The sequence below is a fragment of the Castanea sativa genome, chromosome 4 (genome assembly GCF_040712315.1).
Source record: "Castanea sativa cultivar Marrone di Chiusa Pesio chromosome 4, ASM4071231v1".
NCBI classification, from domain to species: domain Eukaryota; kingdom Viridiplantae; phylum Streptophyta; class Magnoliopsida; order Fagales; family Fagaceae; genus Castanea; species Castanea sativa.
This window is the reverse complement of record NC_134016.1, coordinates 32,306,719-32,378,029: the sequence shown is the minus strand read 5'-3', so window position 1 is coordinate 32,378,029 and position 71,311 is coordinate 32,306,719. Positions and strand designations below refer to the sequence as shown.

Genomic DNA, 71,311 nt, shown 5'->3' with positions numbered 1-71,311 from the left:
TGATCGAGGACATGGAATTTTTGGACTTAACCAACTAAACAGGGTAGCACGATGGGCACAACCAATAACTTTTTTGGATGTATATGAATGTGATAGTTTTACGGTAAGCTCAGCATCTTCTTATTCTGAATGAAAATTTGTTTAAGCCTGTTGTGCATGCTCATCTCATTAGAAGTTTGTAATTCTCAGTTTTCTGTTACAGAACTTTAAAATATAAGTGCATAATGTTTTTGCCCAATTCTTTTGATTCGTTCTTATTTCGATCATTTATCAGAACTTTCTGTGAAATTTGTGTAAAGATTGGCTCTTAAGATCATTTATCAGTAGTTTCTAAACCTGCCTCTTTGCATGCATGCCTGAAGTTATCTGTGTGGCCTGTGTGCATGTGACAAGCTGTTTCAAATATAATACTCAAGTATTGAGTACGACTGTTTTACTTTTCATTTGTAGATGTGTATATTTTGCTTTCCTACTTCTGCAATTATTCCACTCCATGACCATCCCGAGATGACTGTTTTTAGCAAAGTTCTCTATGGCTCTATGCATGTGAAAGCTTATGATTGGGTTGAGCCTGCCCAAGTCCAGGAAAGAAAAGGACCTAGTTCCTTTCCAGGTCTGTTTTCTCATATCATTTTCAGCTTGTCACAACAGATTCTAGGACTTACTTACCTAAAGGCGATTATGGCTTGATTATTATGTATATCCCTTGTGATTATGCACTTTTATACTATGGGGCTTTAACCTCTCAATTCCCTGCACTAATGGAAAATTTTAATTGTAATTTTAAACTGAACTGGGAACATAATAAGTTTGATGTTGACTCAAAAAGGGGGGGGGGGGGGGGGAGGTGTTAAATTGAGGCTGTGATCTATGGACTTATTTAGAACACAAAAAAAATCCCAATATGCCTATTTTTCATATGTTTCTCTGATCATTGTGTTTAGATTTTTATTTTTATTATTATTATTATTATTATTATTATTTTTATTAAAAAAAAATTACTTCCTTGTCAAATAAATGAATGGTGGAAAATAGGCTGACCTACTCTGTTGAGGATCCATAGACAAAACCAAAATTTTAGGACTAAGGCTTAGGTGCTGTTGTTGCTAACAGCTAACTGTAATGTTAAAAAAGGAAAATTGCATGCTAATAATCTGAAAGTTACAATTCTCAGCTCCAAGTTAAGATGAAAAAAAAAAAAAACCAAAGGTAGATTATCTTTTGTTGAGTTTTCATTAGAAACAGTGTATATTATATATGATAAGAGCTTTTCTCTTCTTTTCCCATTGTCCGATACCTCTAGTTGTAGATGCAAGTATTGTATTCGTAATGCGTCATCTCAAATGGTAGGTCTGGTTGCTATATTGGTTTGCCCTAAACAGCACTTAATAAGTCAATTTAATACCCATGGGCTAAATTTTACCCTGTTGGTTGGAGGCTTGCAGCTGCTTATATATGATTTTGGTGTTATAATATGCCATATATCAGCCAATTAGATTACTGTTACAATATTGAACACTTGCTTGTATGACTTCACTGTCCACATCATTGTGAAACGTGGGCTTGACTCTGCAATACCCCTTAGTTGTAATCACCAATCCCCTGCCAATAGCTGGTCTGCATATCTCTAATTGAGGCACTGCCACCTTTTAGTGAAAGAGGGATAGCAATTTCAATCTTCTTGTATCACTGTCAATCATCTGAAAAGTAGCTTGATTGCTATTTCCTCAACTGTGAAGCAGCCAAATCTCATGAGTAGGATTGACATTTTCTTGTTATTGGGAATCTGAGAGGCCGTATCACTCATTAGCTTATTCAAAGGATCATAAAGTCTTAGCCAACCCCAAAATTTTGGAACTAAGGTTTGGTTGTTGTTGTATATTGTCTTGGATCTTGCTCTTGATTTTCAGATATTGAGGGTCAGTAGTTGGAAGTTTTGATGAGTTCTTCTATGATTTGCAGTAAGATTGGCAAAGTTGTCAGTTGATAAAGTTTTAACAGCACCTTGTGGGACCACAGTTTTGTACCCAAAGAGTGGTGGTAATTTGCATTGTTTTACTGCACTCACCCCTTGTGCTGTACTTGACATCCTCTCACCTCCCTACAAAGAAGAAGCAGGCAGAAAATGTAGCTACTACCACGACTACCCCTACTCTACCTTTTGTAAGTATCTTAAAGTAATTCAATGTTCTTTTTTTTTCCCTTTTTTTTTCCTTTCTGTTGTGCCATCCTATGATTGTGCAAATATAGCTCTGTAATCCATACTTCATTTTTTCTTCTTCCTCCCTTTTATTATTATTTTTATTTAATTTTATGGAATTTACATAGAGAATCCCAAGGTTTCACCCTGATTTCAAATTAAACCCCAAGTTTCTAATTCTTACGATGTTGGAGAACTATAGCCTGTGAACCACATTGACCCCCCCCCCCCCCCCCCCCAAAAAAAAAGTGTGTAAAATAGATACATTAACAATAAAAAAAAAGTATATAAGAAAAAACACACAAACAAAGAAAAGCACTAATATATTGATATCCAGAAAAATGATAGATTGCATTGAGGTTGCATATCAGAACACTGCAACACCCCCAAGGCAACATTGTTTCAAACATGTAATTGAAATTGGGTTGCAATTAATCTATAGAAAATAACATTTCAAATTAATAATGGTTGTATATTATTAATAGTTAATCTAGAGAAAATTTCTATTCAAACCAATCGATATCTAATGTTATCACATACAAATTGAAACATAAAAGCCCAAATTAAAGAAAATATTGGAACTTGAAAATTTAAAATAGTCTTCTATTAATAAAACACTAACACTAGGGACTGGGGGACGAAAGTCCTCTGAGAAACACCACCACCACTTCAAAAGCTAGTAAACAGGTTGACCGACGGCAAAATTCTCATGAACTATTCTTCTTGAGTTTTAGAGCTATAGCTCCCGTAACTACCTGTGTCTCTGATTGGTTCAGCAACACCACCTCTACTTGACTTCATAAATTTGTTCATATTTAATTTTTGATTTTGTGAGCTAGAGATTTCAATATTATCAATAGTAGGGTGGAAAACCTTAAGAGAGGGAATTTGACGGAGAGAGAGAATGTTTTTAGACAAAGCTTTCCTCCAAACCAGTTTGAAATAATCTTCTCTAATCTATTACGTGACAATTTAGATGACTATCCATGTGTATTTTAATAAGACGATCCATTAATTCATCTAAACAAGTTACATGACTATGAAATTAGTGATATGATTAACATGACCATGACATGCTCTATGGCCTTTTTTCAGTTTTTTTGAATGCCCCACATGAATGTCAGTGCTCCATTAGTCACAGCTGCGAAAAGTTGCAACTTTATAAGTACACAATTGACATAGAAATAATTTAAAGGTTTAATTTAAAATCAAGATCAAACCTGAGGTCTTCTATTTAAGTTATCATTTTTTCTTATATTAAATGAAAACAACTTGGGTGGCTTGTTGAACATGTTAATGCAGCAGCAGGAAATGGATCTTTTGTAAGAAATGGGAAAGAAGAGGACTATGCATGGCTTGAACAGATAGAAACACCAGATGATCTCTATATGCGCCAGGGAAAATATGCTGGACCAGCCATTCAGTTCTAGCTGTCTCATCAATTTTGTTTAGCGCTCAATTCTCATTGCGTTTTGTTCAAGCTTTGGGCCATAGAAAATGTAAATGCCATGTTTGCTGCCGTAGTCTTGCAAAATAGGTACTAAAATGCTGATGCAGTGTGCTTTATAGATGATTACCCCTTACTTTCATGAAGAAATACCGGAAGCGGAATATTCACAGAACTGTAACATGAAGTCATTTGGAAATCCATCTATATTCTCCAAGTTAACTGGCCATTTTTGTTAATGTTCAAGGATTTCAATTACGTCAATCATGATGTTATGTTTATTTTTTATCTTTCTTTATCAACCTGGGTTGTTACAACACTATGCTCTTTCTTTCTTTCTTTAATTTTTCATAAAAATAGATATAATTAATTTGAATAAATTACTCCAACCTCTCCGGTCTCCTCGAATATAGCAAAAATGCATGCACAATCCTGCTATATTTGAAATTACTCAAACGTTTCTTGACCCTTCACATGTGGCATACATTGGAAGTCCTCTTTGCCAGTTATCTTTGTTAGTCAACTATGATGGATGTGGAGTGTTGTCTAAATCACACACACACACACACACATATATATATATACACACCTTTATTTTTAAACTTGATTTCTTCTCTTTTTCTTTATTCCTAACAAAACGTTTTATTATTTATTTTCATTTTCATTGAATCTCTCTCTTACAACCATTGCTCTTCTGAGCTTTGCCTTCCAAAACCTAACCACAACATAGCAAGCCTATATATATGACCCAACCTTATCAATAGTACACATCCATAAACCCAAAATGCCCAATCCATCTTCATCAATGATCCACTCAGCCACCCAAAAACCAAAAGTCAACCCACAAATAAAACCTCCTTACAAAGCACAGGGCTCAGCCACCACACAATGTGGTTGAACTACAAACTCAAACCATATATCACACCCCATCATCGAAACCTCACACAAAGCCAGCATCCTTAAACTCCAAATTACCCATCTTCCTGTCCACAGCACTATCAACATTGACCTCTTATTTCTTCTATACTGTCACTTGCTCTTGATTCATAGTTTGTGCAAAGCAAAGTCCCATCCTTCTGTTCAGTTTTGAAGCGTAGGTCCTTTGTTTCTAATACATCACATGGTTCTCAGCTTTGAGTTGAAACACAGTAAGTGACCTTTGGTTCACATTGAAGGAATAACGAGCTATTTCCTACCATGAGCCTTAACTACTCATATCTCTCCTTCTGATGATAAGCCTACTTGTTTTTCTCGGGCCGTCTGTTGTTCAGAGTGGCATGTTGCTATGATTGATACATTTAACGCCCTCCTCAAACACGGTTACAAGTGGACACTATTGAACGCTACAGAGCTGACTTTGTAGTTAAGGGTTTTCATCAACAACACAATTTTGATCTAGACTGAAATCTGTTTTAATTTGTTGGAGTTCCTTCCTCTTGATTCGCTTCTAATCCAATTGCTTGATGCTAACTTTACAATAAGTTCACCAACTTGAGAACCATCACCATCTTGCTTCATCTTTATATGTGTCAAGTGAACACTAGTCACCTACACTCTTTATCGCACATCAATGTAGTCACTAGATGATCAAAAGGTATGGGGAGTGATGCTAAAAAGAGTAACGCTTTATATTTGTCCTCATAATTCACCCCAAAACTTGACAATTGGGTGTTCAACATGTTAAAAATGTTGAGAGGCTCCAACAAATCTAAACCCTCCTTCATATGCAAACTATAAAGTTGCTTCCTCACATACAATTTGTTTGTCAGTTCCTTTCTCATATAAAGAACTTCTAGTTTTTCCCAAGCTCCCTTTGCGGTTGAGACGAATAGTGCTAGCTGTTTTCTCATTCATCTCTACCCATTCTTCATCCTTCACCTATTCCGGTTTCTTCTCTTTCCCAAGCAAGGCCTTATGAACTCCTTGTTGAATTAACAGATCCTTCATCCGCCTTTGACCACACAATTTCTCTACCACATACTTTGTTCTTGACATCTTTAATGTATTCAAAAGATTGAATCCTCACATTGCTCTGATACTCTTAGACTCAAATCAATAACAATAAATATGGAAAATATATAACAAGCACGTAGAATTTACGTAGTTTGGCAAACTATCGATCTCCATAAGCGATAAACCCAAATCCCAAAAACACCCTAGCTGCTACCTCACTAAGGTTTTTAGGACTTCACCAATTCAGTTGCCGCATAAATATATATATATTAAGAGAAACCGGTAAGGAATTGTATTAATGAAAATCAAATTGAAAAACATCCTCCAAATCACGGGTTAGATCTTCCAACCACACATCGAAACCAACAGATGCAACTGCAGGGGTGCAACCCGAGGTTGATGCTTCCATGAATGCAGCCTTAACAAAGCCCTTTGTTCGGGAGGAAGTGGCGGTTGATATTAAGTAGATGGCCCCCTTAAAGTCCCCAGGATTGGATGAGATGCCTCCCATTTTTTATCAGACTTTTTGGTCAAATATTGGTATGGAAATTTTTGATGCTGCACTCTCTTGCCTTAATTCTGGAACTTTTGTTCAGTCTATTAATCACACTTACATCACTTTAATTCGTAAGGTTGCTAATCCTGAAATTGTTGCTCAATTTAGGCCTATCAGTCTTTGCAATGTTATTTATAAAATATTGAGTATAGTTCTTGTAAATAGATTGAAACCTATTTTGAATTCTATTATTTTGGAAGCCCAGAGTGCTTTTATTGCTGATAAAGTTATAACTGACAATATTTTGATTGCCTTTGAGACTTTGCATCATATGCAATGTGTGACTACAGTTTCCTACTCAATTTTGGTGAATGGTGAGCCTCAGGGTTTTATTCATCCTTCAAGGGGGTTAAGGCAAGGGGATCCTCTATCTCCCTTTTTATTCTTATTCTGTGCGGAAGGTTTGAACGCCCTTCTCTCTAAAGCAGCTAGTGATGGTGATATTATAGGGTATTCTATTTACAAAGCTGGACCGAGAATTTCCCATCTTTTCCTCGCGAATGATTGCTTATTATTCTGCAGAGCAACTCCTGCAGATTGTGCTAAAATTCAGAGTATTCTGGCATGGTATGAAGCTACATCAGGGCAACAGGTCAATTTTGATAAGACCATGGCCTTCTTCAGCAAGAATACTTCTGAGGAGATTCAGGAAGAGTTGAAGGTTATGTTAGGGGTGCCTGCAATCAAAAGTTATGAGAAATATCTAGGGATTCCTTCCTTTGTTGGGCGTCAGAAAAAAGCTTGCTTTAATCACATCAAGGAGCGGATTTGGGCTCGTATGCAAGGGTGGAAGGAGAAATTACTTTCTCAGGCCGATAAGAAAATTATGATCAAAGCGGTGGTTCAGTCTATCCCTACTTATTCTATGAGTGTATTTTATCTCCCTATTGGTTTGCTTAAGGACATTAACGCTATGATCAGGAAGTTTTGGTGGGGTTGTTCAGAAAATTCTAAGAAAATTCATTGGGTTCGGTGGGAGACTCTTTGTTCTTCTAAATAGGTTGGTGGTATGGGGTTTAGGGACCTTCGGATGTTCAATGACGCAATGTTGGGTAAGCAAGTTTGGCGTTTGTTGCATGACAGAAATTCTTTGGTCTACAAGGCATTTTGGGCTAAATATTTTTAGTTCGGCAATGTCTTTGATGCTAAGGAATCCTCTAGGTGCTCCTTTGCTTGGCATAGTATTTTGCAAGCCCTAGAGGGGGTTTTGAGGGGTGCTAGGTGGAGGGTGGGCAATAGGAAAGACATCTCAATTTGGTAGCATCACTGGCTGCCTTCTGAAGGTGGTGGCTGCGTTCTATCTCCCCAGTGGGATCAGTCCCTTCTGGTGGTCCAAGATTTGTTAATGCCCAGTTCTAAGAGGTGGAATGAGGAGCTTATCGATTGAAACTTTTATCCTTGGGAGGCTGTTGTAATTAAAGGTATACATGTTAGTCAACTTGTGGATTTGGACACGCTGGTTTGGCCTTTGACACTTGATGGAGTGTATTCGGTTTGGAGTGCATATCGATTGTATGTTGAGATCAGTAGATAGGCTCTGCCAAGCCCTTCAAATGTGGAGGAGGGTAAAGGGCTGTGGAACAGCATTTGGAAGCTCCGGGTACCTCAGAAAGTTCGCCATTTTCTTTGGAGAGCTGTCCAAGAGGCGCTGCCTACCAAGCTAAATTTGTTGAAGCGGCATGTGGTGGCTAAAGGTCTTTGTGAGCAATGTCGTGAGTCCAATGAGGATAGTCTCCATGCTCTGTAAATATGTTATTCAGTGAAGCCGTTTGGATGTTTGATCAACGGTTTTCTTTTATGCGTTCAAAGAGATTTTCTAGTTTTGCAGATATCTTCCTTTTTTTGCGTAAGGAAGTTTCTCCCAGGCTGGTGGAGTTCTTCATCATGGTTGCGTGGTGCATTTGGAGCGTCAGAACAGGATTAGGTTGCGTCAGAAGGTATGGGGAATTGGGGAGATGTGTTATCGTGCTTCTGATCTACTGAAGGAGTTTCATGAGGTGCATAAAAAGGCTCCTCGGGTGGTTGTTCATAGTGGTGATACTCAGTGGAAACCTCCGGCTTTTGGTATGTATAAAATTAACTTTGATGGTGCTTTATTTGAGGAGCAGGCATGTGCAGGTCTAGGGGTGGTTATCAGGGATTCGACAGGTTTGATCATTGGTGCTTTAAGCTAAAAAATTAGGCACCCGGGTTCCGTGGACATGGTGGAGGCTTTAGCTGCTAGTAGAGCCAATGTCTTTTCCAAGGAGCTTTGTCTTCTATCCATGGTGGTGGAGGGTGACTCCTTACAGGTCATCCAAGCTATTGTTGCAGCCAGGCCTTTCAGGATTATGTTTGGACATGTTATTGCTGATATTCATAGTTTAGTGTGTGTGTGTGTGTGTGTGTGTGTGTGTGTGTGTGTAGTGCTTACAAATAGGATTTCGTTAAGTTTGTCGCTGACTTGGGCTTGGCAATTCATAACCACACGAGCCCACATCAACAGAAACCCAATCCTGTGATAGAATTAGGTCTCGACAAGTAATTAAGTCAGTGTTGTGTTATTATTTATACCCTGACTCTCACCTAAACTTAGTTATTCAATTCATCATATATATATATATAGCCGAGCTCTGTGACGCGGGCTTGTAACCAAAGTGGGGCCATTAAGCTGTTTGGGAGGGATTGGGCTCTAGAGCTCGCAACTGCCTCATAGGCCCAAAGATCAGGGGGCGTTACCGCACATCGTGGGCTTTTGCCGCACCTGGGGTGCAATGTTGTAGTGTGTATATTGGACTAGGGCGCAGAGACGAAGAGATTCCTCTATGAACGGTCACTCATTCCAAGTGTTGCGGGGTGGGAGGTGTCGATCTTGTTGGCTTATCAGAGCAATTCATCATATATATATTGTTGAATATTCAATTCATCAATTTTAAAACAGAGACCCCGAAGGTATTTAATTTTGTTGATCTTATATATATTTATATTTAAATGTTATAAAGTTATTGTTTTTATTCTTTTCGATCTTTGCCTCAGTAGTCTTGTTTTGTAGACATTAATTTGGTCTACAGTGTCATTAATCTATACATACTAACTCTTTTCAAATTGTAATTCCAGTAATAGTATTTATTTAAATGGACAACACATCCAACAAGATAAAAATCATATCTTCCTTTAGGCTAAGTCAACATTTTGTATGTCTATATATATCTAATATATCTAAAAACTGAAGTGTAGTATTTATTATTGTTACGCTCCTGTTGAGCCACATCAGCAGCCACATCTTCCATCAATTTCCAACATTCTCTCTCTTCTTCTTTTTTAACTCTTTTTTTTTTCTCTTATTAATTTCCCAACTTAATATTATACTTTCACCAATTTTTCCCCTCCCTTTTATCTTTTCATCTCCCTACTACTATCTATCTTAATATCACTTTTCCTCAATCCCTTTATCTTCCTTTATTTTTGGTTTTTTTTATTCCTCCTCTTACTATAAATTTACAATTCTCAATTTCATTCTATACATAGTTTTCCCACACACATAAGGTTATTTCTCTCTCTCAATGTTTTTATAAAATCTTTTGGTGGATTTTTTTATTATTTTTATTGCATCTCTATTTTAAGTTGATAAGTTTTTGTATTATTTGAAACCATACTTTCAGGTGATGCGATTAAGTTATGTTTTTAAGTTGTTATCTTTTTTCTTCTCTTTGATTTCATAAATATTATCTTATTGCATTATATATAAAAATAGTATATAAGAATATAATACTATTTTATTACATGGCATAACATAACTTGGATAATTTGGTGTTTATTACAATATTTTTTACTTTTACTCTCTTTTTTTTTCCTAAAATTTCTTATTATTCACTCACATTCTCTCTTGAAACATGGTTATTCTCTCTCTCTCTCTCTCTCTCTTTTCATTTTTTTATATTCTTTCTTACAACTCTTCTTTATATTGATAAATAATTGTGATTTTTAAAACTCTATTTTGGATTCATACATTTTGGTGTTGTATTTTTTGGTTTCCCATTACAAGTAGCATATTTTTCTCTCATGTAGTTTTGATTTCATTTTTGTTTGAGTTAATACTTGATTATTTTGGAAGTAAGAATTTGAATTTATATCAAAACACAATCTTGGCCATGCTAATAACAGATCGGCATTCAATCCACTTCATCAATTCGGTCCTATTCGGTCTACTTCAATCCACTTTGGTCAATTTTGTCCAATTTGGTTTACTTCAGTCCACTTCAATTCAATTAGGTTAATTTGTTCTATTCAGTCCAGTTCGGTCTAGGTTGGTCCATTCGGTCCATTCAATTTAATTTGGTCTATTTAGTCTAGTTCGATCCATTCGGTCTACTTTGGTTAATTTGGTCTTGGTCAGTCCATTCTGGTCCATACAGTCCATTCAGTCCACTTCGATCTATTCGGTCCAATTTGGTCCATACAGTCAACCTAGGTCTATTCAATCCAATTTGGCCAAATCGGACCAGTTAGGTCTATTAGGTCCAATTTGGTTTATATGGTCCACTTAGGTCTATTCGGACCAATTTGGTCTATTCTGTCTATTTAGGTCTATTCGATCCAATATGGTCCGTGCATTCGGTCCAATTTGGCCAATTCGGTTCAATTAGGTCTATTCTGTCCAATTTGGCCCATACAGTCCACTTGGCCAATTCGGTCCAATTAGGTCTAATCAGTCATTTTGGTCTTGTTCGGTCCATTTGGTCCAATCCAGTCCATTGTGTCCACTTCGATCTATTTGGTCCATACGGTCCACCTAGGTCTATTCGGTTCAATTAGGTCTACTCCGTCCAATTTGGTCCGCAGGGTCAACTTAGGTCTATTCGGTCCATTTTGGTCCATATGGTCCACTTGGGTCTATTCAGTCCATTTCGGTCCACCTAGTTCTATTCAGTCCAATTTGGTCCATACGGTTCACTTGGCCAATTTAGTCCAGTTAGGTCTATTCAGTCCATTCGGTCTACTTTGGTCAATTTAGTTCTGTTTGGTCTATTCGGTCCAATCTCGTCCATTCAGTCCACTTCAAGCTATTCCGTCTAGTTAGGTCTATTCGATCCAATTTGGTCCATACAGTCAATTCGGTCCAATTACACACACATATTTGTTTATTTGTTTATATATTTATGGCTGATCTATGAGAGAGAAAAGACTCACATCACACTAAGAGAGAGAACTCCTACAAGGGGAGAGAAAAAGTCTGCGGGCTAGTCACTAATGTTTAAACTATGCGTTAGTTTAGTCTCTAATGTTTCAAATGTGTTAGTTTAGTTCCAACCTTTTGATTCTGTGCAAAAATAGTCTCTGTCATTAAGTGATAAATAGAAGATGCTAATGTGGCTAACAATGCTATTAAAATATTAATTTTATGCCACTTAAGCTCCCAATGCAAGAAAGAGAAGGGGTTTCAGTTTTTTTGATAAATACTTTAGCCCACATGGCAACACATATGGCAGCTTAGGTGTCTTAAAATTGATATTTTAATATTACCATTAGTCACGTCAATATTTTTTATATCACTTAACAATAAAGACTATTTTGACACTATCAAAATATTATGAACTAAATTGACATTTAAAACGTTAATAACCAAATTTTAGAGCCTAATCTTGTTGTATCGGAAATTCGCAATACACAACTCTCACTTGCACACTTGACTTGATTTTGTGTGGGAATCCGATGAACGTTGTCAAAATGATTGTAATGGCATGTGTGTATTCTGAATGTGTATATTTAATGCTTGGGTCTTTGTCCAATAGGGTTTGATTGTTTGGCCTCTAATAGAAATTGGGTCTTATGGGGGGGCTATGAAATTTGATTTTTTTTTTTTTTTTTCCCTCTGAAATAAGGTTCGGCTGTTTGATTCTGTTTGTTTTCTTAATGAATTAGTGCTGGAAGTGCTTCATTTCTTGCTTTCGATAGAGCACTACTCAGCCATTTATTACTCTTTTTAGTTTTTAGGCGGTATTTTGAGCTAGTTCACATGGGAATGGGTGGTTATAATATTGACTGTTTAGCTGAGCTTGTAGGATGGTTTAGCTCTCTATGGTTTAGCTCTCTATTTTTGCTCACGTACTCCTATCCTATACGAATCGTACCAGTATCGAACCAGATACCTATAAGATACATGTCTAGTCATTTTAAAAAAAATACCAATACATCTAAGATATACCCGTGATATGACTTGGATATTGTTCTAACCCAAATCCCGATAGCCCAAACTTGAAAGAATTTTATATGTTTTATATATTGATTTCAATGTTGAGTACTTACCTAGTTATCTGTTATTTACTCTTTTAAATCTTGGTTTGTATACTAAACATCATTTAATGGCCATAGATTCTCTTTATTATCAATTATTGCTTTAAAATTGATATATGCTTAACAATATATAAAGTAAATGCTTAATAATATATATATATATTGAAAAGGGTAATAACTTTCATTAATTCAATAGCGAAATATCATAATACAATTCTTCCAGCACAGGTGGAGGATTGTCCTCTATCCAATACATGTCTTCCTTTACATATTTTGCATATCTAGCTAACCCATGCGCCACGGAATTAGCAGCTCTCCTCACGTAACTGAAGGACACCTTTCGAAGACCCTGTGTAAGCCATCTTATAGCTTGGGCAATATGACCAATCCATGATTGGTCCGCCCCTGAAGCTGAGAGTAATTTCATGGCAGCAATGTCAGCAAGAGGCCCACTGGTTGTTGACAGTGCAGTGGCCGAAATACTAGCTTGTAGAAGGGCATTGGAGTTCGCAAGAGAGGCAGGTTTCACAGATTTGGTGGTTGAGGGAGATAATATCAGCATTATTAATACGCGTATTTCTGACATATCATACCCTAAGTTTTTCAAAAAAATGTTGTATCCCTGTACCCGTACCCGTATGTACCCATACTCGTATTCGTACTCGTGCATCATAGGATCATCCTAAACTTAAGGATTTCTATCTACACTTCACTGTTATGGGAAAAAAAAAAGAAAAAAAAGATTGGTTGCCGCTTGTTCAAAGGGTTAGCCTAAAAATCGAAGAGAACTGAAAGATGATACAAGCTTAGCACGCGAAGAAAAATAGGTAAAACGTTTTTCATGTTACTGTGGTATCTCAATGAATTGAAAGTATGATGTGCATAATTGATTACCTGTTTGCACCGGCATGTAGGTGCACAATGGAGTTGGGGGTGTAACCAAGGTGGTCGATACCGTACTAGTACATATACCGATATCGAAACACTAACGTTTCATACTGATTTAAATACCGGCCGGTAGATAAAAAAAGTTTTTTTTTTAATTTTTTTTTGTTTTGTAATTTTTGAATTTTTGTAAGGATAAAATGGTAACTTACTTGCATTAACTTATTAGTATTATTTGTTTTCTTAGCATGTAATGAACAATTAAGCTTTATATTTTTTATATTATGTATTTTTTTTCTTTTAATTGATGCTATAGTCTAAAATCATGAATAATTTGTTCTGAATTGAGATAATGTTTTATGGTAAACTTTTATATTTATTACAATTGTAGAGACACGATTTGCACCTAAGCCCAAAATAGGAAGAGAATACGCCCAAAGAGTCCAATACAATGAATTTGTAGAAAGTGTGTTAGAAATCTAGGTTCTAATGAGTTTAGATAATAATGACAGTGGACCAATATCACAATATGATGAAGATGGAATAGTTTGTATAATGAAAAATGTCATCGGACTCAAGCCGAGGAGGTTGATTCTTATATTTCTTTCTCTTAAGGACAAATTACAGATATTGTTCCTTAGTCTACAGTCTTTTTCTCTCTTTTTCCCCCGATCTCTCTTTCTTAGGGACCCTCTTCTATTTTATACCTCCTTCCCGTTCTCATTTCCTCCCTCCACGTGTAGGTCTAGACTGCTAATGTTGATACTTGTCCCATCAACACCTTCCTGAAATCTTTAGGTAATAGCTATAAGGCTGAAAATTACTGTTCAGATATCACTTCCTCATTAATGCGGTTGGAGATTTGGATACAAAGCATTTAATGCGGTAGTAGCAGCTTTCTCTTAGATATTTTACAGTCGTTCTTTTGCTCTGTGCCCCTTTGAAACATATCATCATCAATAGGACCTCCTAGAAGATCATTATGGACAACAGGATGTACTATCTAACCTTTGCTTCGTTTAGCCGAGGGGACACCCCTCCTCGGACTACCTCTTTTAGCTTCTTCGGTCGCAACTTGCTTGTGAATCTCTAGGTCTGACATCTTCATTACTGTTAATCTGTCCTCGGACAAATGAACACCCTCGGACAAAGCCTATGACTCAATATGCATTTTTGGGCCTTTTATCCCTACAATAATACACACACACACACACACACACACACACACACACATATATATATGCACACACACATACATACATACATACAAATATATATTTATAAACATAAAAAATAACGGTAAGCCTGAAACGGTAAACTGGTATTGACCGGTACCGAAATATATTGTTCTACTGGTCAAACCGGTATAGCCTCCGGTACGATATTGACTCCCTTGAGTGTAACGGGTACTGTTACATTCTTCCATCATGAGGTTGTGAAGAGGGCTTTGGTACTTGCTATGGAGATCCAAATGTTACCAAATTCTTCTTAAAAAAAAAGTTGAAATATATTATTAATTCATAAAGTTTACCTTATGAGTGCTTTTTAATCTATGACGTTTCAAATGAGTGTTTTTATTTCCTTTTTTTTTTTAGAATATCAAGTATTTTTAACACACACACACGGAGAGAGGGGAGAAGATTTTATAAAGAAACTTACAGTGGTGTATATCTAAAAAGTTTTTTAGAAGGTTTTTAATTCCTAAATTTTTAAAAAATGAGAGATATAGGTCTCTTTGTTCACTTCATTTAGTTTCTTGTTTGTGTGTCTTGCAAAGCAATAATATGACAATTTTTAATTGATGTGACCACTAATTTTTTTATTAAAAAATTGTACATGCAATCCTAGATCGAACCCGATCTTGTGCCTAATATAGAAAATTGTATGTCTAAGGCCTAGGAAACAAGCATCTTAATAAATTGATGGAAAACTAATCTTTTTATTAAACACTTGCTGCTCCTTGTAGTTGGTTTATGTTATTGCTTCCTACTATTGTTTGTGAAAAGAGGGAAAAATAAATTGATTTTAGTGTAATTATGACTTTAGTCCTTAAAGTTTACACTATGCATCAATTTGGTCTCAAATGTTTCAAATGTGTCAATTTAGTTTCTAACCTTTTGATATTGTACCAAAATATAGTCTCCGTGACACTAACTGCCTTGGTGTTAGCGTGTGAGTGTATTTCCTTATCTCATCCCCCTTCCCTTATTTTTATATATATATATATAGTCTCCATTATTAAGTGATGGATGAAAACTGCTAACGTGTCTAACATTATAAAAATATCAATTTTTTAATAAAAAATTTAGCTCACATCGCAACATATGACAGCTTAGGTAACATAAAATTGATATTTTAATAACCACCATGAACCATGTCAGTATTTTTCATCATCACTCAACAATATTAACTATTTTGACACATTTAAAACATTAGGAACTAGATTGATATATATTGTAAACATTAGAGACCAAAATCATTATTTACCATTGATTTTACTATACAACTGAACATTAGGCAGTGTTTATACCGAACCTATTGAACCCTATTCCAATCCTAGTAGGAGTGTAGGACCAGATTGCTATGAGACCAAAAATATGCTTCAGATTTTTTTTTTTTTTTTTTTTTTTTGAGAAACAATATGCTTCAGTTTATATATACATAGAGAGAGAGATGGTCAAACTGCAAATTTTACTATATGAAAGGTTACAAATTAATGTAATAATAAATGTGATCGATGAACTTTAACACTCATACATAAATATATAAATTGTCTCTTTATAATTGATGACACGTAAATTTATAATATCATGCCATAAAACTTGTATAGCCATTGCATTACTTCTCTTAGAAATATCGAGTCCTTTGGTGGTTGAGCTGTCGTCTGTGGAGGACCCTACAAAATTACCTGAACCACGAAAGAGGAGGGTCTCAGTTCAGTTTGTTACTAATAAAAGTCCACGTGTCAGCATCCCATACATCTGTCCACGTGTCAGCATCAGAGGAATTTCAGCTATAAGTTGTTAGGATAGTTCCACAATCTTCAGAAGTAGTTATTATTATTATTATTATTATTATTATTATTTTATATATATATATATAGATATATATATACTAGTATTGATTCTATTCAATTAAATTTTGATAATTTTGATAAAATATATTTTGATAATATAATTAAATTTAATAACAAATCAAATGAAAAAAGAATTAATTTAAAATATAAGATTAAAAAATAAATTTTACTTGTACACTTAAAAGAAATTTAATTTTTATTTCTTATTTTGATATTTAAATAATTTGTTTTAGTGTTGATTCTATTCAATTTGACGAAAGAAAAAAAAAATTATCTGTAAGCTTGTAGGTAGGGCAGAGAGGAGAAACGTGGCACATTTTTATTATGAAAGCTGCAACATCAAAAATAAGTACTCATGAAAAGCATTACTACACCAACATTGTTAGAGGTAACACTATTTACATGCGGACAGGCCAAAAAAAGAAGAAGTAAAGAGACAAACACGGCTAAGCAAAATAATACTTGTATTGTATTTTAGAGTGAGATAAGATTTTAAATCTTTGTTTTGATAAGGAGGTAACTTCTTAATCCGATAAAGTTTGAATTTAGATGATTTATGCTTAAACTAAATCTCCTTCTATCATTTTTTATTGGATAAATATGGATAGAATTTCATATTAGTATAAAGAAAGAAAGTACTAATAAGGATAGACTTTTTTTTTTTAATGAATTAAAGTACAAAACTACAAATGAATGGTGATTTAAATAAAATTGATAAACATTCAATGATTGATTGAGATTTTGTGTACATCCTAAAAATTGATTAAGTATTAGAGTTTAAGTTGATAATAATAATTAATAACTAAACTTCTATTTTATAAAAAATATTGCAATTTTTAAAATCTAAAAAAAAATCCTGCAATTTAAGAAGATAAGAAATATATATATATATATATATATATATATATATATATATATATATAAATTTATGAAAGTGTGAAGCTTAAGAATAATTTTTTTTTTTTCTTAATGGATGAGAAGAAGTTAAGTTGATATTAAATTATTGAGTTTTTGTGTCTATCAAACTTTATCTAAAGAAGTGATTTCAAATTAAAATTTTTATCATCTTAAAAATTATAGGAGAAAAAGATAAGAACATAAAAAATTATATTTATTTTTCAAAAATTTATTAAAATTTTTACAATTTGGTGAAGTTACGTGGCGCAAAAAAGAAACGTAGAAAAAAAAAATGCAAGTTTTATCTTGTTTTCCTTTTAAGTTTTTTAAAGAAACAAAATGTAGAAAAAAAAATGCAAATCCTTTCTTTTTTTTCTTTTACGTTTTTTTATCTCTCTTTTTTATTTAAACTCTATCATTAGGTAATTCTATTTTATTGATTTTAAGATTTGTTGATAACATTTTAGATAGACACAACTGTTATAATTGTAAATAAAATACTACTTTCTTTAATTACTTGATTGGTTATATTTATCCAAAAAATATATATATATATCTATTTTTAAAATTTAAAAGTTTATAAAAATATCTGCAATTTGGTAAAAACACGTGGCGGAACCAGGGCTCTAATATCTGTAATCAATGCTATTGAGCTGAACGAGTCAAGAACTGAGAATTCCACAAGACTTTTTCTTCCTTCTTGGTTCTCTGTGTATTTTCCTTTCCTTCTTAGTATTGTTCTTCGTTTTCTTTTCAAGCATGACTAAGAACAACTCCAAAGTTCAGGCTCTCTATGACCACTGCAACAACACCCTCATTCCCTCTCCCTCTCCCTCTCCTCAAGCTTCCCAGAGTATCTGTTCTCTTCTGGGTATTTCTCAATTTCTTTCCTTTCTTCTAATTGCATTCTCTTTTATGTGCAAGGTGAAGAAAATTTGTGCACTTTGCAATGTTTGGCTTAGTTGCGGAAATGGGTATTGGACATATGTGAATTTGTTTTGGGTTTTCTTTATTTGATTGCGGTATCCTATTGTAAGGGTCACATTGGAGTTAAATATTTTTAAAAACCTCAATATACATGAGTAGAGATGAAATGGACATGAAATTGGGCCAAAATATCGACTTGCAATATGCGTTATTGAATTCTTTTAATTGATAGTTGGCATAAAGTGTAATCCAGCTGCCATTTCTAAGGAAAGTTTTACTAAATCAGTAAATTTTATTAAAGTTTAGAACTTCATGCCTGCTTAAAGTTTGCTTATAGCTAAGGGCTGTAAGTAATAGTTTCCCATGAAGCTATATTCTATGTATTTTCATAAACATTTTGTTGTAAAATGTAGCTTTATGCTTCTAACATATGATTTTCACTCTATTACAGACACACTTGGTCCAGCTGATGTTGGGCTTAAAGAGGAACTTTCGGATGATGATCTAGAACATGGAAATTTTGGACTTAACCAACTAGACAGGGCAGAACGACAGGCACAACCAATAACTTATTTGGACGTATATAAATGTGATAGTTCTACTGTAAGCTCTAGCATCTTCTTATCCTGAATGAAAATTCGTTGAATCCTGCAGTTCATGCTCACCTCATTACAAGTTTGTAATTCTTAGTGTTGCTGTCACAGACCTTGAAAATTAATATGGGAGTTTAATGCTTTGCCCAATTCTTTTGATTTGTTCTTATGTCTAGCATTTATTTTTTTCCCTTGATTAGAAATAAAATTTCTATAAAATTAGTGTACATGCATGCTAATTTCTATGAAATTAGCATGCGTCTGACGTTATCTGTGTGGCCAGTGTGTGTATGTGACAAGCTGTTTCAAATGTAATACTCAAGTATTGAGTAAGAACTATTTTACTTTTTTATTTGTAGATGTGTATATTTTGCCTTCCTACTGCCGCGGTTATTCCACTCCATGACCATCCTGGGATGACTGTTTTTAGCAAACTTCTCTATGGCTCTATTCATGTGAAAGCTTATGATTGGGTTGAGCCTGCCCAAATCCAGGAAACAAAAGGACCTAGTTCCTTTCCAGGTCTGTTTTCTCATTTCATTTTCAGCTTGTCACAACAGATTCTAGGACTTTTAATTACCTAAAGCCAATTCTGGCTTGATTTATATGTATATCCCTTACGATATTTTCTTGTATGAAATTCTTATCCTACTTTAAGAAATTATCTGTGAATAGAACTTAGAATGCACTTTTATGCTATGGAGCTTTAATCTCTCAATCCCCTGCAATGATGGACAGAGTGAATTGTAATTTTGAAATGATCTAGAAGCAGTATAAGTTTGATGTGTACAGCATTGAATAAGAAAAGATGGGTGTGGGGGGGGGGGGGGGGGGTGGTGTTAATTTGGGCTGTGTTCTATGGGGCCTATTTAAAACCAAAAATATGATAAAGAAGGAAAATTGCATGCTAATAATATGAAAATTACTATTCTCAGTTCCTAGTGAAGGAGAAAAAGATATCAAAGACAGATTATCTTTTGTAGGATTTTGATTAGAAACAGTGTATATTATATATGATAGGAGATTTTTTTTCTTCTTTTTTGATTTTCCAATTAGTTGTTGATGTAAGTATTGTATTCATGATGCCTAAGCTCTAATGGCAGGTTTGTCATTTCCATGGTCTAAATTTTACCCTGTTGATTGGAGCTGCATATCTATGAATTCAGTTTTATGCCGTATATCAGCCAATTAGATAACTGTTACAATATTGATCTTCGCCTGTATAATTATACTGTCCACATCATTGTGAAACGCGGGCTTGTCTCTACAATCTCCTTTAGTTGTAACTTGTAATCACCAATCCCCAGCCAACAGCTGCTTTGCGTATCTCTAATTGGGCATTGCCACCTTTTACTGAAAGAGGAATAGCAATTTCACTCTTCTTGTCTGAAAAGCAGCATGATTTCTATTTCATTGACTGTGAAGCAGCCAAATTTCATGAGTGGAATTGACATTATCTTGTTTTTGGAAGCCTGAGAAGCCGTATCAAAATTTTGCGATTAAGATTTTGTTGTTGTCATCTATAGTCTAAGGTCTTGCTCTTGATTTTCAGATATAGGATCAGTAGTTAAAACTTTTGATGAAAATTTCCTGATTTGCAGTAAGATTGGCAAAGTTGTCAGCTGATAAAGTTTTGACAGCACCTTGTGAGACCACAGTTTTGTACCCAAAAAGTGGGGGTAATTTGCATTGTTTTACTGCAGTCACCCCTTGTGCTGTACTTGACATCCTCTCACCTCCATACAAAGAAGAACCAGGCAGAAAATTTAGCTACTACCATGACTACCCCTACTCTACCTTCTGTAAGTATCTTTAAAGTAATTTTAATGTTAATTTTATTTCCTTTTTCTTTTCTTTCTGTAGTGCTATCCTATGATTATTATGCACATATAGCTCTTTAATTCATATTTCTTCTTTTTCTTCTTCCTCCCTCTTATTTGTCTTCTTCTTCTTTTTTTGACTAATTTTTTGGAAGTGACATAGAGAATCCCATGGTTTCACCTTGATTTCCAATTAAACCCCAAGTTTCTAAATTCCTAAGATATTGACCATGTGATTTCCCTACTATTGGAGAAGGACTATTGCTCACCCCCCCCCCCCCCCCTCCCCACGAAAAAACAAAAAGCACTCATATATTCAAATGAATAGATATCCAATATTATGACATAGAATCTGAAACATAAGAGTACAAAAGAATAAGAAAATGTTGGAACTTGGAAATTTAAATATAGTCATCTATTATGATTTTAATAAAACACCACTAGGCACTGAGAGACATAAGTCCTTAGATAACCACCACCATCACTTCAAAAGCTAGTGAGACCAACAGTAAACTCCTCATGAGCTATTCTTTTTGAGTTTTAGAGCTATAGTTCTTTTAACCACTGTTCTCTTGTTATGTGTTTTCCGTGTCCTCATCTCTGATTGGTTCAGCAACACCTGTACCTGTCTTCCTAAAGTTGTTCACATTTACTTTTTGATTTTATGAGCTAGAGATTTTCAATATGATCAATAGTAGAGTGGAAAAACTTTAGTGAGGGAATGTGATGGTGAAAGAGAATAATGTTAGATGAAGTTTTTCTCCAAATCAATTTGAAAGAATTTTCTCCGGTCTATTACATGACAATTCAAATGACTATCCAAGTGTATTTTAACCAGATGACCCATTAATTCATCTAAGCAAGTTACATGATTATTAAGTTGGTGACAATACATAATCAACATGTTGTGAGTTGGAGTAAAACCCTGTCCAATTTTATTTACTTTCAATAAAAGGAAATATAAGAAAGTTAAAAACAACAGATTTTTTTGGAGCTTTTGACCGTGTCATGCTCTATGCGCTTTATTTGGTTATTTTAACACCCCACATGAGTGTTGGTGCTCCATTAGTCCCAGCTAACAGGGTCTTACAGCTGTGAAAAGTCGCAACTTTATAAGTACACAATTGACATTGAAATATTTGAAAATCACATGTTTAGTTTAAAATCAAGTTCAAACCTGAGGTCTTGTATGTAAGTTATCCTTTTTTCTTACATTACATGAGAACAACTTGAGTGGCTTGTTGAACATGTTAATGCAGCAGCAGGAAATAGAGCTTTTATAAGAAATGGGAAAGAAGAGGACTATGCATGGCTTGCAGCGATAGAAACACCAGATGATCTCAATATCTGCGACGGAAAATATGCTGGCCCAGCCATTGAGCTCTAGTTGTCTCATCACTTTTGTTTAGATAATTCAAAATTCTCATCTGCGTTCAGTTCTATCTTTGGACCATAGAAAATGTTAAATGCCTTGATTCCTGTCATAGTCTTACAAAAGAGGTACTATAAAATGCTGATGCAGGGTGCTTTATAGATGATCACCTACAGAACTTTAACATGAAGTCATTTGGAAATCCATCTCTATTCTCCAAGTTAATTGGCCATTTTGGTTATTATTTATGGATTTCAATCACGTCAATAATGATTTGTCTATTTTTGGTCTTCCTTTATTAACCAGGGCTGTCTGTTACACTACTATGCTTTTTCTTTATTTCCTTTTTCATGAAAATAGATATAATTAATCTGGATAAACTACTCCAACCTCTACTTCGTTATGTCAAAAGCTTGCACATCCCTAGTATGTTTGAAATTGCTCAAACATTCCATAAGCTCGTATAATGGAGGGTGGAAATGTGAGAGAATAGGGCTTGTTTGGTTAGGGTATTTGAATAATAGTGCACTGAAACTGAGGGCCCAAAAAACAAAACGCGTATGGTAAATGTGTGTTTTACTGGAGTGTTTGAGTTTCATGACTCATTTTAGGGTGTTTAGACACTGAATTTAGAAAACTATTCTTACTTGTTTTCAGTTTTTAAACAACGTTGCTCAATAATACTTTTGTAAATATGTTGAAATTCATGGGGTCCACTTGATGTGACAAAACATAAACTAACTTCTCTCACCCCCTAAAAAATAAAAAAAATAAATAAAAAATCTCTCTCCTCAAATAAAGAAATATTCAATTATATTATGCTTGTTAGGTTTTTAAAAAATAAAACACGCACATACCAAACAAAACAATTATGTTTTTTTACACATTGAAATTTGTTATTTGAAATATAGTATCAAACACATTTTTTGCTTTATGAATACTGTAAACACGTGTTTTTACAACACTTTTTAAACTGCAATTTTCATATCATTTTAAACAATGATACTAGAAACCTCCAACCAAGTCCTAAATGTTGCCCAAGTCAATAGCACCACAACCATATAAGAAAGCAATACAAATTTTTGTAGTACGTGGAAAACAAAGCAAAAGAATGAAGGTAAGTAGAAAAGTAAAGGAGGAACAGAGTTAACTAGAATCTGAGTGAAAGGAGAATGGGAGCAAGATTGTCAATCATTAAAAAAAGAAAATTACATTATTTAGTGCCGCTTTAGAGTTCTTACACGTGTGCTTTTTAAATTTCAAGCTCAATGGCACGGAATAAAACCAGGTACGTAAATATTTTTTATTCCAAAATATAAACCAAGGCATAACCATATCATCAAACCTAGAACCCCTATGAGTAGGAGAATCTAGTAGCAAACTCCAAGGTCCTTTTCTTCACATTTATGGCAGAAACAAGTCCCACGTCTGCATTTAAATCAATTATGTCAAGAATAAGATCAACTCTGTATTATATAATATGCTATGTATGCTTATCCATGAAATTAAGATAGACAAGGCAATAACCACCGAGGTGGTGTGGTCCATTGGTTCTGGGTGACGCACAAAGAGCTGCACCAAGGGTGAGGTCCCATGTTCGAGTCCGAATATGGACTTGCGTGGGGTTACCTTACCCATTTTTTATTCAGCAAAAAAAAAAAAAAAAGACAAGGCAATAATATTAAAAGGGTTATGCTAACGAATATTCTTAGAGCAATTGTTAAGAATTTATTTTAGAAAAGTTTTAACATCAATTTTATAGAAAAAAAAAAACTGTCAAAACATTAATTGTTTTTTTTTTCTTTTCCCATAAAAATTTTCTTTAAATGGATTATTAATTGTTGTCCTAAGGGAATTCGTTAGCATTTTCCACATTAAAAACCTCAAATACATAACAAGAACATAAAATTTCGGAACTAGAAGCAGTCAATGAAGGATTAGTGATATTCCCTATATTGCGTGGGGTTACCTTCCTTGGCAGCTTAGGCCAGTGGTGTCCCTCGTGGGGTTGGGGGAGCTATGGCTCACCGGTCACCCTGCACCCTAGCAGGGCCTAGACCCTAGCGGGTAGGGTGCTACTATGGTCACGCTTAGGTAGGATTGCCACGTTGGTCGCCCCTTACCCATTTTTTATTTAGCCAAAAAAAAAAAAAAAAAGAAGAAGAAGAAGAAGAAGAAGAAGAAGAAGATAGACAAGGCAATAATATTAAAAGGGTTATAATAACGAATATTCTTAGAGCAATTGTTAGGAATCTATTTTAGAAAAGTTTTAACATCACTTTTATAGAAAAAGAAAAAAAAACTATCAAAACATTAATTGTTTTTTTTTCTTTTCCCATAAAAACTTTCTTTAAATGGATTATTAATCGTTGTCCTAAGGAAATTCGTTAGCATTTTCCACATTAAAAACCTCAAATATATAATAAGAACATAAAATTTCGGAACTAGAGGCAGTCAATGAAGGATTAGTGATATTCCCTATATTAAGAAGGGGTAATTACACATAACTCACCTATAGTTTGGGCGAAAATCACTTTGCTTACCCGTGGTATATTTCCGTCAATCTCCGTAATCCACCTCAAGCCCAACCGTTACAAAAACACCTCTTAACTCCAAAACACAACATAACGCGAGTCAAAATACCTAAAACTCAGAAACTTTTCGAGAGAGAGACACGTGGTAAGATCAACGTGTTCTTCGTGGTTTGAAGTGTCTGGAGGGGGAGAAAACACAAGTTTTGCAACATCGAAGCTAGGGAAGGTAGATTCAATAAAGAAAATCAAAGTATTTGTGTCTGTTATCGATTTAAGGTTTCAGATTTTGTTCAAGTGCCAAAACAAAAAATAGCACAAAAATGAAAGAGAAACAAGATCAAAATGGAGGGTTATATGAAAATTAATATTTGAACCCTATATTCAAAACTCCTAATTTCACCTCTCCTTGTATTCAAAACTCCTATATTCTAAAGACCCCCTTTGTTTTCACCTCTCCGTATATTCAAAATCCCGATGGAGTAAATCAAAACTGGCATAAGAGCCTTGAGCATTTGGATGAAGGAGACAGAGAGGTAGATGTAGGTGGAGTTAGAGAACCAGAGGGAAAGGGAGTACAGAGCTCCAATAGGTACCACAGATTTAAGGTAAAGGTCACGAGTCATGGTGGATGGGAGTTCCACAACCTTGAAAACTTTGACAAGAAGTTAAGCGAGGAAGGAACAAAAGGACATGTGGATCATGGTGAGTGAGATCGAGAATAGCCAGTTGTAGAGCTTGTGGTTGAGGATGTACTTGTTGTACACGATGACAGAGAAGCTAAGAAAGATCCAAACTGCTTCTGTTATGGTTTTGAATTTTCATCATTTAGATTGTTATTATATGGGAGTATTGTGTTCATAGATCTTTTGCTATTTTTGGATGTCAACTTGCTATGTGTGTTAAAGCTTTGATTGTTAGGAATTGGGTTTTTTTTTTTTTGGTTGAAAAATATTTGTTTTTGTGAAATTAATTGTAATGATGTATTTTTTGGTGATACCCACTTCAGATCGTGGTCAATTATAGTGATTTTGGGACAAAAGCAATTCTGGGTTTGGTTTAGAAATTTGAGATCTTGTGAAGTTTTTTTTTTTGTTTTGGATTGGGGGTTATACTATCTATAAAAAGTTGTTAAAGATGATGTCCAGATCATATACCAATACCACTTTTTGATCTTGTTAATCTTTTATTTTGTGCTATTTTTTGTTTTGGGAGGAGAGAGATATAAAATTTGAGCAAAAATACCTATTTACCCCTGATTTTAACAAAGGTGGGTTACCAAAAACAAACGGAACATACCACAGGTGGGTTAAGTGATACTTTTCAAACCACGGGTAAGCAAAGAGATTTTCGACTAAACCACAGGTGGGTTTAGTGTAATTACTATCTCATCCCCCTTATTAGATTATGTTCTCCTTAAGGGAAAGTTAAGTTGGGCTCACTCTACTTTAGATTGTACTTGTTGGAAATGTATTTTAGTCTAATAAGATCAATAAATATATTCAAATTGTATCAACTTAATGAATTGCAACACGTATAGGACCTTTCAAACCAGTTCTGGTTGTCATCTCAGCACAACAATGTAGGCCGACACCAATTCTGTCAATGTTTCCCTTTAAACTATCCCTATTGTATTCATTTGTTTGGGTATGTTTGCTTTAAGAATTAATGTGAATCAAATTTTTAATAAAATACCTTTTTCTTTTTTTCTTTTTCTTTTTTTTGGAAAAGAGAAAGAGAACTATATATTGTTCGAAGAGAATGAAGTTGCAAATACTTCAAAAGTTAATATTACTAACCAAGTATCTAGGACATGTTACTAAAAAAACTAGTTCATATCTAATTGTTTCAACAGGGAAGAGATATATGATTATTTCAATAGGGAGGAAATATGGTGTGATGGCAATATAAATCACTGAGAAATAATTAAAATGTTACGATTTCATTCTATATGTAAGGACACAATTCAAATTCCCAAACCACGACTGGGAGGAAAATGGGCTTGAAAGGCCTTTCTTCACAATGAATTTGTAGAGGATGGGTTTGTAATTTAGATTTCAAGGATGGCTTTAGACAATCACAAAAAGAACGGGCTTTGGGCCCAATGGAACAAAACAGAGAATCGTTTGCAAAGGGTAAGATTGAGAATTCCTCCTCGGACTGTTTCCGAGGATAGTTTCTGATAGTATTTCTCAAGTGTGGATACAAATATTGATTATCATACACTTCTTCTTTCTCAAAAAGCCTCCCTTTTCTTCGTATGCCTTCCCTCCTATTTATACTCCTCCTCTTCTCTTCATCATCTTCCACTCTCTGACTGCAACCCTGATGCTTGGATACTTGTCCCATCCATTCTTCCCTAAAGCCCGCTGGGATTTGGGACCAAGTTCCAAGCTCTATGCTCAGGTCCCATCCTTCCATCTATGCTGTCCGCGTATCAATTACAGAGTCTTTAATATATGGGCGGTGGTAGCAGCTTTACTTTAGACATTCCACCGCTCTTTTCTATCGTCCTCCACGTACACGCGTATCCTCGCTTCACATTCCGAGGACAAATCTACTCCTCGGACGGTATGGGACACTTAAATACTCCACCATCATTTTGATGTTTTCGGATTTGAGTTTCTAGCCCAAAAGACCTTGTTGGGCCATCCATTATAAATTACTGGGCTCAATACCCCTACAATAGCCCCTCGAGATCCTTTATTTTTCTTTCACCTCGGGAGGAAAATAGGATCTCGACTTAAAAGTCCTTTTCACCCCCAAGTAATCCTGAATATTACTAACGGAAATAACTTCTGAATTACCCATCGCGTGTTCCCGATGTTTCGGATACGAAACGCCCCCGAAGTTATTATTGGCGCTTCTATGTCCCCCACGTTTCATTGATATGACTCATATCCAACGGCCGAGAGCGATTCCCTGTGTCGAGGCGGGAATTCGCCCGCTTCAAAACACTTTTTGACATATAAATACTAATTTTCTTCAAACTTCTTCACACTTCGTAAAACCTGATAACGTACCTGCCACACTTTCCATCTCCCCGTACTCTCTCTTTCTATCAAGTACTCCGTCCGAGGTGACGTGCTCTCTTCTTTTTTAAAAGTAAGTTTTTCAATACTCTTTCCCCTTACCAGCTTTTGTTTTTTTTTGTTTCCTTTCCTTCCCGTCTTCTTTTTTTTTCATTGTGTCTTTCATCCTCTAGCGTAGTTAGTTTTCTTCCCACCCCCCCTTTTTTTCAAAAAAGAATGGGTAGGTTTGCGTCCTGTAGATTCAAACGAAAATATAGAGCAGCTTAAGGTTAGGTACAAAATTCCTCGATGTATCCATTAGGTACTGTAACGAGGAAGAGTATTATACAAAAAGAAAACGGGAAGTCGTAATCCCGATGATTGCGTTCATCGAAGGGGGAATGAAAATCCCCATGGGAACTCGTTACTAGGGATTATCTTCAGGCCTTTAGATTGGCTCCCACCCAGTGCGCCCCAAATGTCTTTAGGATTCTAGGTTCCATAGATGCCTTAAATGAGAAGATGAATTTAGGGCTCACTCACCACAACGTGAACTGGGTTTACAACCTCCATTACCTAAGCAAAAAAGATGAGTATTACCTAAAATCTAGATACCCAGAAGTTAGGCTAATTCAATGTCTGCCTGAATCAAATAAGGGCCTAAAAAACGACTTCCTCGATCATATCGAAATTGGCACGACGGCCTCCCCGTCCGACAAGGGAAGGGACTCCAGGTGAAATTTCTTTTACATACTATTATCCTCTGTCTTTTTACTTTTTCTTACCCTCTTTTACTTGGATAACTCTTCAGATCCACACGCCGCGGATCGTCATCCCAATCTCGTTGACTTCGGACGATTGGATAGGATCCTGCAATCTGAGGTTTTTGTCAACACGGACTGCCAACTCCGAGCAGCTCGATCTGATCCCTCGGCCACACCCCGATATCCAAAGCTTTTCAGCGCCGAAGTGCGTGATCAAAGCCCACGATCCTCGTCTTCCTCCTGATCGTGTCCGCCGTTGAAGGTTTCTTGCTACCGGAGGGGACTACCATTCCTCAAGGCACCTTGGTCACCCAACCAATCCAACCACCACAATTCGTTCCGGTTGGGATTCCCACAGTTCCTTTCTCCACAAAATTAACTTTTGGCGAAGCCGCGTCTTCCCACTCCACTTTAAAGGAAGAAGAAGAAGAAATAGTTGAGGTATCAGATTCCGAGGACGAATTTGAGGTTTTTAATTAACCCTACTCTCCTGAAGATTCAACTTCCATCCCTCTACCTCTACCCATATCTCAAAGGCTACTACTGAAGAACTTGACAGTATGGGCATTCAACGAAAGACTAAGCCCAGTTTAAAGGATGTCCTTGAGGGCACTGATAAGGCCCCTCGAGTCCAAGAACCACCCAAAGAGGTGCGCCCTCGGACTCAAGAAAAGGGTGCTGACAAAGGCCCTGAAGCTAGGCTTCTTCCTCCTCCCCCATCCTCCCAAACCCAACGCACCAATATAGCTGATCTCAAAAGAAAAAGGGATCAGCCGAAAGGAAAGGAAGTGGTGGAGGCAGGAAAGGGCTCTGTTTCCAAGGAGCCCGAGGTGGAAAAGGGTGGAAAACAGGCCCGCACCATGCATACTAGGTCGGAAAGAAGAACCGACCAACAGGTGGCCGTGCGCGCCCCTGCATGGCTCCCTGACATGTCTATGGACGACGAGTTCATTACCGTGGATGCGTCCATTAGAAATTCCGATGAAGGGACAGCTGCATGCGTCGTGGATGCATTGGAGCAAGCGCTGTTACTCCCCGAGGATATGGTTGAGCTGAGAAAGAAAAGGGACCATACCGTCTTCATGACTTTGAAGAAGGAGCTTGCAATGGTAAGTTTTCTTCCTCTAAAACCTTGGCTCCCCTTTTTATTTATTTATTTATTTCCTATATACATATGTCTAATTTTTATATGTTTTGTTCATAGGCCGTTCAATCTGCCCATAGGGCAGAGGAGATTGCCATCAACTCCTACAAGTCTTGAGGCCGAGGAATCCGTGCGTGAAACCGCCCAAGATCTCGGACCTTCACAAGAAAAACCGCAGGAGGTCACAGCAAAGTTGGCCAAGGCGTAGAGTGATAAGGAGGCTTGGAGGCCGATCCTGAAGACAACAACTAATCAAGCCGAGGATCGCCGCCTAAAGCTCCGTGAAGCCGACAACAACCTCTTAGGCACGAAGGCTCGTAGAGGATCTCAAGAAAGATCCGAACGAGTCTGAAGAAGGCCAAAGAGGAAGCCATCAAGGGCAAAGAGGAAGCCATTGAGGAGAAGAAAAAGGCCGAGAAAGCAAAACAAGAGGCCGAGATCTCAATGGACCAAGCCGAACAAGACGGTTATGATATAGGCGTGAAGGAGGTCACCGAAACCTTCAAGGCTCAGGTTCCCGAGGTATGTAGGCATTACTGCCTCCAAGTGTGGAATAAGGCACTTTCCCAAGCTGGGGTTGATGCCTCTTCCACTCTTTGGAAAGCAGAGAGTGTCTACTATCCTCCCGCAATTCGCGCTTCTTCCATTCCTGAAGTTGCCCAAGAAGCTGTCAAGGGATCATCTGAGGACAAGGGGGGTGATTTGGTTGAGGATTCAACTCTTCCTGAAGATGCTCCTAGGCAAGCTAACCCAGTACAAGAAAAGACGCTTGAAGACGTGCAGCCTCAGACCTGACCTCCGGAATCTTCGAAGGATGAGTTGGGTGATCAAGCTAAACCAATACCCTTGAGAGATGAGCCCAAAGGCAAAGGAACCGCCATTGAGTCCCTGGCCCAGCTTCCATCTCCTAAAGACCCCAAAGGCCCTCTCAAGATCAAGCTTGAAACAATGAATGCCCTGCTGCCTTTATTTTGTCGTACTTTATTTTTTGGTGTACTTTATTTTGAATTTAATATAAGCACGAATGTTGTTTTACCTGTTTAGATGATTCTTACTTTCTACTTTGTTTTGATCATATCATTTCATTAATATCATCTCTTGGTATTTTACCAAAGTTATTAGCAACAACTTGAATTGAAATTGATCCTCCAAGAAGGTTTAATTATGCCGGGAATTGCATTAAGTGATGCATTTTGAGTATCTGATGTTTTTGACAAAAACAAAAGAAAAGAAGTGTTAATCTTTCCCAAGTAAATGATCCGAGGATCTTGGCATACCAAGCTTCAGCTTGGTACTTAGATAAATAAATTCGAAATGTTAATTTTCCCAAAGTAGGTGATCCGAGGACCAGACGTAACTTAGGTTCTGTTTAACACTTAGTAAAGAGAATCAATTTAGACGAGTAAATTTTAAAATGATAATTTTCCAAAAGTGGATGATCCGAGGACCAGACGTAACTTAGGTTCTGTTTAACACTTAGTAAAGAGTATCAATTTAGACGAGGTATGTGGTCCGAGGATCCAGGCATACCAAGTTTCAGCTTGATACTTAGACGAATAAATTTAAAATGTTAATTTTCCCAAAGTAGATGATCCGAGGACCGGACGTAACTTAGGTTCTCATAACACTTAGTAAAGAGTATCAATTTAGACGAGGCATGTGGTCCGAGGATCCAGGCATACCAAGTTTCAGCTTGATACTTAGACGAATAAATTTAAAATGTTAATTTTCCCAAAGTAGATGATCCGAGGACCAGACGTAACTTAGGTTCTGTTTAACACTTAGTAAAGAGTATCAATTTAGACGAGGTATGTGGTCCGAGGATCCAGGCATACCAAGTTTCAGCTTGATACTTAGACGAATGAAGACAACGAATATAATGTAGTTTACAACAAAGAACGGCCGAAGTGCCTTTTATTTAGTAATAGTACCTTCGTAGATTATTTACATTCCAGGGACGTTGTACAATATTTTCGTCCAAATCTTCCAGATTGTAGGCCCCTATTCCTGCTACCGAAGTAATACGATAAGGTCCTTCCCAGTTGGGCCCCAATTTTCCCCACGCAGGATTCTTCATCGTGCCCAAAACTTTCCTTAATACTAAGTCACCTGTCCAAGAGGTCGAAGTTTCACATGAGAATCATACCCCCGCTCGAGCTTATGTTGATAATAAGCTAGTTGAACCATGGCGCTTTTCGCCGTTCCTCAACTAAGTCTAAGTTTCTCATTAATAGATCATCATTGCTATCTCGGAATAAAGGAGCTTTTCTTCAAGGGTTGGAACCCAGCTTCTAAGGGATTATCGCCTCGGCTCCATAAGTCATGGCGAAGGGTGTTTCACCTGTGGATCTTCGTGGTGTAGTTCTATACGTCCACAAGACATGTGGCGCTCTTCCACCCACCTCCCCTTGGCGTCACCCAACCTCTTTTTGAGTCCGCTCACTATTACTTTGTTGACAGACTCGGCTTGTCCATTTCCTTGGGGATAAGCCGGAGTGGAACATCTATTCGTAATGCCAAGATCACAGTAATTTCCGAAAGGCTTTGCTATCAAATTGTAAACCGTTATCCGAAATGAGAGTATGAGGGATGCCGAACCCCGGTAACGATATTCTTCCATACAAACTTTTTTGCTTCCGTGTCTCTCGATGTTTGATAAAGTGGCTCGCCTTCAACCCATTTGGTGAAGTAATCTGTTCCCACGAGAAGCCACCGTCTCGTTTCCCTTTGCTTTGGGGAAGGGTCCAACGATGTCCAAGCCCCATTGGGCAAAAGGCCATGGGCTAGATAGAGGATCTCAGGACTCCCCCGGTTGATGTATGTTCGGAGCGAACCTTTGACATTGGTCGCACTTCTTTGCATAATCTTGCGCTTCTCTCGCATATTTGGCCACCAATAGCCCGAGTGAGGGCTCCGTGAGCCAAAGACCTTCCCCCGTGTGACTTCCACAAATCCCTTCGTGTAACTCTTCCAAAAGTAGCTCCGTTGCCTCGGGGTGTATACATAACAAATATGGTCCAAAAGAACGTTTGTACAATTTCTAGTCCTCGACAACCAAAAACGAGTGGCTTTCCCTGCGAACTTTATCTCGTCTTACCTTTTCTCCAAGGATGTCATTTCTGAGAAAAGTTCCTATTTGAAACATCCAACTAGGCCCAATTCCTAATTTGGAGAATTTGAGTGGAGTTACCATCCGTCCCAGTGGGTTTCAACAGATCTTCAACAAGGATAATTCGTGGTAGACTTTGTGCCGAGGACGTTGCGAGCGTGGCTAATGAGTCGGCATGGGTATTGCCACATCTGGATATATGCAATAGTGAAAAAGACTCAAATTTAGGTTGCATATACCTGACCTGGGTTAGGTACTCTCGCATTCTGGAATCCCTTGCTTCTAGCTTCCCTTCTACTTGGCCTACCACCAATAGTGAATCCGAGAACATCTGCACCGTCTTTCCTCCCATTTTATGAACCATGTTCATTCCTGTGAGGACGGCTTCATACTCTGCTTCGTTGTTGGTGGCCGAGAATCCCAATCTTAAAGATTTCTCAAAAGTAATTCCCTCTGGGGATATCAAAACTAGTCCGATACCTGATCCCCTCTGATTTGCTACTCCATCAACATGGACTTTCCATAATGGAGGCCCTTCACACGAAATCATGCCTACTGATTTTGTACCCATGCCTTCTTGATAGTCTTCTAACGAAGGCTCAGCAAATTCCGCCACAAGGTCCGCGATGACCTGTCCCTTTATAGAGGTGCGGGGCATATATTTGATGTCGAAAGCTCCTAGGACAGTTCCCCATTTGGCAATTCTTCCCATATAATCTGCACTTCGCAGAATTGATTTAAGAGGGAGTTGTGTAAGAACAACAACCGTATGAGACTGGAAGTAATGGGGAAGTCTTCGTGTAGCATGTATCACCGCCAAGATAGCTTTCTCCAAAGTGGCAAATAACTCGCCCGGCTTCATGCGTAGATTTGCTTACATAATAAACCGGTCTCTCGGATGTTATTGTCATCTCGGATAAGAACCAAACTAACAGCATGGTTAGCCACCGCAATATATGCAAACGTAATCTCATCAACCTCTCGGTCGAGACATAACCGGTGGTCGCGAGAGATATTCTTTTAGCTCGTTGGAAAGCTACTGCGCACTCCTCGGTCCATTCAAAACCCTTCCATTTATTTAATAATTGAAAGAAAGGCCTGCATCCGTCCGCGGACCGAGATATAAATCGTTAGAGCCATACCCGTTAGCCTTTGCACTTCTTTAGGATTCCGAGGTGGGTGTAAGCGTTTATTGCCTTAATCTGAGCAAGTGATTCACTTCGATTCCCCGCGAGTCACCATATATCCTAGAAACTTGCCCGACCCCACACCGAAAGAGCATTTAGAGGCATTGAGCCGTAATTTATACTCTCTTAGCTTCTGAAAAGTGTTGCTCAGATCTTCCAGATGTGCAGAAACTTCTTTACTCTTTACCACCATATCGTCCACGTATACCTCAATAGTTTTTCCTAGCTGTGCCTCAAACATCCTCGTCATCATCCTTTGGTAGGTAGCCCCTGCGTTTTTCAGTCCAAAAGGCATTACCTTATAATGATAATTTCTCAGTAGGAGTGACGAACGGCCTTCTCCCGGTCCTCTTTGGCTAAGGGTATCGGTGGTAACCTTGGAAAGCATCGAGAAAACTCATCCGAGGATGCCCAACGGTAGCGTCAACTAACTGGTCAATCCGAGGCATTGGGAATGAGTCCTTCGGGCAAGCTTTGTTTAAATCTGTGAAATCTACACAAACTCTCCACTTCCCATTCTTCTTTTTCACCACCACAAGTATGTGGGCTAACCATTCAGATAAAACACTTCTTTGATAGCCCCCGCCGCTTGAAGTTCGAGCACTTCCTCTTTTACGGCTTCGGAATGTTCTTTTGAGGACCTCCGAGGTGGTTGCCTCCTCGGAACTAACTAGCTGGATTGACCCTCAAATGATGACATATGAAGTTCGGATCAACCCCAGGGCCTCATACGCGTTCCAAGCAAACACATCCATATTTTTCTTTAAAAATAAAATCAGCTCTGTCTTCTTCCCGCGGCAATTGAACTCCAACCGGAAGAACTTTTCAGGATCATTGTCTATGATAATTTTCTCCAATTCTTCACATACTGCCTCATCTACCTCGGCTATGGGAAGAGACTTTGATTGCTATGCTTCACCGTTAGCCGAGGACGGGGAGTCCGTTCGGTCGACGTAGCACTGCAGCCGTGACACACCGTCGAGCCAGAGAATGACTCCCAAGTAACTCCACCACCTGGCTCCGTAATGAAATTTGATTTTGACATGCAAGGTCGAGGAAACAGCCCCTAACGCATGCAGCCAAGGTCTCCCCACAATCGCCGTATAGGGATAATAATAATCGACCACGATGAAAACTACGTCTACCACCTCCGACTCGATTGCACAGGCAGCCTAATCCGTCCCTTTGGAACGACAAATTTCCCTTCGAAGCTTATCAAGGGTGAGTCATATGGCATAAGATCTTCAACTCTTAACTTCAAGCCTCTAAATAGGTCAGGGTACATGATATCTGCACCACTACCTTGATCAACCATTACCCTCTTTACATCATAGTTCCCTATTCTGAGGGTTACCACTAAGGCATCATCATGAGGCTGGATGGTCCCTATCTTGTCCTCTTCAGAGAAACTTAGGACTGGCAGGATACTTGCCTTAATCCTCTTCGCCATGACCCCGTGACTCATCGGCCAATGTTCGATAGCAACCGACATTACTCGAGCCGAGCCACCTACCACTGTGTGCCGCAAAAAATGACATTGATCGGACCTAGAGGAGGTCTGGATGAAGGACCGTCGTGGTTTGCCACTCCTGATTGGTTTCCTCGCCCGTTGGGTTGGTACAGAAATTGTTTCAGCTTTCCCTCTTTAACCAATTGTTCCAGATGATTCCACAAAGTGCGACAATCCTCCCGTGGTACTGACCTCGCTCCCCTGGTGATAATGGCAATGGAGATTTTGATTGCGTCTCGAAGGGTCCCCCGCCATTTTATTTGGCCATTTGAAAAAAGGCTCATGCCTTATTTTCTCCAACAACCGCCGCACCGGCTCCCCAAGACGGTGTTGACCACTCTGCGGGGTATGTGACTAGCCTCGCCCGGAAAAATCCCGCGTTGTGTCTATTGTTGTTGTATCTCGTCCGACCCAAATCCCTCCTTTCATGGGATAACCTTCGCCTTGCCTTTTCCCCGCCTCTGATCTTCCTCAACCCTTTTGTACTCGTCGATGCGATCCATCGCCGACGTACGCTTCTTACTTCTTGGTCAAGGATTTCCTCAAGTCATGCTCCGTTGGTAGGCCGACCTTGAAGGTCCTTATGGCTACATCGTCAAAGTCTCCGTCGATTTCGTTGAACATTTCCCAATATCGGTCCGAATACGTTTTCAGGGTTTCCCCTTCCCTCATGGCCATGGATAGTAAAGAATCCAATGGACGAGGAACTCTACTGCACGTGATAAAGCGAGAACCGAATGCTCTAGTGAGCTCTTTGAAAGAATCGATGGAGCCTACCCTTAAGCCGTCAAACCATCTCATGGCTACGGGCCCTAGGCTAGAAGGAAAAATCTTGCATAACAAAGTTTCATTCCTGGAATGCACTGCCATTCTCTGGCTGAAATGGCTTACGTGCTCCACAGGATCCGTCCGACCATTGTAAAGAGTGAAGGCCGGTTGTGTGAAGCGCCGAGGTAACCTCCCTTCTTCCAATCTGCGCGCGAAGGGTGATCTGGAGATTTGGTGTAACGCTCTTCCCATTGCGTCATTTCCCAAGCCCCTGTGGGGTAGTCTCCCGCCCCGCCTCCCATGCGCATTGTCTTCCTCGAAGAGACATATTCACCTCGGGGAGTTCCTCGGATCTCCGCTCGTAATTGTCATCCTCGATCCTTCCGAGAGGGTCGAGGCCGAGGAGTTCTCCTTCTCCTCTCGTGACGCAACTCCTTTTTAGGCCGTCAATCTCTTTCTGCATGGCCCCGGCATTTCTCTCATAAGGAACTCTACTTCCTCCTTGCGAATGACTAGCACTTCGATGGTGTGTGTAGTATGTACACTTCCTTCTCTGCTTCTCCATGATCAGATGTAAGGAGTGATCCTCACGCCGGGAGCCGACGACTCGCACCGCGTGGTGGTTCCGATCCTACCATGATGTCCTAAACTTCCTTAAAAACTAAATTCCCACGTACCGCCAATTGTAAGGACACAATTCAAATTCCCAAACCACGACTGGGAGGAAAATGGGCTTGAAAGGCCTTTCTTCACAATGAATTTGTAGAGGATGGGTTTGTAATTTAGATTTCAAGGATGGCTTTAGACAATCACAAAAAGAAACGGGCTTTCGGCCCAATGGAACAAAACAGAATCGTTTGCAAAGGGTAAGATTGAGAATTCCTCCTCGGACTGTTTCCGAGGATAGTTTCTGATAGTATTTCTCAAGTGTGGATACAAATATTGATTATCATACACTTCTTCTTTCTCAAAAAGCCTCCCTTTTCTTCGTATGCCTTCCCTCCTATTTATACTCCTCCTCTTCTCTTCATCATCTTCCACTCTCTGACTGCAACCCTGATGCTTGGATACTTGTCCCATCCATTCTTCCCTAAAGCCCGCTGGGATTTGGGACCAAGTTCCAAGCTCTATGCTCAGGTCTCATCCTTCCATCTATGCTGTCCGCGTATCAATTACAGAGTCTTTAATATATGGGCGGTGAGGCTTTACTTTAGACATTCCACCGCTCTTTCTACTGTCCTCCACGTACACTGCGTATCCTCGGCTTCACATTCCGAGGACAAATCTACTCCTCGGACGGTATGGGACACTTAAATACTCCACCATCATTTTGATGTTTTCGGATTTGGGTTTCTAGCCCAAAAGACCTTGTTGGGCCATCCATTATAAATTACTGGGCTCAATACCCCTACACTATATATTAAAGAGTTACAGTACTATATATATATATATATATTTTTTTTTTTTTTTTTGCTAAATTAAAAAAAGGTTACTATAGTTACCTCAATTCAAATTCAGCGTTTCAAAACAAACAATTATAATATCTAATACACTTATGGTCCCTCACTTTTATAAAAGCAAATTAAATTCAATATGCATGACATAATATAGCAATAATTAAATTGGTCATAGCAAATATACCTGAAGTTCATGGAGAAGCAACGTGGTTTCTGGATGATTTTCTTGCAAAAGAGAGGGTCCAAAAACTGGTTGCAGTTCAAGCCAGGGCATTGAATGTTGGGCACCTTGGGCGTCAATCTTGGCTTGGATGTATTTGGCCATTCAGTCCTTGCAAACAGCGTGTGTATGCACACTTCTTGTTGTTGTTGAATATCTGGTTGGATTGCATCGGCTCTACGCATATTTGACAAGTCAACACTGGATTACCTTGCCCATTGTGGGCTCTACGCACATATAATTCTGATACTGTGTCTCGCTCATCTTCTTGATCTTTCTGCTGCGTGTCCTATGCCTTGAAACTTGAAAGTTGAACTACTATAATACTGTTGTTTAATTTTTCTATAAGCTTTCTTGCTTCTTCTATAGATATATGTATGGGTCGCTGAGTTGTATTAGACTCTACTTTGACTATGGTATTAGAATGGCATTGAGGCATGGCTTAGCTAGCTAGTGTCCCATCCGGTTAATGAACCTATTTAGAAGCCATGGTTTGTCAAAGTGACTTCACCACTTATGTCCTTTTTTTTTTCTTTTTTTTTCCTTATCTTCTTTTCCTATAATTTTTAAGTTGATAAAAATCTTAAGTTGATTATACAAAAATGGTGCAGCACACTTTCTGTTTTAGATAACGCCATTCTTTTTATTATTCTTATCAACATTTTAGGAGTGTGGGTCAAATAAGATAGATTTTTTAAAAAATTATATCAACGTACAAATCAACAACAAAAAAATATATATATATATATATATATATATATATATATATATCAATAAAAGAGTTGATATCAATTTAGAATTACACGGTGAACTCAAAGTGATTTGCTAACATTTTTTTTTGTTATTTTGATGATCTGCATAAGGAAAAAAATTTTGAGAAGACGCATAATAAAATTATATATATCATATCATATCATATACTATATAATAAAAGTTGGGCTTAGAAGTCGTAGTTGCGCCAAATGACTGCACCAAATTGAAGAATTTTTTTTAAATTAAAAAATATATATTTATATCACTATATCCTATTATAATTAGGATTTCTAATTAAAGTGTTTGTTGTTATCCATTTTAATTAGGATTTCTAATTAACATGTTTGTTGTTATCTCATGAAAAAATGGAATAAAAAAACATATGTATCATTTTTTTTTTAGAATGAAAGCATACATATTGTTAGAGTCGCATGTGATATAAAATTTAAATCCTATTGAAAATATAATGGTTAATCAACGTGTTATATTGTCATAGTAAAAAAAATAGAATTCAAAAAATAAATGTCATATGAATAGAATTAAAGGAAAAAAAACGTGATTGATGGTTAAGGCAATAAGGATATAAGATAGATTTTTTTTTTTTAAATGATATATATTTTTAAAGTCCCATTTGTTATAAAATTTAAATCCTATTGAAAATAGAATTGTTAATCAACGTGTTATATTGCCATACTAAAAACAAAATAGAATTAATATATAAAAAAAAAGTTCTTATGAAAAAAGAAAAAGAAAAAGAGAGGTGATTGATGGTCGTAAGGAAATAACTGTTATCTCATGCGCCAAGCATATGAGACCAGTCTCTCACAAGCAGGTGGGCCCTACATCACATGCCTAGTGCATGAGAGATTTTTCCTTAAGGAAATAAGATATGATTTTATTTTTTTTTAATTAAAACCTAATTATCAAACGTAGAAGGTTTAAAATAAATTAAAAATCCAAAAAGAACAACACAACTTTATCCTAAGAAGTGATAAAACAATAGAAGAAAAGTTGATAAGAACAAATAATATGTTATATTTATCTTTAAAAAATCATTGTAATTAAAATAAAATAAAAATTATTGTAATTAAATATAACAAATAATATGTTATATTTATCACCCTTCCTACCTATTTACGATACTATACATCTTAAATTATCAAATATCAAGCTTTTCCATTGGAAGGATCAAAATCTTCTCTAATAGTTTGTGTTTTTTGGTTTTTCTCTTGCCATAGACCTCTGAATATTTATTTTTCCACGATTTATATTTCATTGAGTACAAACATATTGCTCTGATACTATTAAGTTTGAATTCGGGTTTTTAAAAAGAAGGGTGAAAGTTTGTATGCCTTTTGGGTAGTTTCATTGAAGTGTTGGCCTTGGACAGGAAGCATTATAAATGATCAAGGGAGTGAGATGATCAAAATTCTGTGAAAGAAACGGCTCAGATACTCGATAAGAAACTTTCCTGTTTAATAACATTACCAACAAACTGCCTTTCTTACTCAATGAGACTGAAAATGTTACTTCCCAAATACAGCTATCTATACTCAGAAACAACAAACTGGACTGCCCAACATTACCAGCAATAGTCTAACAACTGAGAAATTTTTATCATCAAAACGAAAAAAATTTACAGTGAGATACAAGCATCTAAACAAGGATTAACCCCAACTATCTCATCCATCACTTTCTTTAGACCTGAACTCTCTGCCAGCAAAAAAGCCCCACCAATGTAGCACCAGTTGCACCAATGACTGATAGATTATCATTTCCAAAATTACTTTAATGTCTCTTTTTAAACCTTTTGGAAGGAAAGTGTGCAACTTCATACCTCACATTAGAGTTTTTGGTGAATTTGTTTCTTCAGCTTCTTGGTAATTTAGAAATATATTCAAATTAAACTCAGCTGTTAACTAAACTTAAAAATAATAATAATTAAGGGAAAAAAAAAATCACTCTTTTTGATGATAAGTCCACTTGTTTTTCTCAGACTATTTGCCATTCAAAAAAGCACATTGCTTTGAGTGATAACTTTAATGCCCTCCTAATACATAATTACAAGTCGGTTCACTAGGTTAAATGTCTTGTCAATGACACTATTCGAACACTACAAAGCTCCCTTGGTAGCTAAGGGTTTTAATCAGCATCACAAACTTGATTATGTTAAGACATTTAACCTTGTTCTTAAATGTGATACCCCAAATAGTGTGGATTCATTTGGATTGGATTGTTTGAATGTGTGTTGCCCCAAATTGTGTGGATTCATTCGGATTGGATTGTTTGAATGTGTGTTATGTTGGCGTGTGCTGAGTCCTATATCGAATACTTACTAGGTGGATCTTGACTTTATAAGTGATTGCAAGAAGCCTCAATTGTAACTTAACTAGTCCTTATAGGGTAGTGATTTTCCTTAGGATGTTACATGAAACCTTTAATTAGCCTAACCATCACTTACGGGTAGATGTAAAGAATGCTATTTTTCCATAGATGGTATATTCAGGATTGGTTGATACTATAACATACATTAGGGCTCAAGTTTATGCATATGCTTATTACATTTAATGCATGTGTATTTCTTATATAGATTCCCAATCAAATATCAATGGAAAGAAATAGAAGATCTAGTCCTACAGAATGATTATAAAGGAATGGATATTAGTATTGAATAAAACATGATGAGCACCAGGATGCAGAAAACATGAGGAAAGGATAGCTTCAGTACGTCAAGTTTGTGGAGGTTAGGTCACTGTTTAAAGCCCTGTTGTTTTCCTTTCAAGTTTAACTTGTACTTTTTCTATTAGGGAGGGGTCTGCAGCTGTTGTTTAGTTGCTTGTTCATTATTTGCAACTGCTTTGAAGATTGCTAGTTTGTAACAGTTTGTTGTTCTTTATATTCCCCAACCCCCCCCCCCAACAACAAAAAAATCACAAAAAAAGAATGATGCATAAAGCAAACTTCATTGTGATTTTAATGTTCCAGCAAAGGAAATTTAAAAAAATATACCAATTCAGGGGCGAAATTAGGTGATACACTAGACAAAGTCCATATGCACTCCAATAGGTACTTCAATGCAGAACTTTGTTATTCACTCAGACAAAATGGTTTCACTTCAAAAGACTAACTAATTCTTTTTAAGATTTAAGGTGATCAACTCAAGCAAAAATTTATCAAGATTTTTATACATCCACTTTGACTTGCAGCTTAGATGAATCGTCCCAGGATGTAAACTTCAATCCAGTACCTTATTCCATAAGAAAAGGTTGAGAGATTTCTCTTCCCAGATAAAAATTTTGAGAAATGGAACTTCTTCCACCTAAGGTGATCTGAAAGCTTCACCAGCATAACGCACATTTCCAAGTTCCTCTTCAATGCGGAGAAGCTGCAAGCAAATTGAAACCCCCAAAAATAGGGGGAATTTAACATGAGATTAGCCTATCATGAAGAGTAACAATCATGATATTTAATCAGAAGACAGAAAGCCGGGCAACATTTTCAGGGAATCAGTTAAAATGATATGTGGGTTTCGGTTTGGAGTCTTGTAGAACTAGAAAAGTTGACCATCAAAAAGTCATGCTCACAAATTGTAATGTCTAATACCTCAATCTTAGCCAGTCAAATACTTTTGAAGAAAGTGGGGTGATTTAAACATGCAATAAGTCCAACCTTTGAAATATGGCTCTATGTATTGTAACCCACTTCATTGAATAGACTACAAACTGTCATAGGCTGATAGGCATCCAAAAGTCCAAATTCATTTCTGATACTGTAATGATAATACAGAACTCTCCCCATATGAGCTCTTTTTTTTTTAAAGAAACCTTTTAAAATTCATATCTGAAAAAAGTATGCCTTAGTACAGAGAGAGAGAGAGAGAGATTCCAAAAAGGGAAGAGGGGAAAAACCTAATGAAAGGTTCCAGTTTACCTGATTATACTTGGCCAAACGCTCACTTCGGCAAGGAGCTCCGGTTTTGATCTACATAAGAGAGCATACAATGTTCAACTTTCTATCAGTAACATAAATACATGAGAAATGGCAAAGTTCAAGAATCCAGCAAGGAAAACCTGTCCACTAGCCAAGCCAACAGAGAGGTCTGCAATAAAGTTATCCTCAGTTTCACCACTCCGGTGGCTGACCATGACACCCCAACCAGCGGCTTTAGAGTCAAGTGCTGCTCGAATGGATTCAGTCACTGTACCAATCTGATTAACCTGCAATTGGATAGATAAAACAAACATAAGTTAGATGCAGCATCAAGATGAACTTTGTCCTTGCCCTGATGAATCTGTTAAACATAAAAAGGGAAATTGGGGAACAATGAAGACAACAGTGACAGCTCACTGAGAACATAAAGGAAATGACTATCAAAAAAAAAGAGAACATAAAGGAATTTACCAAAAAAGAAATTAAAAAATAGAAGGAAAAAAAATTAAAATCCAAACTCTATCATACAAGTGTCAACCAATTAAAAATGGAGAAAGAGGACAGATGTTTGCCTTTAGAAGTAAACCATTGCAAGCCTTTTTCTGAATGGCTTCAGCTATTCTTGTTGGATTTGTGACCAACAAGTCATCTCCAACGAGTTGAATGTCAACTGAAGATTGTAATGAAGCCCATGAGCTCCAATCATCTTGGTCAAAGGGATCTTCAATGGACACAATTGGAAATTCTTTAACGAACTCCTTGTAGAGGTTGCAGAGGCTTTGAGCTGAGTGCACATGAGCCCCATTATTTGGTTGTTTCTTGAAGTCTAGGTCATATTTCCCATCTTTAGTGAGAAACTCTGAGGCAGCTACATCCATTCCAATTTTAATCTGCATTGTTTGTCCGCGCATTGAGCAAAAATGTCCACTGTGAAAAATATATATAATGACAATCAATGTCGCCTACCTTGCCAGTGTAACCAGCTTTTTCAATGGCATCAATGAGCAATACCAGTCCCTCCCTGTTATCCTGCACATTGGGAGCAAATCCACCTTCATCTCCGACATTGCAAGCATCTTGTCCATATTTGGCCTTAATTATTCCCTTCAGTGTGTGATAAACTGATTTCAAAAAGAAAATCTGCGTTAGCTTTCTCATCAGTGATAATGGGTATATGCTGTAATTATACAACTGCCTAAGAACAACTATATGGTCATGACAAAGCAAGTCTTCAATTAGCCATGACCCAAGAATTTGTGTCTAGTTCATAAGTGGGGAAAATCAATAGCAGAACTGAACTCAAATTTGCATCTGTATAAATTCAAATCCAACAATCCGAGTGCCAACCAAAAGAGTAAGGCATGTGCATGGTTTCCAAAACAGAATCAATGAAGAATATGCCACCCCAGAAAAGACAAATTGGCAAGAAAGGAATTGATTCGCATACCTTCACTACCCATGCGGAAGGCCTCAGCAAATGAGGTCGCACCTACTGGTAATATCATAAATTCTTGCATGGCCAGACTATTTCCAGCATGGCTGCCTCCATTTATCACATTAAAAGCTGGAACTGGCATAACAAGCTCCTTTGTTCCTGATATTTCCTGGATATGCTTGTATAAGGGCACCCCCTTTGCTCCTGCACCTGCTCTGCACACACTTAGGGATACTCCCAATATTGCATTAGCACCTAATTTTGACTTGTTGGGTGTTCCATCAATTTCCAGCATTATAGCATCCACATCAGCTTGGTCCCTTGCACAACAGAAGTAAAAATTTCAGAGCTACATAACCCACAAATAAAATAATAAAACATGTATACATTTACAATATACGTATAAGTATAACAACATCAAGGTCTACAAGAAGCAATTAGTAAGAAAGATAACATTGACAAAGCTCAGGCTTCAACTTTCAACAGAAATCAACTGATTGTCTGACAGTCCAGTTGCAGTGAACTCATTCAGAACCACATACTATTTTGACTTGTATAACAAAAACTTGCCATTGATTTTGTACATCTTTTTCTATACAACATTTTTTTTTCCACTCTCATTTTAATTTTTAAAATCATTTCAAGCTTTCTTAATAAGCAAAACTTCTTACAACATTTCCATACCCAACAAAAGCAAAACTTAAGACTCGTTTTAAAAGAACATTCCATTGACTCTTAATAAATCAGAGGATCATAATATAAACTTCCCTTGAATACAACCAAAGGTAACTCAATATTTGACACAATTCTGATAAGAACACTGCATAAAACACATTATGGAAATGCAACTTACACCAGAATCTCCTAGAAGACAATCAAAGGAACACTTGAGCACAATGAAACAGGAATTTCAAATATTGGTAAATCAAATTTCTTTCTAAATGATTCGTAATTAACATGATCATAGAAAACAATCTTACCACTTCCACAATATTTACACTTGTTTTGATGTAAACTATTTTACACTCATGAACCAAAAAAACAAAAGACAATCTTTTTAAACTTTCCCGCACACTTTTTCAACAAAAACAAACACACCCAATAGACAAAACCATGCTATAAGTTGAAATAAGTACCGGACATCGATGCCGAGGAGCTTTGGAGCGAGGATTTGGTTAATGTTGTTAACAGCATTGAGAACACCTTTGCCGCCATAAACGGACTTGTCACCATCTCGAAGCTCCAAAGCTTCGTAGATCCCCGTGGAGGCTCCACTGGGGACTGCCGATCGGTAAAGCTGATCAGTAACAAGATCCACCTCCACCGTTGGATTGCCACGGCTGTCTACGATCTGCCTCGCCTTCACATACTTCACCGCGTGGTCTCTCGACGACGCAGTTGCGACGGAGCATTGGACAGTGAAGGGCTTGTGTGGTTTGGAGAGAGAGATGGGAGTGGAAATATTTCTGGGTTTTGAAGGAAGGAAAGAGTTTTGGAGGAGATTCGTGGAGGCTTGGGAAGCTAAGGCCATTTTTGTTCTTTTTGAGTTTTTTTTTTTTTTTTGTTGTGAAAAGTGAATAGTGGGTTTGAATTAATAGAGAAGGAAGGAGGAAAAGGAGCGTGGGAAAGTCCGCCGAAGGGGCGATGAAAGCAGAGTCGAGTCTCAGAGACTGTTTTTTAAAACAAAAATGCTAGGTACACTATTAAACACAATTTTTGCCGCAACTTATTTACGTAACTAGTTGAGAATGGTGAAGTTAGAGTAACGAGTCTATATAAGTCCACAATTTTACCGCTCACAGCTCGTCCCGTAAACAAATTGCAACTAAATTGTGTTTTTAGCTGTGAACTTAGTAGTACTGGTTTGAAAAATGGAGTTTTCTATGAGTTGTTGGAATTTGGAGGTAGGTAGAGGTTGGAATGGACAGATGGCGAGAATTAAGCAGAGAGGGTTGGGGGTGAATAAGAGTTAGGTGTGTGACAACTGACAAGTTCCCACATGTGTCCAATTTTGTTTGTCGAGTTTAGTGGGGTCAATTTGTTTATTTTAATGTTTGTGGGTCTTTTATAGTTCATACACTCCATAAAACAAAAGACACACGACCGGGTAGATGGATGCTTCATGCCTGTGAGTTTTGAGTTGGGACTCGTGGCTCAATCTTTTTTTTCTTTTTCTGTTTTTTGAGAAATCGTGGCTCAATCAAACTTGGGTCTATAGTATGCACACACACTAGGGTTTTACTTTGTAGTTTGTAGTCCAATCATAGTCATGCACGCGTGCTTTTTTTTTTGGGGGGAAAAATTACATTTTTCCTCCTCAAAAAATCTTTCAATTACACTTCACTTCACCCCTAAACAATCGAAACGTACCATTACAATCTTAACTCCAACGAAATTTAGTATTGTTATACTAGTTTACCCTTTTATAGTAAAGTTTTGTAAATAGAGGTAAATTGATTTTTTAATATTAAATTCCGTAAGACTTAACACCAATAAAAATGGTAAAAATGACATTAAAACAAACTTATAACTTTAGGAGCTCAATCGTACATATATGTAGTTTGAGAAATTAAGTGTAACCGGGATGATAGTTTAAAGTAGAAAAGTATGGGCTCAAAAAAAAAAAGTGAAACATTTTATTTTTGTAAAGTGTGGGAAGAGTACAACATCACATATAATTGCTTCCAAGAAGATTTAAAATATTGTACTTGGAAAAGAGTTTTTTTTTTTTTTTTGCCTTCAAAAAAAATTTAAAAAACTAATTTCTTCTTTAAATAAATAAATAAATAAAAGCTAGCTTTTATTTTTTGTCACACATTTAACAAATAAACTATCAAAAATTATAAATTTTATCTCGTATTTAGCACTATCGAAAAAAAACTTTTTGCCAAACGAACTTGTGTGATGGGGGTGGACTATATGTTGGACTCTTAAGACCAAGTCGCAAATTAAAATAAGATTTGGACATTCACTTATTTGGGTTCAAGCTCAACTCATAGGATCTTTCAATTCGTACTTTTGAATTTTTGCAACATACAATAAAATGTTTTCAATCACATAGAGTTAAAAAAAAATAAAAACCCTTTAAATAGGAGTTCAAGTAATAGCTTAGTGATAATAGCATTTTGGTGATGTCATATCTAATAATTCAAACCTCATCTTCCTCCGTTCCTTACTATCTACCTAACTCCAAAAAAACAAAAGCCTTCAAAGAAACCTGTCAGTCTGTCACTATTTCACCCAAGCCATTAAAAAAGAAGGATTTGTCTTGTCTAAAAATCCATTATAAGTGTTAAGAGTCTTGTAATTCAATTGTATTATCTAATCTTCTTCTTAAGGAGAAACAATGTTTGAATTCCCTTTGTAGGGCATTTTTGCCTGTTAAGCTAATTTTGCAAACACATAAGTTACATAACCAAAGTGATCACATACTCGAGTTCTAATGTGAATAACTTGAGTATCTAAAACTTGAGTTCCACTAAAAACTTAAAAAAATATGCATATTTTTTCATGAATTTTTTCCACGGAATTCAACTCAAGTCTTTGGTTCCCTCTTTGGAACTCGAATCTCAGAGACTTGAGTTCCAAAAGTGGGCACATAACTACATAACTAATATGTTTTAATTTTTGTCACATAACTAATATATTTGTAAAATTAGCTTAATAGGCACCCCCTCCCCTTTGAATTATCATCAAAAGGCAAGTATGTCGGTGGTATTACCTAGTTTCCTTCACTTGTCATAACAATCTAACAATTTTTATAAATAAATATATATATATATTTGAATTAAAAAAAGAAAAAAAAATTCCATTGACATGGCCAAGTTGGACCAAGATTCACTATGTCCAATTCCAACATACTATTAAAATTTACCAATATTCGCGTAAACTATTGACTATTGGTACCTCCCAAAAATTTTAGAAGGTTAACCTTTGTAGTTGAACAAGTTTAGATAATAGATACGTTGCTAAGAAATTTTATAATAGTAGTAGGTAGGTGTTCACGGGTCGGGTTTGGTCAAATATCCCCTAACCTGCCACTCGATCCAACTGGATTGAGTCCTAATTAAAAAGCCAAACTTATTATCAACTAGCGGAATACAAATTTTCAATCGGCGATCCATCAAATTTTCGATGGTACTTGGTTGAAAATAGCACTCGTTTAGGCTATGTTTGGTTGGACAGAAAAGAAGTTTCAGAAAATGTTTTACGCGTTTGCGTGTGTTTGGCAACAACTGAAATCTTGGTCAAACGGAAAATCACTTGCATTGACCGTAAAATACTCCCTCCCCACCCGTAAAACATTTTCCTTTTCTCAGATGTCATCTCAGATGACACGGGTCAAGTGGTTTTATTGGATTCGGGTATGGGTTGGACAATTCTTATAACAAGTGCAATAGATACTACTATGTTTTTCAGTTAAAGACTTATGTAATTGCTACATGAACTAATTACATATAATTATATGATATCAGTTTCCATAAACTCAATTTGCGTAAAAGCATTTTTCATTTGCTAATTTTAAGAAGGGGGAGACTATAAGCCTATTACCAAGGACGGAGTTAGGATTTAGAATTAGGGAGGATGGGTCCATTGTTGGTTATGTGCGGCGTCTCTAACTTCTAGCTCTATTATTAGTTAACCACTTGAGAGACTTTTTTTTTTTGGTGTGTGTGACTTTGATGTTACTGTTGGGTAAAGACAAAATAATTTTATTTAGAATTTTTTTAAAGGGTTGGTTTTTTGTTTTTGGTAAAATTGGTTGATTGGGCTTATTTTGTTTTAGATTTTTACTATTGGAATTTTTATTGTAGTGCTAATTTTCTAGGCTTGTATATTTTGTTTTAGATTTTGCATCTATAGACTTTTTTATGGTCTTTACAAAAAGGAATGATAGAGCTACAATTTTTTTTACAAATTGTTAATGTAGTGAATGATTATTGCTAAATAAAAAAGTGATATAAGTGGTGGACCAAGTGCATACTAATGAATTTTTTACCTCAACAGTTTGTAAAAATATTGTAGAAAAGTTTGTGGTAATAGTATTACTCTTAAAAAAAGTAATGATATTATTAAAAGAAGACAAAGTATAATTTTATAAAACAAAATTACAAATATTAGTACTAAAGTATATACTAATTTTTTTTTTTTTTAAATTGGGCGGGGCCCATTGCCCCCACGTGAAAGCTTGCCTCCGTCCCTGCCTATTGGCAATTTATGCAATAACGTTTTGATGACTTGATGCTATTCTTCCTTGCCTTTTAAATATGAAAAATGATACGTACACAATATTTTCACAATATTTTTACAACAAGTCCTAAATGACAGGTTGTAAAAATGTTGTAACCACCAATATGTATTCTACACGTAACACGTAACAATATATTTAAGAGCTCGAGAGATCCAAATATGTGTATGGATATTCTCTTAGCTGTTGTATGGATATATTCTTAACAACCATAAGCATATCCATACAATAGCTAGGAGTTTTATAGCTCAATGGTATGACCGGACTTGTCATGTCATATCATATCATATATAATATGTTAGAGTCATAATAAAAAACTAAATACAATGTAAATTATCTTTTAATTGTTTTTTTTTTTTAATATTTGATGACAATGTCCATTTTATTTTTCTAGATTTCAATGCTACTTGAAACATTCATAACATTCAGCATGAAAACCTTTTAAACAAAAGTGAAACTATAAGACAAAATTGAATTTTAAGCAGATATAGAAAGGTGCACGTTATAATTTAACCTTAAAAAAAAACTGTAAACACACCCTATGATGAGACTAGTTGTTTTCTTTAGTTTTGAGCCTTAATAACTAAGCTTTCTTCTTATTGGCAATAAAATTACAATTATTATACCATAAATACAAAATAAAAAAAAATTAATTAAAGTTAGAAGGTGCAAGTTATAATTTAACCCCAAAAAAAAAAATTATAAACACGCCCTAGAATGAGACTTAATTATTTTCATTAGTTGTGAGCCTTAATAACTAAGCTTTCTTTTTGTTGGCAATAAAATTACAATTAAATATAAAAATTTTAAATTTTAGGTAAAGTAAGAAGTTGCACAAGTTATAATTTAACTATAAAAAATAAAATAAAAAAACTGTAAACACGCCTATAGTTGTTTTCTTAGTTGCGAGCAGCTTTCTTCGTATTGTTAGCAATAAAATTACAATTATTATACCATAAAAACAAAAATAATAATCACACGTACTAAAAAAAAAAAGAAAAACCTAAAATTTCAAAATTGTAGCACAACTGCACAAGTAAATCCCAGAAAAGCGGTACAAAAACACAAGGCGTCGCCCCACTACACTACTACGTGTGTGTTGAGATGAGAGTAAACAAGTAAAAAACAGTAACCAACCCACAGAAAATATAACTACCCCCCAATTTCAAGCCTAACGCTCAAATTACGCGTCACCCAATGGCATCCCTCCGTAATAATCCACTCAAACCAAGGGCATTTTCACATCATTCAAATCCCCCATGAGAATTAAAACCGTTTCCCACGTCCCCATCCCTCGCTTTACTATAAGATATCAACAGTTACTCACATTCTCAAAACGCTTCTCTTCTCTGTCCCATTTCCATTTCCATTTCCATCTCTCTCTACAAAAAAACCAAATCCAAGGCCCCATTTTGGTTCCTCAATTAATTCATCAAACAAACACGCGCATATTTGATTTCCTGCACTGATACCATGTTTCGAATCAGCAACACGGTTGTGGTAATCCTCAACTGTTGCACCCTGGTGGTGGGTCTGGCCGCCATCTCCTCCTCGGCGTATTTCCACTTTCACGCCTACGCCACTGACTGCCAGAGGGTTCTCCAGGCCCCTCTCTTGATCGTCGGGATCTTCTTCTTCGTGGTCTCTATTCTCGGCATTGTAGGGGCTGCTTGCAGGATCAATTCAGTCCTTTACACCTACTTGTTCTTCGTCTTCTTCTTGATCCTTGGCCTCATCGCCTTCACCGTGTTCGCACTGTTGGTGACGAATAAAGGATTAGGCCAGGCCGTGTCGGGACGAGGGTACAAGGAGTACCGTGTGGCGGACTTCTCACACTGGCTGCAGCGATATGTGAACAAAGGCCAGAACTGGGAGAAGATTAAGAGTTGTTTGGCTGAGGCTGGGGTTTGTAAGAGTCTTGGTAAAGGCAATAACGTTTCAGATTTTTACAAACTCAATTTGTCTCCTATTGAGGTTGGTATTCATGGGTTTTGGTTCCTTTATTTGACAGACCCAGATTCAGTTTCTTAGGTTGTCGATGACCCTTTTGCATAATATGGTATTATATGCTATAAAAGATTGCGACTTTAATTTCTTACTGTTTTCCTGGTGTCAAATTAGATGTTAATTGGTATACAGAGAATTGAAATTCCACAATAACTTAAACTTGTTGTAGAGGTGGTTTAATTCTTGTGTAAATTTTAAGTCCAAAGATGCAGTGTCCTCGTTGTGCAATTGATGTTGTTCTCTTCACTATTTTGAAAATTTCAATGTTGTTACTGTCGGTTTTTCTTTGGTATCCTTTCTTCCCTATTTCCATGTTTAAATTAACTCTTTAACTAATAATTGTTTCTAGTAAAGCTTTTACAGTTTTGTTAGTGTGTGTAATATGTGAGAGGATCTTCTAGCAGTTTATTTTGGGGTCTTTTTTATATTTTTACGGTTATTGATGTAATTGTACTTGTACAAATTTTGTTTTCAATTTTAGTCTGGTTGCTGCAAGCCCCCATCGTACTGTGAGTTCATATACAAGAATGCAACATACTGGCAAGTCCCAAAATCCGGGCCGGCTGCGCCGGACAGTGACTGCCTAACATGGAGCAACAACCAGAATAAGCTATGCTACGACTGCAAGTCATGCAAGGGAGGAGTGCTGGCCAACATAAGGAAGGAGTGGAGGCGTTTCGCCATAATCAACACCTTTATCACTATCTTCATCATCCTTGTCTACTGCGTTGGCTGTTGTGCCACCAAGAACAACCGCCCGGAGTTTAAGTACACTAGACATAGTGGCCCAGGATACCCTTGAGCTATATGTAACTTGCTCTCTCATGTGTTAGTGTTTAGAATGTAATAGATGTTGTTTCTTTGTTGTGGCTTAGGTGATATTAATATCGATGTTTATTATTTTTATGTATTATTTTTTTTTAGTACTCAAAACTCTCTAACTATGGTATGTTTATTGTTTACAGTTCTTGGTGAATTTCTTCATGTTGTTTGTTTAATACAAGGTAGATTTTATTGAAGTTTTTTTTTTTTGGTTATTTCATGTTCTAGTAGTTTGATCTGCAAGAGCTCGTTTTCCATTTGTGACTTAAAAGAGGACATTTGAGAATGATTTTAGAAATGGATTTCTTGTGACTTAAAAGGGGACATCTGAGAATGATTTTAGAAATGGATTTCCCAAACGATGAGATGTTGATTTTTATTTTAAAAAAAACACTAATGTTTTGATCCGTAAGTAATTCTCCTTATCCTATTGTTCTTTTGTGATAAAAAAAACTAAAAAGGTTACTTATCGTTTTATTCAAATATTGAGTTCTACAAGCAAATGGTTTTCTATTTTTATTTTTTATCTTTTTCATACAGACAAAAGGGAAGGAAGGATGTCATTAAAGAAAAAAAAAAAAGGGAGCGAAGGATACATGTTTATAAAATTAAAGGTTTGTTAGATTTTAGATTTTTTCCGTTCACTAAAAACCAGGCATGTTCATAGCTTCTTTGGTAAAATCTTATTAGTATAGTTCAATGCTTGTGCTAGAGTTGAGCTTGAATCTCGCTCACATTCATTCAGATAAGAGAGAGGGTTACTTTGATTGTGAAGTACAACCATTGGACATAAAAAGGCTTCTTTTTTTTCTTTTTCTTTTTCCTGATTCTTCCTTTTCTTTTAAGGGGAAAAAAAGACCGTCAGAGAGAGAACGTTAATACACAAATGCAATACTTGTTTTTTGCACTTTTTAGAGGGAATGTGAGAGACATAGAACACTCAATGAGTAGTGTATAATAGAAAAATGCGTAAAATTTTTACAATTTTACCTAAAAATAACTCACATCAATTAATATATAATTTTCTAAATTTACAAGTTTGTTATAGTAATTATGTAAAATAACACTAACACTATTCAGTACCCCGATAATGAGGAATAAAATAAATGATAATTGTTGTGTATGAAGAAAAAAAACAATTAAAAAAATTAATATTTTAATAATATTTAATGTAAAATAGATAATTTGGTGTTGGACGTTTTAAAAAAGTATGTAAAATAGATTCTTATACTAAAATGAGATTAAATTCTATAAGGATGTGGTGTAAAGCCCAAGTTTTACTCCAATTCCAACATGTCACATCATAATATTACATATTATAAAATAGACACAACTACACTCAATCAATTTTAATATCCATTTTAAAATCCAACTTAATTGTGAGTTTATTGAGATATTATTGTGTAATAAAATGTATTGAATTTTAAGTAAAAAAGCTGATATAAAAATCTTTTATTAGATGATGCAAATTTTTATTTACACCCCATCCTTCATGCTCTAATATTATGCTTTATTCGTAGTATAAGAACCACTAATAGACAAGGTTAAAAAAAAAATTGAAGGAATGACCAAATTTTGGTCACGTTGAGAAAACAGTTTTTAAGGAACGCAACTTTTCCCTTTCCCCAACCCCCAAAAAAGGTTTGAGCTTTATTTATCAGGGGCCAAATACATCCTAACTAAATCAATTCTAGAAATCAGTACCTAAAATGACCATGTTACCAACTCAACTTGCATCAGTTATGTGGGCCTAACTGTTTGGATTGAGAGGGAGAAAGGAAGAAAGTAAAATAAAGTAGAGTAAATTTTACCTAAAATTAGCCTATTTTCGGCTAATTCTACTCTACTTCCCTCCATTCCCTCTCATTCCCCCTCCCATCCAAGCGGGCCATAAAGTGCCCCTTCGTTTACCATGGATTCAAATGTCAGGGCAGTAGACATTTGTAAGCTGTTTCAAGAAAATGATTCTCCTCCCAAATCGTTCACTTGGCAACTCTGCCTTGTAATTGTGCACTTGAAACATGAAAAGATTGAAAAATAAATCAGCAGATCATTGCACGCACATACACAAGAAAAAAAAAAGGGTTGGCTACTCAAAATTCAATCAATATAGGAAGGTTGTAAGGAATGTTCTCGTCCACAATTTGCTACAATTTGCTGATAACACGTAAAAACGAATGGTGATGATAGTGTAATCAGAATGTTACTTGAGAAAAGTACAAGCAAGAAACAAAAATAAGTATACGACTAGTGATGTTAAAAGCTCAAGAGTCCATGTTGGGTGCAATAGAAGCGCAGGAATATTGGGGACCAGGAGAGAACCAGATACCCAGCCGATCACAAGAGCACCAAGTCTGTGATGGAGCAAACAAACATGTCAGTATCTAAAAGCAAATGAAAAAGAAAATAGGTTGAAATTTGATAATTTTTTGTTACTATTTGCATGTAACATACCCAATAATGAAGGCCCTGGCCAAGCTCTTTGTTTTCTCGTTGAGGAAATAAATGCAAGCTGCCAAAGAAACTGCGACCTGCGTGGAAAGATATTTTATTTTATTTTTACTTTGTTAATGTTGAGTTTAGGGTGGGGGGAGGGGGCAGGGAAAGAAAGCTACGATCCATATAGCACATGTTCAAAAAATATAATTGCTGTAAGTGAAGGGAAAGAAAGACCATGAATATCCTAATGCAATGGTGAGAGATGGGAAGGATTTGGAATTCAGTTCTTATCATTGTCCAAGAAAAGGAGCAGAAGAAACAATCAACAATTACTGAAAATTATCCTAGAATATTCAAGTCTAGAAGAGAGGGCAGGCATTTGACGATTGAAGCAAGGTTTATCTGAGATCCTTAAGGTCTGTGTGAAGACAAAGCCATGCTACAGAAGGAACTCGCCATATATCTTTTAAATTTGAACCATGCTGGCTCATGACACTGAGGTGCATTATATTCAAAGAAAGTCCGTTTATATTACTGTTTCCAGGACCTTCTGGTTTAACTTCTTGTTGCTTTACATAGATTCCAAACCATGATAAATCTTAAAAGCTTCCCTTTTCTTTTTAATCAAAGATCCCTAAGATCTAAATCCTGTAGCCCACCTATTCTAGATTGTAGTTCACCCTAATTTCAAAATAAAGGGCTGTCTCATCACCTAATTATTTTGTTCCCAAATAGTTTTTACAAACATACTAATTCCTACAAGATAAGCTTGGATATGCCTCAGGATCAGTAGATGGTCCACCAAGGTGACTGCCCAAAACCCTACACATTGGATTAAATTGACTCTCTTTTTTTTTGATAAAATAAAAGAAAAGAATGGTTGGCTGATCTTCCCTTACACCAGGATAATGTCATCCTAATGAGGCGAGTTCGGCATCCATTAACCCCATGCAATGCCATTGGTTTTTCCAGTTTTCAACAATTTGAACACCATTTGATTGCATGACATCAAACTAGCAGTTATTAATTGCTCCACATTTTATTAAGGCAGCTTATTTGGATAAAGTAATTTATTACAGAGAACAAGCAAGTTGAAACTGCCCTCCAATTCATAGAACTGGACATAATTGGAAGGGAAGACATCACTTTGACCCAAAAAATGATGCATTGTTCCTATAAGGTTCCATTTAAAATAAAAATTGAAAATCAAGACACAAAATATAGAACAAACCTGGAAAGCAGGTCCACCCTCAGCAGAATTCATGATACTCCAGCCACCCATAAATGCAAACAGGAACAATCTTCTAAAAATGACATCAGTTGGAGGAAGTTCCACAAAATTGAGCAAGTTCTTAATCCAAGGTGGAGATTCTTCTACTTTCTTCTTCAACTTGGTTTTCAAATTAATCTTGGTTTTCTTCCTCTGTTGGAAACTGTCCATCAGTATTTTCTCAAATGCAGCTTCTATTGATTCCGCACTTCTCTCATGGCCAGAATATTGCTCCAAAAGAAAATTGCGCGAGCCCCAAATTTCTTCCTCAGAGGCATCACGGCTAATACCAAGGCGTCTATAAGGATCCCACACTCTCGTTCGAGGAAATTTTTGGACATTACCTATAGAAAAATGAAAATAAAATAAAATTAGGATACATCTTTTGATGTAATCAACAGTTTGGCAGTATAGAGAGATTGCAGAAACAAGTGAAACTGCAACATGTTACAAGCATATAAAATTATATAACTAAGAGCTGCAAATTTTAGAGCAAAATTATCAATGGTTCACACACAAATAACATGCCGCCTCAACAATTACAAATTTCAATTTACAAAAATACTTTAAACTCTTCCATTCCACCAACAAATGAGAGAAAATTACGTACAGGAGTAATGCAAATCAAGTTGAAAAATAAGAGGGTATATATACACTTAATTGCTAAGAACCTGCAAGGTAAAATAGATTATGCTGCACTTTTGTTATATGGTATACGACTCCCCATAATTGCAATACAAGTTAACGGACCAGAGAAGGCAAGTAAAGTTTTTGAAAAATATGAATATATTCAAGATAGTTCACAAATGATGAGCTTTAGGTTATTATTCCTTGAGTTTGTCGTTGATTCACTTTCATCTCGCATAAAGTGGACCCTATTTTTGGGAATGAAATGTTGGATTTGGGTTGAGTAAATTAGTTTCACTTCCACTATTTAGGATCTGAGGTAATGATACTTCATAAGGCTTTAAGAATTGGACTGTGATGGGAAGCTAAGGGGAGATATTCAGGACAAATAATTGAGATTTCCGAGAAATATCCACAAGGATGCTTTAGAAAATTCCCCTAAAGAATATAGTAACTCCAAAATGTGACGTCCTTCATGAAAAACGCCAACCAAACAGTTTCCACACCACTCAAACTACCAAAAAAACAAAGACTTTGCCCTTGCTTTCTTATCCTATAAATACCCATCACTACTTTCACATCCATGACCTACACCTACCATTTCATATACTAAAACCACCAAAACCATTATCAATATTACACACACACACACATACACACTTTCACTACACATGGAAACTCCTTCTTGGCCTTCACTCACTTTGGCATGGCTAGCAACCATAGCCCTCATCCTCCTCTCCTACTATCTACGCCGCTGCAAAGTTAACTTACCGCAAAGTTAACTTACCGTCGGGGCTCACAATCGAGTCCACCGTCTCGTCAGTGTACTTCTTTCCGAGCACCATCTGGCTGATCACATTGAGACTCACGGTTGTGAGATTGTCTTTCAATAAAACAACCTCATTTGAGGACTTGTACAAGTCTCTAAGGCAAGCATTCATTTCCTCCCTATGTATGTACTCATAGGACTCTAAGCATTTTGCACTAAAAAGTTCCATTAGGCACATTCTACGGGCCTGGCGCCAATATGGGCCATAAGGGGACCAAGTGATGTCGGAATAGTTATAGGTTGTGTGTTTACCTGCAGCAATTTTGGGCCTCGAGGCAAAGGTGACATCATGGGTTTTGAGAAAGGCCTTAGCCATTTCGACAGAAGAGCCCACAATCACGGGGAATGACCCAAAACGGAGTTGCATGATGGGCCCATATTTTTGGCTGAGTTCGTGGATGGATCGGTGAGGAAGTGGGCCTATAAGGTTGAGGTTTCCGATGATCCACCGTCTCCCCATTGCAGCGGCACATAATGCACCAGTCAACAAAATCCAACCCTCTACCTCTCAAATTGTCACTTGTAAGAATCCTATCCCATACAGCAGTCCACACAAAGAAGAAAACACGCGGAGGAACCTTAACCTTCCAAACACCTTTCCAAGGGAAAATAATGGGCAAGGACTTCTCAACTTATTGTAAAACGATCAGATATCAAAATCCCCATACTTTGTCCCGGAAGATACATACTATTGATTTCAAAAAAAAAAAAAAACCATTACAGGAAAAGCCCCACTTGAGCCATATTTCTCCTCTACAATTACAAGCACATACCTTAATACAGACACATTTACAAGATAATTCATAGTTTCCATGACCAGAAAACTTTCCCGGGAAAATTCTACAACTCAAAATTATATCCCAGTAAAACAAACAGTGTTTACTGCTTTAAAGTTTATATTCCTTTAAAAAAAAAAACAATTTTCATGTAAAGACAAAAATGATTTGATTTTCTAAAATTGAAATGTATAGATACCTCCGAATGGTGTATCCACAGCACATCTAGGGCTTGAAAAATTGGCGAAATGCGCTCTTGGGTTCTTCTTATTGCCGCGGAAGAAACTGCAAAATCCCACAAAATGAAAATAAGATACTAGTTTTTCTTTCTTTTATTGATTTAGCAAGAAGAAATTGCAGGAAGGAATTGAAAAAAAAAATGAAGAAGAAGAGAAATTAGAGAGAAGATTTGGGGATTTGATTAGAGAAAGAGAGAGACTTACGGCTTAGGAGGAAGGAATGGAGTAGAGAGAGGAGTAGTAGTAGGGTTAGAGAGGAAAAGGGAAGCCATGATGGGCTAATTGTTGAAGTGTTACAGACAAAACCCTAGTTCTAATTGGACGCCATTGAAGCTTTCTTAATTCTTATCGCTGCGATGTGATGTTAAGACTCAAAAACCGCCTTCGGGTAGCTGGAGAGGGGAGAGCTCTCATATTTTGGGGGACCTGTGGTTTTAAGCCACACAGTCACACGAAATTATAAATAAAAAATACAAAGATAAAAATTTTATATTTATTTATTTATTTATAAAAGTTTTTTTCTTTCTCAATCTGACTGATTTCAAAAAAAAATAAGAAATTTAATAAATGTAGGGAACCTTAAAAAAAAAGGAAGTTCTGAATTCTGAAACTATTTATTTGAAACGAATTTAGATAATAATTGTGAGAAAAAAATGCTGAGAAGGTAAGATGATAGAGAATGAAGAAGGTCCAGTGTCCAATTGTACTAGACCCATTGAGATAATGTTATATGTCATCCGGATTGGCACAATGCAACTGAAAACAATATCAAATTCAAGTCCAAAATGATAAATTAATTAATTAATTAAAATTTATCAAGGGTTGTAATTTATCAAATTAAAAAGATTTTTACCTTTCAATCTAAGTCATAATGAATGCTATTGCACCCCATATCTCAATCTGTCTCAAATAAGCTCATTCTTCGTTAGTGAGATAAATCATTATCTTCTCAAAAAAAAATAAAAATAAACCCCACTTATTTAGCCTTCTTTATTTTATTTTTTCCTTTTAAAAAAAAAAAGATAAGTGATAATTCAAAGAAGATATGTCAAATTTAACATTAAAATGTCTATAAATATGAATGGAATAGGTTATTGGTTGCTTTAATTATTACTTTGTATAATTCTTATTTGTTTTCTTAATTAATTAATTTTATATTTATGAATCATTCATTTATTACTACTTTTTTTTTACCACTCCAATTTACCGCTCAAATGTTGAAAGTTTGAACCATGGATTTGTGGCCAAATTTTTTAAATAACTATAAAAATCAAACTATATCATTAATTTGTCAAGGTTTGAAACAAATTTGGTATATAACAAATCGAGTCCTTTGAACTTGATTTTGGAATGCTAAATCGAGTCCCTTGAACTCGATTTCAACCTCATTTGTAGCTGATGTGGACACCTAGTCCACGTCGGCATAGAAATCAAGTCTCGTGGACTCGAGTTTTGTCAAATAGAATTCAAGTCCATAGGACTCGATTTTATACCACTTAAACCCAGAAATCAAAACGCTGAAGAACCAGAGGTGAAAACCCAGGCAAAACCCAGAGATCAAAACGCCGAAGAAGAAATCCAGAAATCAAACACCGAAGCAAAACCTAGAGATCAAAACGCCGAAGCAAAACCCAAGCGCCGATTCTGACCAAACCCAGGCAACGAAAACTTCAAGCGATGGAAATCAGATCGTGGTTTCTCGCCACCGCTCCAATGGAGGAGAAGAACACCGAGTGGAGTCAGAACCGCACTTTTCTCGTATTTCTTTACCAACCCAGAAAACAAGAAGGTTACACTCTTCCCTTTCTACTTTGATTCAAAATCTTCTTCAAATTTCTGGGTAGAAATCTTCTTCAATTTCTTTACCGCTGTTGTTTGAGGTTTTGAGGAAGCAGTTAGATCTTAGATGCAGTTAGACTGTCTTAGGTTTTCGGGGCTTGGAAGAAAGGAGTGGAACAGCAGATTGAGAAAGAAAAGGACGGCAGATGGAGAAAGAAACGAGAAAGAAAAGAAAAAGAGTGAAGGTAGAAGATGACGAAAATTGAGTTTTGAAGACTCGATTTTCACGTGGATTTTTTTATCCACATCAGCTACACACCTCATGCAAATTGAGTCTTTTAAACTCGATTTGCTACGGTAAAATCGACCCCAACAAACTCGAGTCATTAGATAGTCAAACCAGAGGGACTTTAAAAAGTTCAAATTCAATCCAATCAACCATGATGGTCATAGTTATTTAAAAAATTTGGCCTGGTTTTGTTGAAGAAACAAGTCACTGGCGAATATGGGAGTTGGTGAAGATTAGCTGACCTCTGTGAACTTTGAATGTTAGTTAGGGTGGTAGGCTTAATAAATTATCTAACGCATGGTCATTATAAGCTTAGGTTGTTCACTTGTTGGAACAAAATCAGATCACCATTACTCACTAGTTTGTATATTCTGAGAATTTCTACGTTACTATTTTTTTTTTTTCATCAAATGTCATTTCGAGTAGAGCTGCTGAGTTTGAACCACCCAAAAATGTAGAAAAACTGTCAATATATAATAAGCTCTCCTTTTACATTATTCATTCACTCTAGTTTATTTTTTGTTCATATTTCGTGGGATAGAGACCCTTGTACATGGTTATTTTACACTTTAAATGAGCCTGAATATACCGGGCAAAGTGAATTCATCAAGAATAACATACATCCATTCTTCATAACTTAGGATTTCGGTCACCTTGAGCAAGTTGCTGCCTCAAAACCCTTCTCATAACCTTATTTGATGCTGTCCTTGGAAGAGAGGAGAGAGGCACAACTTGAGAAACCTACAAAATTGAGTTTACAAGTTAGCATGTTTCTCTAAAATGTGTCACATATTTTAACAGAAGGGGCAACTGTGTGCAGAGCAAAAATCAATACCCTGAATAGAGGATTTAGTTTTTTCTGCACTGCTGAGTTGAAAGATATCCTCAACTGATTTAAGTCAGCCTTCGTGTTTTCTAAATCCTTGAATACAACAGCAATTACCAACTGCTCAGGCCCTCCTCCAGAAGGAGGCACCCCAATGGCAGCCGTCTCAAGGACACTGTTATCAGCTGCATTACATATGCGTTCAATTTCAACAGAACTCACCTGCCCAAACAGAAGGGAACACATAATTTCATTGATAAAGATGTAATTCAGTTATACATCCAAGAAATATATTTATCCCCATACAAGGCAAGTGTTCTGAATAAACATGAAGTACAACATTAACAGAATATACATTATATCTTGTATCTCACAAAAATGTGCAGGTGGGTCAAGCATCATAGTTTCTAAAGCAAAAGATCTTGATTTTTCTTATACTTTTATCATTATTATTATTTATTGACATATGTAGGAGGCACACCATATTTTGTGCATGATACCAACAAAAGAAAAATGGCGGAGGGGGTTGGGAGACCATAATTATTTGAGAAAAAACCTTAAATTTGACTACCTAGAAGCAACCTATTGTTTGTGCATGATACTAGCACCAAAAATAGTAATTTAAGTGTCAACAGAACTCGGAGAAATGAAGAAAAGAAAATCACTCTACTCACTCCCTTGCCAATATGCATGAACATAAACATGAACGACAATTCCAACCTGTGAAAAGGTATCACACATGACACAGTACCGGTATATCAACAAAACATTTTATTGATGCTTTATAGAAAATTTAGAAAAATCTTGAGAACAAAATTGTGAAGAAAACAGTAAGATTTAGAAGTTTCTCTAACAGAAAGTCATGATGCACCTCTCCTGAATACTTTCAAATTCATCAACAAGTATTGTTTTCCCAAGTGTCCAAATATTTGTCAAATTAATTTCAACAATAGCGTTGCATCAGTAAGCAAATCATATTCCATTAGACACTATTTGTACCTTGATACCTCCAAGATTCATTGTATCATCTGCACGACCATGTGCATGATAGTATCCTCTAGAAGTGCGCTCAAACACATCCCCATGCCTTCGTAATACCTGCATAAGAAAATCCAACTGCTTCAAGAGGCCTAGACACCAAACTATTATGAAGATGGAGAAGAATTCGCTTACCCTTCCTTTCCAAAGGGGCATTCCCTTAAAGTAGACATCATGATGGTCAGCATTCAGCAGTTTATTAGAAGCCCCAAACATGAGGGGACCAAGTGCCAATTCACCAATCCCTGGTACATTCTCTGGCTAAAATAGACAAAGATGACAGGATTATCTTGATTACATTGCATTAAAGTATGATAAAAAAGAAGGATGAACTAAAAATTCATCAAGATGATTAAACCTTTCTCCCCCTTAAAAATAAGGTTATTGGTTCTTACAATGGGATTACCGTCACTGCCAAGAATAAACAAACTGCAACCCATAGCTGGTGTGCTAAAAGCAGCCAATGATTGAGCCTGCAAAAATGAACCAGTAATAAATCCACCACCAATCTCCGTGCCACCACAATATTCAATGATAGGCTTGTAGCACGCTCTCCCCATCAGCCATAGGTATTCATCAACATTAGATGCCTCACCAGTGGAGCCAAAGCAACTGCCACATTTCAAAATTACAAATACAGCTTGAAACATCCAAATTTGGGATAAAAATCCATAGTTGCGCAACCTAACTTCATCTAAATATAATACACAAGTAGAAACGCACATACACTTATATGGTACTTTAACAAGATGAAGGGTCATAACTTCAAGTTAACCTACCGGATAGCAGACCAATCATAGCCAGCCATACAATTTGTACTTTTCCATGCCCGAACAATACTTGGGATGACACCAAGCATAGTCACTTTAGCATCCTGCATGGAAGTATTCCATTTGGGGAAAATTATAAATAATCAAATCAAATCCAGAATACTCTAATAATAAAACGTGTAGCATAAATGTTATGAACCTCTAAACATATAGCAATAAATGCTACTTCAACATCCTATGTGTTACACAAATTTCCTTTCAAAGTCCTCAACCAATTAGTTTTTTTTTTTTTTTTTTTTGGGAAGGGGGGGGGATGTTAAAAAGCAGTTAAAACATACAAAAGTAGGGAAAATTTAAGGAATACTATATACATGGTCAAGACCACAGGAGAGGTAAAAGTTGCCTCTCTGACAGCCCCTTAACAGCATGCTGCAGCATTCATATGTTGCTAAAACTGCACCGATTCATGACTTTTCCATGCTCGTCAAAAATCAATGCATGGAATGACAAGTTTTTCTCTAAATATTTATTATATCTTTAACTTAGTGATTTTTTATTGGACAAAGTTTAGCTACAAAATTAGTTGTAGCCTAAGGCTACAACCTTACTTAATAAAATAAATATTATTACATATTTTGAAAATCTAACTGTTAAATTAAATATTGTTTACACTCTTAATACATATGTCAAGTTTTGTGTCAATTGGAAATTATTTACTATATAATCTATAAACTTATATTTTATGTATAATTTTAAACTACAAAAACTTGTAATTTAAACAATTTATTGATAATATAGCAATTGATCTTTAATTTTCTAGAAATTTTGCAAGCATAAAAGATATAAGAAAAAGATGTAATCCAATGGTAGATTTGTCAAAATGCACCTAAAATAAAAAAAAATTGAGTAAAGTTGTAGCTTTAAGCTACAACAAATTTTGTAGCTAAATTTTGGGTGAATTTAGGTAAAGCACCACCCTCCTCCCAAAAACAAGAGGGAAAAAATATACAAATTAAAAAAAATAAAAATGAAAATGAAAATCTGTCACCTTATACCTTAATGTACTTAAATCTCAAAGTTAGAATTGGAGGCCTTCTCATCATATTAGTTGCACATATCTATAATGAGGTGATTGACATATTATGGCACTTAACAAATATAACGCTTTGGGTAACTCCGTGTAAAACTAAGAAGTTATAAAAGTATGAAAATTCACAGATGAGAAAAAAAACTTAGAACAAGCCTATTAGCTAAACATAATTCAAAATTTCACCTGAACAAACTTGGCAAAGCCAGAGCCAAGGGGAGATCCATTATACAACGCCATGGAAGCCCCATTTAACAATGACGCATATACTAGCCAAGGACCCATCATCCACCCAAGATTGGTGGGCCAAGCAACGACATCACCTTTATGGATATCCAAGTGGCACCATGCATCTGCAGCAGCTTTCAAAGGTGTTGCACTGGTCCAAGGAATTGCCTTTGGCTCACCTAAAACAGAAAATAAGTGCAGTTAAGCATTTCAAAGAGTTAATTTAGTATTGGAACCGAATCAATTATTTTCCCCAATTGTGCTCTATTTTTCCCTTAAAAAAATACTTACAGGTTCCATGCATTCCATAATGATGGAATCTGTATGCACATGTTCAAACTATAATAATGCTCCTGCATACAGAGATGTGAGACTCTCAAAGTTAACCTTTTCTGTCAGATTCCTCAGTTATTAGCCAAATCAGCTAGAATTTTTCCTCTAGTTCTTAATCCTCTTGATAAGAAATGAAGAGAAGAGCTGCACAACCTTTATTCCAGACCATCAAGGTGCTTTCTGCTAAACTTTTATTTGCTTAAACACTTGTAAAGTACCACTAAAAGCTGGTCAATTTGATAATTAGCAAACTCCTTAAATACATAATTTAACATCAAATCTTCCAAGAACATGATTAATCTATTTATTTTTCTCATTTCTATACCACTCTTGTGTTTGTATTCTTCAACCTTTGTTCTCTTTCCTTTTTTATTTTATAATTATTTTTAAATAACTTATTTGCACCCTTTGAACAAAGAGGACTCTCAGCTAGTCTTAAATTCTAATGAGACCTCATTAAGGAAAAAGGCTTTGAATGAACCAGCAACAAATTAGTCAAAACCCACTTGAGAGAGAAACTAACAGACTTACACCAGCAAAACAACAATATCCATCAGATTAAAAGCAACTGGCAGAAATCTCTTCAAGTTCAGAAGACATTCATATTAAAGATTACTTTTATCAAACTTCCTATTCATACTTTCTCTATCAAATCTTATACACTTTTAAGTATCCATTCTGTTCTAATGTATGCACTAGCTAAAAAGTAATTGATCAAGACCACCTGAAACCAATATATTTTTGACACTCCAATATTAAAAAATCATGCTGGGCAGTCACTAGGAAGAGACTGTCATCCAGTACGATGAAATGCCTCCCAGTTATGAGCCATCAAGAAATTTTGAGTATTCAAAAGTTCATATGACTTTCAAGTTGTGGCACCAATTTTTATTTTATGCAGGATGAAGATTGGCACCCAAATTAAATTCGAAACCTTTGAATTGACAAACACTTAAACATTTGGTCCTTCTAGAAAATTCCATTTTGCTATGTTAAAAATGAAATAAAAAATATAAAGAAAGCTTTATCTTTTTAAGTTACCTGTAGTTCCGGATGAGAAAAGGATGTTTGTAAATGCTTCTACTGGTTGTTCTACAGCAGCAAATTCACACTCTCTGCCCATTTGATATGAAACATGATTGTTTTAAGAATATTACTCAAGTATTTTTGAAAATATACATTAGATGATTTTTTTTTTTACCTAATGAGCGGATAAATATGATGTGAAGCGCATTTAACACACTAACATAAAAAATAAAATAAAAATAAATTTAAAAAAAAAAACAAATTTAACTGGTTGATGAAACAATTTAAGGAGAAGCTAAGCAAAGCAGAAAGAGAAATATAAATACATACATACAGACATATATAGATATATAGCATAGATGCTTGCTGAAAACTAAAAAGACAACATAAATCAAATATTACTATGAAGTGCATACTTGAAATGTTTAACTCTTCCTAGAAAATCATGCCAAGAAATGTCGCCATCCCGCAATTTCATGCTAAAGCTAGAACCTCTGGCGGGAATGACAACTGCCACTGGTGACTGAGCCTCCACAATTCTACTGCAGGACTGAAAAAACACTGTGAGGTTGATTGTCCAAGCATATAGAAAAAGTAGATAGTTAGATCATATAGTAGAAAAATTAAAGCTTCACCTGTACAAGGGTATACTTTTGTCACCACGAATAATCAAATCCTGACAAAATGGAAAGAAAAAAATTATGAAGAATGAAGATGATGAAGCAAGGATTGCATAAAATCTTTGAGACACATGCACTAAAAACAAGCGGCTCAACAAGATGCTCATTCTTGATCCAAAAGTGATAAGTTCAACAGCTCATAAACATATCATCTTACTGAACTCTGACATATCTTAATGCAAAACTCATAGATAGGTGCCTTGAGTTGCAGAGAACTTATTCAAGTAAAATAAGCATTTGAAAATGGAATACAAGCACAATGTTCCAGAAAATATATTATTTAAAAAAAAAAGCTCCAAAAAATACTTGAAAACATTTTTTGCTTAGACATTGTTCAGAAAAAGACAAATCCATAAAAACAAAAATTCAAGATGAAATGTTTGAAAAGAGTAATAACCTGAGTAAATATGGCCTTTGCTTCTGATATTTTCAGCCTTGTTGATATTTCAAGTGGAGCAAAACTATCAGCTATCGACACAACTACATAGCCAGCCAAAACAATAGCTAGGTAGGTTACCACAGAATTGACATTCATTGGCATATCAATTGCAATTGCAGATCCTTTGTCCAAACCCAGTGTTTTGATTGCATGTGCAACTAACCTACATATTATAGTGCCAACAGAATCCTTGAGTTTCAAATGTTTAAAGATTTAAAGTTTGAAGGTAAACAAATTGAAAAATACATCTCTGAAAACCTTAAAACATAAAAATATGCTACTCTTCCACAGTATAAAGCCAGCAAATTTACTCTAGAAATAGAAGAATTTAACCATAGAAGTTTACCATCTAAGCCTTCTTACTGCTTCAGTTAAACATATACAGTTAGTCATTTACTCATTAACTTGAGGAGCATAACTTAACAAACTTCAGAATTATGAGATGAAAATGGAGCTTTTAGAACCACCTAATTAGAGAATGCTTAAAGCTATCGTGCCATTAGAAGATCAAGTTTTTATGTTTGCTGATGTTAAATAACATCAATGCTCCCACAAAAAGCAACATGGCATTAATTAAATATGACCTGTCACTGAACTTGCATTGACCTACACATGACTTTTCAACACCAAAACAGATGTGAGAATCAAGCAGTGCTTCTGGAACTCAATTTTAGATATTCCCTAATGCAAATTAAAACACAAGCTATAAATGTGCACCATATACGAGGACTTGAATGAATGCATCAGTAACATATAAGTCATACATGATCTGCACTGCAAAATTTAGAGAGATAAGTACAAATCAAAAAAAACTTGTGAAATATCATTGCAAAATACGTATTAACGTTTAATCAGGTAATCATGATGGCTTAACATCCGAGTAAGAACAAGATGATAAAAGATACAAAAAATATGGTGTAGAAAAATAGAGAGAAGACCTTAGTATGCATAACACAAAAGCAGGCTGCATGTTCACACACATTGCACACCATCAGTCTGCAAGAAGAGGCTATTACAATGACATCCAATGATGCCATACTACCTGTAATAAGTTGTTCTGAACAAATTTGGATGTATATATTTTGCACTGCAGAATAGTGGGCATGCCAAAAACAATATGTACTTAAAGCCATATAAATATACTAACAAGCTATTTGCAGCATGCAGATATCAGTGCATGTCTATTTTCCATGATTGCAAGATGTGCCCGTTAACACAGCATCAAAAACATTTTTCAAAGAAGTTAATTAGCATCGGACAACCTAATTATAGTAATTATCACAATGACTTCAACCAGAAAAATTGAGTAGGATTAAAAGTAGCATACCAAACCTCTGCACGAAATTCCCGGACGGTCATCCTATTTACAGGCAAAATATCATCCCCTTCATCACGCCATATTATTGCTATATCCTCCAAACTTCTCTTGCTATTTAAACTCAAGCAATTCTCTGCTGGATTCAAAAAAGCTTCAGGAAGCCACTGACCACCTGGGTATGACGAATGGCTTTCCCCAAATGGACTATCCCGTAAGATACATTGGGGAGGTACAGAAAAAGATATGCTCATTTCATCCAAAACAATTTTCCAATAAACCTAACAAATAAAGGAGAGGAAGCTAGATATATGAAATTGCTCACCATCCAAATTCATGCAAAATTATAAGTAAATATATAAAGGCAACCTTGCTATGTTACTAGTACTACCTCAGGGTTTGAGACTGAAAATTCCTGCAAGTCAGAGAAGCTTGATATGGGATCTTTATATTTTGAACCCAAAAACTCTTTTCCCTGCCTCTCCAATAGCTGGCCAACATTTGTTAAGATTGCAGTTTCACTGGTGATGCAACAACCAGCAGTCACACGTAAGGAAATCTATGTCCATAAAATTTCTTTTTCACTAGGAATATAACAAACAACCATAAATTTCATATATATGTACAGTACCACAGTTACATTATATATACAACAACAACAAAGCCTTAATTTAAATATTATTAATCAGTGTTAATAACAAAATTGATAAACAATTATATACTAATATTGCAATTGTCATACAAAAAAATCTAATATAATATAAAATCTAATTTATTTTTTCATACATAGTTTAATTTACTCAATTGGAAGATTAGCAAAATACACCTCAATATGAGTTTGTTTAGAATTTGAATCTAAATCATTATTATAATTTGGTTTTTCCCTAATCTCTATTGATTACACGCATATATTTCATATTATTAAAATAATAAAACAAAAAAAATCATAAATAATAACAATTATTCAAATTAAGAGATTAATCTAAATATATAGAATTTAAAAATATAATTTTATCCTTTAAAATAAATTGAGAAAAGAAATCAATATAAAAGTGTGATAAATATAGCAATATACTTGCAAAGTTGTATTCTCATGGTCTTGAATGCTCATAAAAATTTATGCAAAATTCAACATTTATTTCTCTTTTCTTTTAAGTAGTTAAAATTTGGTTCTATAGCAAAAATAAAGTGTTTGAAAGTTGAAATTGTGAAAAAAAATTAAAATAGAAGAGAAAAAGATTAGTGGAGGCTAAGGTTTTAATTTGATACAAAGGACATAAATATATATTTTTTTTAGAAAAAAAAAAAAATTGCCTCTTGAGAACAATGTGGTAAGGAAAAAAATATGTGGGTTTTAAGTAGGACCCTTGAAAACTTTGTTTCGTTTGGAAAAAAAGCCAAATAAGATTGCTTTATTCTCTAAGCCAAAAAAACCCAATTTAATCTACTAATTTGCTTGAAAATCATGAGTACATACAATATGAACATCTCAGCATATCAATAATTATGATAAAGTCAAGAACATCTGAACTGAAACAAGTATACTATATCCAAACTTGAAATGATAAGAGGAGTGAGAGAGAGAAGAGAGAGAATACGGGTCGGGTATCCAAGCAGGCGGGTCAGTGCCGTAGCCATTGTAGCAACCGTAATACATCATCTGGTGAAAAGAGAAAGGAAGGTCAGGGCTGAGGACACGGTCGCAGATACTCCGCCACGTGTCCGGCGTGTCGGGTCCGTAATTCCTCACGATCTCCGTTAGCCTCTCGTGGATTCTCTCAGCCGCTGCTGCAACAGTTCCAAGCGCTTCTTCTATGTCCCACCTCGTGATTCGGTCTAGAGCTTTGTAACCCATTTTATTCTTTCAATTTCTCTCTCTCTCACACACACACAAACACAAACACAAACACAGAGGAGAGATGAGCTAGCAGTAGATGATGATGGTCGGAGTTTTGTTTATAAAATATAATAGTATTTATTTGACGTTGGTGTTTTGTCATTTTGTATCTTTATCTTTTTAGTTTTTATTGTTATCTAGTAATTGGATGTTACAACTGTGCTGTAGTATCTTTTTTTATTTATGAGAAAGCAGTGGCGTACTATGTGAGAAGACTTTAAAGTACCAGAGAAAAGTGGTGGAACTATAGTACAACTGACGAGCGTCCGTTTTACACAAGACAGTTATAACAAAGTAGGTTTATATTTATTTACCAAAATTATTTTTATCATTACATATATGGGTATTTTATAATTAAAAAAAAATGTAATAATTCTAAATTATAATAAATATAAATTATTAACTTTTATTTTAAAAAAATTAGTAGCTTTTGAATACATTTGTGTAGTAACTTGGTTTTGGATATATATACATTTGTGTTTTTTTTTTCTTTTTGTGCATTAGAAGTGTGCATGGATCGGCTTGGGTCAGGTTAAAGGGATTTTTTGACCCAACCTACCATGATGAGTCAAAAAAAATTCAACCCAACCCAACTCATCATATAAGTCCAACTCAACCTAACCCACATGGGTCGAGTTGGGTTGGATTAAACCCATGGGTTGGACAATTTTTTATTATTATTAAATTGAGTAGAAAAAATATAAATATAAATATATTTTTTTTAAAAACCCAAAAATTAGTATCAATGTAACTCCTTAAAAACAAATAACACTAATGACTAAACAACAATAGTAATTAACTAGGTTTGTGTGAACTAATTGGCTTTTATATAGGATAGGAAGAGCTGGTTATTTTTAAAATTTTATTATTATTATTATTATTATTATTATTATTATTATTATTATTATTATTATATTAAATATATGGGTGGATCGGGTTGGGTTTGGCGGGTTTGAAATTTTATGACCCAAACCCAACCCGACCCGCTATAAAAAAAATTTTTGTAACCCAACCCAACCCACCAAAGCCTAAAAACCAACCCAACCCAACGAGTTAGGTTGGGTCGGGTCGGTTTTGGTGGGTTGGCTGCACACCCTTAGTGCATATAGTTTTTTGTTTGATTTATTTTGTATAGCAATTTATTTAATTGTTAGGTTGGATTAAAATTGATTGGTAGCTAATTTTGAGTGTAAATATATAATTTTCAATGTTAGTCACACCCTTAGATTTAATTTTAACAAAGCTGGAAATAGGATTATGGCTCAGTTGAAGTAAAAGATAATTCAAAATAGTATTAATTTCTTACAACACCAAGAATACCATTTGAGAAGTTCACCTATTCTCTAAGTTTAATATTAAGCGATGTAATTTTTTTGGTGCATCTTTTTTTTTTTTTTTTGAACCCAAGCCTTAAGGAATGAAATTTATTCCTTTTGGATTGTGAACTTTGTAATGACAGGAGAAGATATACTGGTCATAAAGTGTCACAATTATCATTTTTTTTTAAAATGAGAGTTATCATTTTTTTT

At 35.9% G+C, this 71,311-nt stretch overlaps 6 protein-coding genes across 7 annotated transcripts in view; 3 read left to right on the top strand and 3 right to left on the bottom strand.

Annotated features, from left to right (window-relative positions):
* The window catches only part of LOC142632297 (plant cysteine oxidase 3-like), a 4,883-nt gene extending 934 nt beyond the window's left edge, over nt 1-3,949 (top strand). Inside the window, exons 2-5 of one of the 2 annotated variants that reach the window (XM_075806735.1) lie at nt 1-103; nt 451-613; nt 1,963-2,163; nt 3,506-3,949. The exon at nt 1-103 is cut by the window's left edge and continues 49 nt beyond it. In XM_075806735.1, coding sequence (XP_075662850.1) covers nt 1-103; nt 451-613; nt 1,963-2,163; nt 3,506-3,630 — 592 coding nt within the window. In that variant the 3' untranslated portion in view covers nt 3,631-3,949. Of the gene's footprint in view, nt 104-450; nt 614-1,962; nt 2,164-3,502 lie in introns of both variants that reach the window. The other variant, XM_075806734.1, reaches the window with a different exon arrangement.
* A 13,999-nt stretch (nt 3,950-17,948) lies between these two features.
* On the top strand, nt 17,949-22,301 carry LOC142632296 (plant cysteine oxidase 3-like). The gene is made up of 5 exons (XM_075806733.1): nt 17,949-18,158; nt 18,666-18,817; nt 19,167-19,329; nt 20,409-20,609; nt 21,887-22,301. Exons 1-5 carry the CDS (start codon nt 18,047-18,049, stop codon nt 22,012-22,014), a joined length of 756 nt encoding a protein of 251 aa, XP_075662848.1. The 5' UTR covers nt 17,949-18,046; the 3' UTR covers nt 22,015-22,301.
* A 19,099-nt stretch (nt 22,302-41,400) lies between these two features.
* LOC142632129 (enolase 1, chloroplastic) lies at nt 41,401-45,797 on the bottom strand. The gene is made up of 7 exons (XM_075806545.1): nt 44,955-45,797; nt 43,831-44,138; nt 43,350-43,504; nt 42,956-43,273; nt 42,524-42,670; nt 42,384-42,434; nt 41,401-41,838 (listed from the first exon to the last, which is right to left on the bottom strand). The coding sequence occupies exons 1-7, from the start codon at nt 45,347-45,349 to the stop codon at nt 41,773-41,775; spliced, it is 1,440 nt and encodes a 479-aa protein (XP_075662660.1). The 5' UTR covers nt 45,350-45,797; the 3' UTR covers nt 41,401-41,772.
* A 4,619-nt stretch (nt 45,798-50,416) lies between these two features.
* LOC142632231 (tetraspanin-11) lies at nt 50,417-52,049 on the top strand. The gene is made up of 2 exons (XM_075806656.1): nt 50,417-51,040; nt 51,555-52,049. The coding sequence occupies exons 1-2, from the start codon at nt 50,540-50,542 to the stop codon at nt 51,873-51,875; spliced, it is 822 nt and encodes a 273-aa protein (XP_075662771.1). The 5' UTR covers nt 50,417-50,539; the 3' UTR covers nt 51,876-52,049.
* A 1,931-nt stretch (nt 52,050-53,980) lies between these two features.
* LOC142631811 (protein CHAPERONE-LIKE PROTEIN OF POR1, chloroplastic) lies at nt 53,981-58,538 on the bottom strand. The gene is made up of 5 exons (XM_075806132.1): nt 58,280-58,538; nt 58,036-58,121; nt 55,566-55,948; nt 54,350-54,426; nt 53,981-54,249 (listed from the first exon to the last, which is right to left on the bottom strand). The coding sequence occupies exons 1-5, from the start codon at nt 58,345-58,347 to the stop codon at nt 54,099-54,101; spliced, it is 765 nt and encodes a 254-aa protein (XP_075662247.1). The 5' UTR covers nt 58,348-58,538; the 3' UTR covers nt 53,981-54,098.
* A 2,058-nt stretch (nt 58,539-60,596) lies between these two features.
* LOC142631771 (putative acyl-activating enzyme 17, peroxisomal) lies at nt 60,597-69,842 on the bottom strand. Its single transcript, XM_075806082.1, has 14 exons — nt 69,484-69,842; nt 68,277-68,406; nt 67,898-68,166; nt 66,529-66,733; nt 66,087-66,127; nt 65,868-65,993; nt 65,467-65,540; nt 64,051-64,271; nt 62,787-62,881; nt 62,403-62,619; nt 62,143-62,268; nt 61,969-62,067; nt 60,979-61,191; nt 60,597-60,884 (listed from the first exon to the last, which is right to left on the bottom strand). Exons 1-14 carry the CDS (start codon nt 69,738-69,740, stop codon nt 60,774-60,776), a joined length of 2,184 nt encoding a protein of 727 aa, XP_075662197.1. The 5' UTR covers nt 69,741-69,842; the 3' UTR covers nt 60,597-60,773.
* Between the last annotated feature and the right edge of the window lie 1,469 nt (nt 69,843-71,311).

Bases quoted from the DNA above. Each gene is read 5' to 3' on its own strand.
- LOC142632296 (XM_075806733.1), top strand. From the start codon at position 18,047: ATGACTAAGAACAACTCCAAAGTTCAGGCTCTCTATGACCACTGCAAC. The intron at 18,159-18,665 runs GTATTTCTCAAT...ACTCTATTACAG, and splicing joins GAGTATCTGTTCTCTTCTGG to ACACACTTGGTCCAGCTGAT. The intron at 18,818-19,166 runs GTAAGCTCTAGC...TTTTATTTGTAG, and splicing joins ATAAATGTGATAGTTCTACT to ATGTGTATATTTTGCCTTCC.
- LOC142632129 (XM_075806545.1), bottom strand. From the start codon at position 45,349: ATGGCCTTAGCTTCCCAAGCCTCCACGAATCTCCTCCAAAACTCTTTC. The intron at 43,505-43,830 runs GTATGCGAATCA...TTTTGAAATCAG, and splicing joins CTTCCGCATGGGTAGTGAAG to TTTATCACACACTGAAGGGA. The intron at 43,274-43,349 runs GTAGGCGACATT...CAAACAATGCAG, and splicing joins AAGCTGGTTACACTGGCAAG to ATTAAAATTGGAATGGATGT.
- LOC142632231 (XM_075806656.1), top strand. From the start codon at position 50,540: ATGTTTCGAATCAGCAACACGGTTGTGGTAATCCTCAACTGTTGCACC. The intron at 51,041-51,554 runs GTTGGTATTCAT...TTTCAATTTTAG, and splicing joins TCAATTTGTCTCCTATTGAG to TCTGGTTGCTGCAAGCCCCC.
- LOC142631811 (XM_075806132.1), bottom strand. From the start codon at position 58,347: ATGGCTTCCCTTTTCCTCTCTAACCCTACTACTACTCCTCTCTCTACT. The intron at 58,122-58,279 runs GTAAGTCTCTCT...GGGATTTTGCAG, and splicing joins CCATTCCTTCCTCCTAAGCC to TTTCTTCCGCGGCAATAAGA. The intron at 55,949-58,035 runs GTATCTATACAT...ATTTTTCTATAG, and splicing joins TGTGGATACACCATTCGGAG to GTAATGTCCAAAAATTTCCT.
- LOC142631771 (XM_075806082.1), bottom strand. From the start codon at position 69,740: ATGGGTTACAAAGCTCTAGACCGAATCACGAGGTGGGACATAGAAGAA. The intron at 64,272-65,466 runs GTAACTTAAAAA...TTTCTGTTTTAG, and splicing joins TTTCTCATCCGGAACTACAG to GTGAGCCAAAGGCAATTCCT. The intron at 62,068-62,142 runs GTAAGCGAATTC...TTTCTTATGCAG, and splicing joins TGCCCCTTTGGAAAGGAAGG to GTATTACGAAGGCATGGGGA.